Source organism: Coffea arabica, chromosome 7e (genome assembly GCF_036785885.1).
Source record: "Coffea arabica cultivar ET-39 chromosome 7e, Coffea Arabica ET-39 HiFi, whole genome shotgun sequence".
Taxonomy (NCBI): Eukaryota; Viridiplantae; Streptophyta; class Magnoliopsida; order Gentianales; family Rubiaceae; genus Coffea; species Coffea arabica.
In genome coordinates this window covers 7434290-7491383 of record NC_092323.1, presented here as the reverse complement: position 1 = coordinate 7491383, position 57094 = coordinate 7434290, and the positions used below count along the sequence as shown (strand labels likewise).

Sequence of the window (57094 nt, the reverse complement as noted above, 5' to 3'; positions counted from 1 at the left end):
ATATTCGATGTAAAAAGGGTTGCAAAATAATTTCATATTCCAAAAATACCCAAATGTCTTCATAAATCAAAGTTTTAAATGTACAAAAATGAGGGTATTTTGGTAAATATACCTAAATACATGGTGCCTTCAATTATAACAAAAGTTTTAAAAAACTTACACAACATTTCACATTTCCAAAATATCCCTATCCATGCAGTTGAAATTCAAACTTCCCGTTAACCACAACTCATTCTTATATAGTATAAGGATTTTACGATCTCTTTTGAATATTATGTTTTGCTACAGTTCAAACTCTTGAAATTGTTTTTAGAGTTGATATCTCTTTTTACACATCTAACAGAGAATTGATATTTATCAATATGTTCTTAAAAATATATATATATTTATCAGTATGGTACTCAAAAGGCATGATAGAACTTCTCCTTTTCTATAGGTTAAGAAAGTAAATGATTAGTGTAATATGTCCAAAAGTTACATATTACTTGACCAACAAAATTAAAAAATAAAAAGGGCAATTAATATGATATCAAAACTATGATCAATCATCCGGCTGGCAGATAAAAAAGTTTGCACCGACTATGGGACCAGACCGAAATTGACGGCCTTCTTAGTTCTTAGGAAAACATGTTTCAGGCCCGTTCTCACCCATGAAGCAATTTTAGCATGCTCCGCGGACGTGTTACTTCAGCAACTGATTCAGAGTCCCACATAATCCTGCCTGCAACTGCATTGTTAGACAGTTTTTCAGGCGAATGTGATCACGACTTTAGATTAGAATTTAGCTATTCCATAGACAAAAATGGGCTCGCAATCTCAACTTTCTTTTAGTTTTAAAATAGAATCATAACATGCACATTGTTTGGAATGTAGTATTGAAGAGTTGCTTTCAAAGTGAAAGGAGAGAAGGTCATTCATTAATCTCCTGAAAGCTACCCTACCTATGATTTTCTTCATCACCAATCATTTCGACTTGTTCATCTTTCGGTTTTTCCTCATATTCATGTTCGTATAACGTGTGGTAGGTTAGCCACAAAACCCAGTCAGAGATTCCACTGGATACTCATTGAGACAATCAAAAGAGGAAGATTCCATCATGTTCTCGACTTGTTCACATTGGCAGGTAGTGTTCCATCTTGTTTATTTCCAGAAGATCTTTTAGACACTTCATTTATTTTTGTGCTGGCATAAGCCATTCAAGTTTGGCAAGCCTTCCTTCTGTGATATATCAAGCTTACAATTTTTTCTTTTTTACTGCAATGACTTGGTACCGTTAACGGCTCCTGTATCCATCAGAATGGTCCCAGAATAAATCTCCATTCTTACATCCATTCAATTGTATCTTTCTGCCTTGTATTTGGCTTCTGGGTTTCGAATGTCATCTTGACTCTGAATTAACCGAATCTCCAAACTGCTTGATTGGCAATCATATCCAGCCCTTCGATAATCATTTAATGTTCTCACAAGAAGTGCCTGTAGAAAGATAAAACAATAACCTAATAATCAAGTTGCAAAAAATAAAGTATCCAAGGAAAAATGCCTTTTTACAATCCAGATAAGTATTGTACAAGGCTAACATAATTATTTATTTATTTATCCAGCTTTGGGTGTTTTCGCTTGTGTTACGGAGCATCAGCAGTTCATATACCACCAAATTATTAAAATGCAAAAGGTAGCAGCACCTAGATTGATACCTGTAAGCTTGATACAGCCAACTCTGCTGCTTTCTCAAGATTGTCAGGGTATCTCTAATAATATAAAAACAAGTTAAAATCAGAAACAAACAATTATGGAAGAAATACGGTAAAGGATTCGATTTAGGTAACTAAATATTACATTGCTCCATCCAAGTAACAATGCAGTCATTAGATCTCCAGTTCCCTGCAAGAAAGTGATTACATAATGAAAACGAGAGAGCTCTAAATCCAACTTAAGGTCGAAGAAAACAAATTCACAAATGCCGTGACATCTCAAATTTGTCCACATCACCCAGCAGCTCAAAAACATTAAATGTGTTTATTAACACAGAGTTCAGACCAAACAAACAAACATGAACAAATTAGCATTATGGTTCAGAATATAGTTCCAGCACAATCTAGCACAGACCATGTCTAAAGATTTGTATCCCATTCATTGAAAATGGGGATATTAAGGTTTCTCGAACCAACTTTGAATTTATGGTCTTTCTCAGACCCGTCTACCTACAGTTTCCAATGTCTTATAGTTAAATCTTCTAGCAACTTCGCAAACTGGCTTTCCAAGTGTGAATGGTTACCATGAGTTTGAGTTCTTTCTGCGATGAAACAACTCTGTTGTGATCAGATGAGTACTGTTATTTCCTTATTCCTTTACATAGATCAATTAGATCAAAAATCATATTCAGTTACACTTTATTCTCAGTTTTAGTATTCATATTCATCAAGAAATTATGGGTTGTAGCCTCATCCATAACAACTTTTTGAGCAACTCAAGTACTTCATGGATAAACCTGTCAAAAGATAGATTAACAAGAAACTGATGCATACCGTGAAATATGCAGGAATTTTGGGTATCGCAATCTTGAACTGCTCAGGAGGCAGGGCCTATCACAATCAAGTGCCAAGCAAATACGAATAAGTGCATAGTGATCTTACTCTGAACCGCCACATAAAATTCCTAGTGAAGGAAAAATTCATCCAAAGAATGACACCAAGAAATATGGAGAAAAGATAAACTTCCAGCTCTCTACATTCATATTTTCCATCAAGGTCCATAATGAATGAGAACTAGCAAATCGAATAACAAGAGAAATTAACCAGGTTCTCATCCTAAATCACTATAGCATCGACTGGCACAGAGCTATAGACCTTGTACATATCATCATAAAAAAGTCCGTCCTCACCTTCTCTTTTCTATGACTGCCAATAAGAATAAGATTCCCGTCCATGTTCATGCTTGTTATCACAACCTGATACAGGCCAAGAGCTTGAATGTTATAGAATTTTGCACAAAAGATTATGACATAATCTTATATAGATCTTGAGTGGTAAAATATATATTTTTTTTAACACGAAAATACATGCATGTCAGATTGATTTGTAACTTCTTTGTATGTGAATTGTGTTTTAACTGATCAAAAAGTCAATTATTTCTTATGAGTTTCCACAAAGCATAGCTAGTGATTTCCAATTACAAAAAATTACCCCTCCCAAACACAATAAAAGCAGGAAGAAATGGTCAAAGGAAAGGGTAGCATATGAAAGGCATTAGACAAAAGCCCTACAGTGGGTAACTGACTACATATGCATCAATAAATGTGTCCCTATGGGTGGTTGTATACATGCATAGAGACATACAACACTCTTGATGAATTTCTATAAACTGATAAATTCACACAATTTCAAATAGACATACAATAAAGCGGAGAAAAGAGTGTGTGTCGCTAACTCTTATCAAATTTTGTAAAAGATAATGAGTTTGTTTAGATAGGAAGCTATTTGAAATAATTACTGTAGCATTTTTGTGATATGATGTATGTGAGATAAAAAGATGGTTGGAAATTGTGTGTATGATGCAAGCAAAACGAAATTTGAAATTTTTATTTGAAACTCTTGCAATCCAAACACACCCAATGTTTGTTGAAAAGAGAAAAATCAGGAGAAAGAAATATGCATTACAACAGAATATGAAGTACTGCTCAGGCATTACTAGGATTGAACAATTCAAAAAGAAAGTGCTTACCTGCTCCAACTAATCCATTTAGTTGGAAAGATTTTTTTTTTTTTAAAAAAAAGCTTTTTTTTCAGTCTCTATAAAGCAAATAATGGAAGAAGTTTCTTCTCCAAATTATCATCTCAGGAAAGTAGCAAGCTGTAAAATATATTCTTTATCCTTCGAGCATTCTCCGAAACAAAGCTACTAAATTGCATGTTAATAAAAAGCAACACAACTATGTAGCATGTGTACACAAGTTTTAACAAAGATCTAGATTTAATTCTCTAAGTTAAAGCTATGTAAACCTTTGGGGGTCCAGCAGTGTGTAGTCTATTACAAGCTTCACGTCCATCTTGTTCGGATACAATCCTGTGATAAGCGAAGTGTGCTTAGGGAGTGTAAGGGATATTGCAACAATTACAAGTAGAAAATTAAATCAGACTGCATGCCTTAAGTATCAATTAGATGCGATGATTACCTGATGCCAGTCAAAAGTTCTGCTTCAAACTGATTAGGTGTCAACATTGAAGCAACAGGAACAACCTAAGCAAATGGAGCTTACAAAATATTAAAGCCCAATGAAAGATTTCACTAACTAAAGTCGCAAAAATAATGTGAGAAAGTGAGACCAGTAGGCAACTATTTTAGATGAAATATTCCAGGGAAGCTAAATTGGGAACTATACTAGGTTTTTTCTGTCAGTCACAAATGTAAAAGACTCCTAAAATCATCTTGTCTTAAGAGTAGTTAAACTTCAACTCCATGTTGATACAAAATTTTGATTTGTAACTAGACTATCATACATATAATTGCGCAATACAACCTGAAATTTTCAAGGCTTTCTTGTTTTCTACATCAAACTGCTTATTTATTTCTGACCAAAAGCTGTGGTTGGCACGTTAGCAGAAGTTTGGGCAGTCAGTAGTGAAGACAACATTTACTATATATAACCTGCTATAGCCCTTGAATGTAACGTCATATATAATTTTGAATGAAGAGAATATAAAGCTACCTTCTCACGATACACTGAAACCAGCTCTTGAGGGACATAAAGCTTTCCTTCATCACCCATCACTGGATCACAGACTGACAGAAGATTCCACTTATAGCAAATTGTATACGCTAGTGAAAGAATTGATAATCTAAAGAAGCCACCCTCTTCACCCACCCCATCACAAGAGCAAGCATGACATATCAGTTATACTGCTTTTTAAAGGCTAAAATAACCCAATTGTCTGGGCTGGGCTCAAACCAGGAGAATATAATAGCATAACCAGTATATGAACAGAGTGAAAAGAAGAAGAAGAAGAAGCAGCATTTGACTTACCATATGTAAGTCCGGGGTTGATTGCCCGGAGCTTATCAACAACTTTAAGCACAGTGTTCAGGAAGGAGACAGAACCAATATAACCTACGATATACAGCCAAAATCAGCACACAAACAGATTAAAAGTGAATTCTTATAGCAAAGAGAAGCACAAACATGGACGAATGTTTTTTGTCTACTATCCACAAAACAGTAATAAAATAGCATTTTCTTAAACGGTCAATTAACATTATTATGTTAACTCTTACCACAAACTTTCTTTGTGATTGAAAGTACGCAATCAAACTAATTAAAAGAGCAGATTTAAAGGTTCATAGGTTTCAGCAGAAAAGACATCAATGTAGCTAACGAAATGGATCAGAATCCTGAAAGTTTAGCAACACAACAGATCAGCAACAAATTTTGGTGCTCTTATATACCTGTCAATAAATGTGTATAGTATAACAAATCATTGGCTTCAAGACCTTCTATTAAGTCCCATAGTTGATCTCCATTTAATACCTGCCCCTTAAAAGTTGGGTATCCTGCATAATCCTCAAGTTCATCAAACAAAAATCTAAATGCAGCTCTAGATCATTTATGCCTGAACTTTTACAGATTCAGAAATGACCTTTCACCATAATTCAGGGGTCAGACTGACAATGAAGTGGATATAAGCAGCTTGCCTGTGTGATTCGAGAACTGCACGGAATTGATGGGGTCCACATCATAGCCCAATAGTTGGAGAGGAAATACGGCTGATTTGTTGCCTACATACCCCTGAGCCAAAAAAGTACTAAACATCACCCACGCACCAGTCTCACATTATATGAGCAGCACAAACTAATACCAAGATGAAAAGAGGTACAATCTCATGGGCCACAACTACTGCTTTAATGTACATATCTTTGCTGAATCATGACAAGCTCACGAGGTACAAAACAATTGCTTTAGAAAGTTTGAAGTAAAAATATTCCAAGGACTTCAACAGTTTTACTAATGAAATATAGGGAGTAACGGCTGTTCCACGTCAGATTATGCAACCAGTACACCCAGTTGGCTTGCTGCACTTTCAATTATGTTACACCCGATGCATAAATTTGGAGTTCAGATTTTTTTTTTTTCCCTTTAACTTGGTCTCTGTAGTATCACCATCGTCGTTTACATATATGTCATGAGTAGAATGACCAGTTAATGCAGAACCCAGATAGAATTTCCAAAACCTTTCTATTCTAACGGAAAAAAACAGGAACAAGGATTTCATGCCTCTGACATGCAAAATTTGTACAAAGAACATATATAATTTGGGAAGATTAATCTAATTTTGAGCATGAATAATCAGAGTCAAAGCAATGATGATAATATACCTGAACCGTGTGAGACTGTATACTAAGGACTCTGCCAGTTTCAGACGGTAGAGCCAATGCAAGCACCGGCGGCGCCATTGCCGAAATCCTGAAGCTCCTTAACCTACAAATTTAATCCCAAAACCATCAAAGATACAAAAGCTTGAATTCAGAAGGGGAAGAAAAAAAAAAGTCAATTTCTTCGGGAAACAAAAGTTCACCTGCAACTAAAGAAGCTTGGAAATGGCTCCGATCCAGGGAGATAAAAGGTATTTGCCTTTATCATATGCCACTGAAACTTAGCTTCTCGTCTAGATAATGCATTGATCAATCTACTTTTCCAACTCTTTCAGGTAATATTTATATCTAGCAGATCAGCAAAATGTTGATTATTGAGCTTTGAACTAGGATTTGCGGAAATTGTTGGGTAAGCTGTCGTCTGAGAGACCCGTAGTGGTTGGTAAAACGTGAACGAGGGCAATTTGGTCATTTGAGGTGGGAACATGGGGACAGCCTGATTACAATCTACGCAATTGCTTACGACGTCGGTTGGAAACGGGGTTCCGCTGTAATTAGGGTGAAGTTTCGCCGATGCCGCCACAAGTTTGGAAGTTTTAATTGGAGCCATTCACGAGGCGCCACGAAAAGTGCTCCTGGACTCGAGTTTCATATCTGCCGTCCGATAAGATATCGAGCTGAAGGGGACTTTATTTTTGTTTTTTGCTAAAAAAGGAAATTCTTATTGACCAGATAAATGAAAGAAAAGAAGTAAGGATTTTCTACCAGCTTTGTACTGATCGAATGTAGGGGTGGCAATTTCTGACACGATCCGAAAATACGACACGAATCTAATACGAAATTAATGGGTTTGGGTTGAAGTTTTGGAGGTTCGGGTCAGAATCGGGTCAAACCCGATGAACCCGAAAAGAAAACAGGTCGATTTCGGGTCAACCCGTGGTGACCCGATATGACCCGTTTACAAATTAAAAATAATTTAATAAACATAAAAATTATTTTATCTAACTAAACTAAATCATTCTTTTTTTTCAAAGGCATTAATTACTTAATCCTAAATGAATTTATTTACCTTGTGTGAAGTTAAAATTATTATATTTGGACAAATAATATAATTCATTTTAATTTATTTTATATTTGGTTTGGGATAAAACACTTTTACGGTGTTTAATTTATTTTGGATTTGATTTGAAATTATTTATTTAAATTTTTATTACTTGATGATGTAATTAATTTTGTGAGAAATTGATTTTATTAGAATTTACAGTGATAAATTAATAAATTAAAATTAATTTCTGGGTCATTTCGGGTCGACCCGCCAACCCAAAATTTTCGGGTTCGTGTCAGATATACTGACCCGTCACGGGTTGACGTGTCGGGTTCGGGTCAACAGATTTTTTGACGGGTCGGGTCAACCTGATTGGACCCGAATTGCCACCACTAATCGAATGTATGTAGAATAGGAGTGTACTAGTGTGAATACCCGTGCTACGCACGGTGCTGACATTATTAAAAAAAATAAAAATAAAATGGTGAACAAATAAAGGTGAAAAAATTATACCAACAAAATTAAAATGTAATATATGTTTAACAATAGTTTGAAATATAATAAATGTGTATATCATTCAAGAATTGTCTTTTTTTTTAAGATGGATCCTAAAAAAAAATAAAAATTTATATTAAAAAAGGGAATGACATATTTCTACAAATGAATGTAATTGAATGTTGTTAAAATGAAATACTTACAAATACTAAGCATTCGATTTGATAATCTTGTTTGAATGTGCGAACACTCTTCACACCAATCCACTTTTAGTACGAATGCCAAAATTGGTGATTTAATTAACTTTGTTAAATTTTATGGAGTGCGTACTACAAATGAAAATGCATGATCTTTACATTTTTGTAATAATGACTTGTACTTCGATTGCACTTGAAAATTTTTAGTCCAACGAAACTACTGAAAATTTCCCGTTATTGGACCTCCCCATCCCACACGTCCGATTATGAGCACCGAGGCGAGTAGACTGTAGAGTAACTCACTTTTTTCCAACTTCCAGCAAGTAGCCCACTAGCGCCAGCCACACATATTTGCAATCACAACCCCCCATCCCAAAAACCCAGCAAAACCAAGCACCACTAATTGAAAACAAACCAATAAATGCACTAAAATGCCTCCCATCTATACCTCAAATTGCACTTTAACCCACAAATTTTTATTTTAGGTACTTTGACCGCTTATTGTTATTTTTTTGTGCGAAATTATCCCTCTAATTGCTTTTGTCTTTTTCGATTTTTTCACATGTCGCTAACTGCTTCATTCTCTTTGCTATCACTTGTATATTTAAAATCAATTTTTAATATTAAATAAAAAGGAATCCATTAGTTTATAATATGTTCATAATGTAGATAAATTCTTAAATTTGGAAAAGGGCATATGTTCTTATAGGCTTTTTTTCTTTTCTTTTTTGGGGGAAAATGAGTTTGTTCTTGTAGGTTTTTTTTTTTGGATATAGAATTGTTTTTCAAATATTTTGGTTCTTAGTCCCTACTATGTTTAAACCATCTTTTAATATCCAATTCAATATAGTCTTTTAATTTGGTAACCTCTATAATTTTTAATTTATTCTTTTGGTTTAAGTTTAGTTAGAATTCAGAATTTTTCAAATACCAAGAGAAATCATATTTTTTTTTAGTCACCGTCTTCAATTTCCCATCTAATGACCCTTGTGGTTTTACCGATTATGAATAGGATAGATGATGTGGTTATTAGAATTTAAAAGCTACCGCCATAGTGTTTCTATTCCGTTTTTCTTTATTTCTTTTGGGTCAAGGTAATCTCTAATCCTTTCAAGTGAAGTTTAAATATGATTGAAAAAACAGGGCCTTCAAGTACATTGCCAAGTAGCTTTAATGAGCGAGACTATTGCAGGCCTAAAAATTGAGATTCCAGAATATCACGTTGGTTAATTATTAAAGGTTAAACAGGCCCTGCTCTGATGGTTCGAGTTTGTGTCTTATCATGAACAATAAGTGCAACTAAACTTTACAATTTTGTTTTTCACACACATCGTTTCCACTTTTCATTTTTGCTGAATTGCTGCTGTTTGAGTAGCAACAGCATGGTCGATGCATAAATCATGCCTTTAATGGGTCTTTTGGAGCATGTGCTTGTGATTTTGTGTTTATACTTTATCCCACTGTTGAGTATCTTTGCTTTACGGTGTAACAATAAGCAAACGACCGTTCATAGGATTTTGTAAAAAAATTTCAGAAATAATGAATGATCGGAAAATCAATGTAATATCATTCATGACAAAAAGCAAATCAACAGCAAAACATACTTAAAAGGCAGAGGGGACTGACCTGAAAAATTAAGCTAGCAAGAATATACTTCAGTTCTCCGCAAGAAGGTAGATTTTCGCTGAAGTCGGTGCACATAATCTCTTCCATAACTGCTCACAAAAGAAACAAAATCAATACATTTACAAAATCAATAGAGAACAAAAAACAAATAAGAAACTGAGAGAGAGGGTGAGGGAATTGGGGGTGGAATTCTTTGGAGGAGTTTTAATTGGGGTGGAATTCTTAAATTGGAGGACTTTTAATTGGAGTGAACTCTTAATTGGAGTGGGAAACATGGGAGAAAATGAAGGGGAAAACGTGGAATGATGATTAGAGAATTTGTAGGAGTGGTTGTAGGATGAGTTAAGAAATAGTTGGAGTGGACTCTTAATTGAAGTGGGAAACGTGGGAGGAAATGTAAGGAGAAACGTGGGATGATGATTAGAGAATTTGTAGGAGTGGTTGTAGGAAGAATTAAGAGATAGTGGGAATATTTTAAATTTAAATTTGATTGGTGATAAGGAGAGTTATGACCCACTAATTTTTGTGTATTAAAATAAATACAAAAATTTAGAAAAAAGAATGAGAAATTTAGAAGTCATTGAGAGAGTTTCTGCTAAAAACCTCTTCTTGAATATATATATAAATATACTCGTGTGAATACCCGTGCTACGCACGTGCTGATATTATTAAAAAAAATAAAAATAAAAAGGTGAATTAAAAAAGGTTAAAAAATTGTACCAACACAATTAAAATATAGTATCTGTCTAACAATAGTTTGAAATATGATAGAATGTGTATATTATTCAAAATTTACCTTTTTTCGGAAGATAGATCCTGAAAAAATAATAAAAATTTATATTAGAAAATGAATGATATATGAATAAAAATGAATGTAATTAAATGTTGTTAAAATGAAATACTTACAAATATTATGCATTCGATTTGATAATCTTGTATGAAGGTGCGAATATTTTTCACACCAATCAACTTTTAGTACGAAAGTCAAAATTGGTGATTTAATTAATTCTGTTAAATTTTGTGGAATGCATATTACAAATGAAAATGCACGATCTTTGCATGAATTGATTCGTTGGTTGAATAACCTATCACCATTGTCCTGAGAATTAAGTACGTGCGAAATTCAAAATTAGTGTATTTTTTTTACATAGTTTATAAATAGCATTATAAAAAATAAACATATATCAAGAAATTCTACTTTTTTTGTAATTCTATGAGATAAGAAGTATCACAACTAAATACGAATCGTGCATGTCTGTCATGTAGATTAAGATGCATGTTACTACTGGAATCTCTGATTTGTATGTTAATATTGTACCTGTTTCACAAATAAAATGTTATATAAAATACAAAAAATTTGTTGAAATTAAAGGTACATGAAATTAATTACCTAACAACAGTATCGACCACGTCATTACAATGCATACACACTGTTTTTGAAAAATGACCTTCACATAGTTGTCCATAATTTTTGTATAACTCATAGAACATGTTTTCTATGTTAATGCTCTGAATGTAAGCAAGTATTAGAAAATATTTAACCTAGTAAAAATGAAAGAAAGTATAAGTTATAATTATAACTTTAAAAAATTTGTGCAGTAATTAAATTAAATATAGTAAGTTTACCGTATGCATTATTGTATATTCGGATATCCATATTCTCTTTGAATTTGCTATCGACAATGCTTGTGATATTATAAAATTGCTTAATTTCAACCACGTAACTAACTTTCGAGCACATGTATCTTTTTCAAACCTACAATTTTTTGAAACACATGTTGATAAGAGTATGAAACAATATTTGGGAGTGTTTGGATAGTGTATTATTTGAAATATTATTTGGAATAATTACTGTAGCACTTTTTATGATGTGATGTATGTGAGATAAAAAGGTGGTTGAAAATATAAAAAGATGGGTTGAAAAATGTGTCTATGATGCAAGCGAAATATTATTTGGGATAATTGAGGTATCCAAACAAACCTATTAAAAGTTTGATGTAATGTTACTGATGGAACTCACCAACTGTGCAGGTATCGAGCAAAATATAAATTGTGATTGATATACAATTTGCTAGCTCCAATTGTACAAAGTGATGGTCCTGCATAGTACGGTTATATTCGCTAAAAAACTATTCAAATTATATAGAATATAAGTAAAAGCATTTGATTTACCTATGAAATTTTGTACGCAAATACCACATGTTAGTAAAATATTATTTTTTGTAGCAGACTGATATTATAGGGTTTGTAGTATATTCAATAACTTGATACTCAAATCACTGATGAGGTAAAGTTTGTCTAAATAAGTTTTACAGTGTCCTAACTCATTGCAAAAGAAAAAAGCGCTAAATAGTCCTAATTGGCATCGCAAGTTAGGGCAACGTGCCAGTGGCATCTAGACCTAATTTTGTTTTTGCCAAAATCTAATCCTAATTGGTTCTGCTGTTTCTTGATCATGTCGTATGCTTCCGAATTAAAATTGTATTAAAATAGCATGTGAATAAGCATTTGTCTTTAATTAAGGAGTAAAAAGAATTTAAAGTATAAACAATAAATTATAAACGGTTTATGAAGTAGATTATGGAAAAGTTTTAAATTGAGAGGGTTTAGAAAAAAGAATGAGAAGTTTAGAAGCCATTGAGAGAGTTTCTGTTAAAAACCCCTTCTTGAATACATATAGATATAGATTTCTACATTTAACGTCTGTACCTTGGGTATGGTACTGTATCTAACTCCCTATCTGTACCTTGGGTATTGTACTGTATCTAACTCCCTCTCTTGCTTCTTTGTTTTCTTTTTTACCTTTTCTTTTCTGCAGTAAAGTTCAAATGTTCAATATTTCAGATAAAGGTTGAACATGAGCTTAAAAATAGTAACAACTTTAATTGCATAGAACAACTAAAATTGCAATTAAACTTATGGAAAATAAAAGTAATAAGCAAAATTTCATAGGTTTAATTGCATTAGTAATAAGCAAAATGACCCACTAAATACCCAAATGATGCATTATCGATGTTTAGCAAATCGACCCGAAATTAGACACCCATTCAATCTGATTCTATGTTATATTACCAAATGAAAACCGAAAAATTGGTCAAATTAGGTGAAAAATCGCCTTCAAAATTCAAACATTGAGTTGGAATTTCTTTCACTTCAAATATGTACATAAAAATTATAAAGTAAATTTTATATACACTGTCAGTATATACACTATCACAATTGCATGAATGATACATAAACAAATTTTAAATTTTAAATTCAAATTTTGCACATATATCATATATCTAATGATGATAGTGTATACACTGACAGTATATATAATATTAATCCAAATAATCATGATAACAACATATTATGCTAACTCAACATGTTGACGGTTGAAAACTTTGACTAATGCCTAGGTCACTCTATTGGATGATTTTAAAGCCTCTATCTTAACCACTAAATCAAGGTTTTTTTAGCGTTTGTAAACATGCTTATATAAAATATTTTACAGTTTTATACACATGGAACGTATTTGCTCACCCCATGATACTTTGCAAAACATGCTAAACTTTAATATTCATTGCATAATATTTTATTTTTTCATAACTTGAACCCACAGAGATTATCATTCTTCACTTTTTCAACTAAAGTTAAAGCTGCTTATCTTATCATTATAGTGTAAAAAAAACCTTATAAATTTGCTAAATTAAAAAGAAACAACATATTTTAAATTTTCAGGATATAATACGCTTAACTGACTATGACATAACCAAGTTAAAAAAATAATTAACATCTTAAAATTCATACTTGAAACACTAATTGTCATATTGATATTATGGTTTCTTTAAAATGCATATAGACTTTGAAAAAAAGAAATAAGAGAAATATGAAAGTTTTTCTTAAGCTTAAAAATACAAAAGAAAGTCACCGATAGCAATGTACATGGATGCCTGCCTAAACAAGGTTGGAATGAATGCGAGATTATTATCAAATTTTTAGTATCAAATGCAAAATGCACAAACCGCACGCTTGGGCTCTTCCATGCTCAGGGCAACTTAAGCAAGGGCCTGAGGCAAAAAGCCTGGTCTTATCTTATGAGTGTACTGTTGAACGAATGAGCATCTACAAGGGGCCACATAAGGAGAGAGAGAGAGAAGGAAAAAAAAAAAAGGCACATCCGACATCTGTTTCGGATTCTTTACCCTAAATCTAGGACCACAGTGCACTTGTCGAAAGGCTGAGGTTGTGCAAGTCTCCCACCACCCGAAACCCACGTCACCTCAATTCCGACATCGGATATTATTCCAATCCCGGATTTTGTTTTTAGGGCAAACCCCGAATCCTTCCCATGATGAAGCGGAAGAAGTGGTCGGAGCTGGAAGAGCAAACCCTCCTTACCAAATACTCTGACCTGCTCAATTCCGGCACCTTAGCCAAGCTCAAGACCAGAGAAAAGAAGTTCAAGCCCATTGCAGACCACGTCAACTCCATCCACCATCTCCGGGACCCCAACAACTTCCGATTCAAGTGGACTTGGCGTGATGTCTCCATTAAGGTCCAGAACATGCGGCACCAGTACTTGGGCGTCAAACAGAAGATTAGGATATCGGACAGCGAGTTCAATTGGGACGACGGCGAAAATCACTGGGAAAACTTCTTGAAGTATAAGGAAGTTTTCGGGGATGTTGAATTAGAAGTAAAGGGTAACGGTAATAGTCATAATAATTGCAATAACAGGAGTGATCCAATGCAGGAAGCTTCATCTGCTGGAGGCGTAGCGGAGTTTTTCGAGGAAGAGGGTGGAATGGGATTGAATTTTGGGATTGACAGTGAGGAGATGGATGAGGAGGAAGAAGAGGAGGATGGGGAGTTTGGGGAAGATGTGGTGGGGGTTGGGATTAGCGATGGCGAATTGGGGGCTGAGAGAGGGGAGAGAAAGGAAATCGAGGATTCGGGTTTCGACCATCGGAGGAAATGGAAGAAGGGTTTTGATGGAAAAAGGTTTAGGATGGTGGGTGCTCAGGTGGTGGAGTTGAGGGATGTGGTGTTGAGAAGGGAAGAGAAGAGGAGGGAGAGGGAGTGGACCAGAGAGGAGGAATTGATTGAGCGGGAGCAAAACAAAAAGGAGAAGGAATTGTTGTGGGAGAGGAGGAATTTAAAAAGGGATGAAGATATGGAGATGAGGGAATTGGAGTTGGAAGAGAGGCAAATGATGTGGGAAAGGCGCGAATTGGAAAGAAGGGTCAGGTTGGAAAGAGAAATTGATGAGGAGAGGCGGAGGAGGATGAGGTTGGAGGAGAGGTGGGAGGAAGAGAAAATGGAGTGGAAGGAGAAGATGGTGGGAATGCAGCTTGAACACGAGAAGCAGATGATTCAAATGCATGCTGATTCTTGCCAGAATCAATTGCAAATGTTAGGAGTCATTGCTAGGCTCATGTGCCAGTTTCTTGGGTCTGCCAGCGATGCATTGGGTGGTGGTTTGGGAACTTTGCACCCTCAAGTTTTGCAGAATTTGCAGCATCCTGGGGGCTTGGGTGAAGGCGTGAAACCAGATGCTAATTCACCCTCTGAATTTCTGTAGAAAATTTGCCTCCATGTTCTTGTTGCTGTTGCTCGAATGAGATGCTGCATTGGTCAATTCGTTCGCGTCAATCACTTCTTTGGGATGATACTGCTGAAAGTATTGGTCTTTTCTCTTTGTGAATGGAACTTCTTTTGGTCACAGCATGATATGGTCTTTTTTTTTTTCTCTTGCAAAACGATGCAGTTGCCCTTGGCTGTTGAAATAAAATGGGAAGGGAGGCAGGCAGGATATAACTTTATCTTTGCATTTACTAGATGATTGCATTCAGGACTGCAATTGTGTGATTGGGACTGAGTCATTAGTATGGTGGTTGAAAGTCATTTTACGATTCTGAGCTAGTGGACGCGTTCATTTGCATTACCATCTAGAAATTTGGATCCAATTGGGACTCTAATTAGGTAAATGCTGCTGTCACCTCTTGTATACTTTTAAGAAGTTTTTGTAGCAATTTCTCGTGATCCAATTTGGCCACGATATCTGCCTTTTTAGTTAAAATTAGCAAGAATGATGTATAGAAGTATAGGAAAACTAAGGACAAGTCCATCGAAGGTTTCTTCTTGAAAATCTCCACTTTTGTTTAAACCGAAACGCAAAAGGCTTAGAAGGAAATTCAAGCACCGGATGAATGCCAAAAAATTTTACTACAACCAAATAGAATGAAATGTATTTCTCGAGTTTTCCCAAGAATATTACAACCAAATCTCAAGTTGTCAACCATCTTTGATCTGATTTGATTTCATTCATGATCGAAAGATGAGTAATTCAATAATATCTACTTGTATGCTCTAATATCTGGATTGATAATTAGTTTCGAAAAAAGAGTATAAAAAGCTCGAGGAAATGACCCAAACAACGACCTACAAGAGGATTCATCGTACATTTCCCTTCATTAATTTATTTATAGTTAACTGCACCTTTTGGTTATACTTTTTGAAGGATAGACAGGCCCCACAGGCCCCCAATTTTTAGCACTTTACATCCAATTTCCAAAGGAGAATTGATCGCGCCTCCCGAGTATAGGCGGTCACTAATTCGTTAGATAAGGGAAACATATCAAAAGTGACAGCAGACAAGTAGTTTGCTTTGGTCCAAATGGAATTTTTGTTTCCCACTTCATAATCAAAATCATTACGGTTAAGTGGGACGGAATCTTTAATAAAGTTGCACATATTCACATCTTCTTAATCCATCATCACCATATATGTAATGTAACTACCCCCCGGAGGGAACTTAACTCTGAGTGGGATAATTATTTAGTGAGATTCATTGGTTCATAAATTTTAAGAGAAATGGGCAACAATATTACAGGAGCAGGAGGAAGAAAGAAGGCAAAGGTAATGAAGATTTCCGGTGAAACCTTCAAACTGAAAACACCTGTATTAGCTTTCGATGTGGTTAAGGACTACCCGGGTCATGTTTTGTTGGAATCAGAAGCAGTAAAGCGACATGGGATCAGAGCAAAGCCATTGGAGCCTCAAGAAGAGTTGAAGCCCAAGAAGATATATTTTCTTGTGGAATTGCCAAAGCTGCCCGAAGAAAGAGCGCCAAGGAGAGCAAGGTCTGCTGTTCACATGAGCGCTAAGGACCGGCTCGAGTGCCTGATGTTGTCAAGAAGATCAGGCTCTGATGTTTCGGTTCAGAGACAAAATCCAGCAGGGCCTGTTCAGGTTAAGATGAGGTTGCCCAGAACCCAAGTAGAGAAGTTGGTAGGAGAAAGCAGAGATGAAACAGAGCTTGCTGAAAGAATTGTTGATCTTTGCATGAAGAATTAATTCTTCTGATCAGGAAATAAGTAGTCCTAATTCCATTACCCCGTTTAATGGAAGAAACCCCAAAGTTTGGTTGCCTTGGTGTACAGAGAGATTCACGAGACATGAAGGATTAAGTTGTTAATTTGTTTTTGGGTAAGTTTTAAGCAAATCCTTTAAATTTGTGTTTACTTCTTGATTGGTTTTGCTCAGACATATGTTAGCTTGTTTGATACTAGTTTTGATAAAAACCTTCGAGCCTTCCTATTGCAAAAGGACTGTAGTCTTCGAAGATTTACCACCTATTGTCTTGACAAATTACGGCTTGGCAGATTTCATATTACGTCCTACAATTTTGCAGGCCTATATCCTACGGTTTTTTTGTTTTTCCCCTCCTCTTTTCTCTTTGACATTTTGAGATTTAATCATTGAATGAACCAAGCTAGTTTTTGCTTGGTAGCTGCCACTGAAAAGGTGAAAAATGACCAAATTCATACAAAAAAGAAAAGCGGATGTATTGTGTAATCACTGAATTTTGGCCTCGAAATTGGTCAAAGAAGGCACAGAAAGTGATTTCCGTTTTTGGTACAGCGGAAAAATGATTTCAGGGCAGGACAAAATAGTGGTCGGCAGTAAGAGCCTTTGTTAGTCAGCAGAGAAAAGCTCCATCTCTGTCCAACTACAACTTCAATCAGATTCACAGGAAAAGGAAAATCAAAATCGGTCGACGTTCGCCGAATCTTTTTCCTTTGGCTATGTGCAAAACCAATTCTCAATTAATCAATCTTTGTCTTTTTTTTTTTTTGTTTTTTCTTTCAAAAAAATTACTGGAGCTGAAAATTGACATCCCATAATCAAAAAATGAGAAGAGGCCAACTTCCCAAGTCCCAAATTGTGCCTAATTCACAGACATCTTCTAGATGTTGGACTCGAAAGACTACAGATGTTGGACTTGGGCTCGGCCTTTGGGCTAAAACCCGAAAAGTAAACCTTGACCCAAGACTAGAAACGTGTCGCTTCCAATACGTTTCATGGAATAAATAAACGCAACATATGCAAGTGATCAAATCTACACACAGCTAAGCCTGCAAGTAACACACAACTGCGAACTTTTGAAAATTTCTTTAGCACAGTTAACCCACACCCGGCATCGTCCCTCATGGGTCATGACACTCTTTTATTCTCCAGTAGAAAGGATTAGGCGCAACTTTTACTTTTTAGTAGAAGAAACTATTAGAGTTACAAGGGTTGCCAAGATCAACTAGCCATTTTATTTCTAACACATATTTCTCTTTACAATCCGCATGTTTGCGCCAATACAACCGCCACCAAGAAGGGGAAAAAAAAGGTGAAAAAAAAGAAGACAGGGCGAAGCCCGTTCATGAAACAAGACTACATGCAAATCCAAGTTCCAATCAAAATTGTTAGATTGATTGATCAAAGGCGCGGTGGCAAGACAAAAGGTGACGGTGATCATTTGGATGGCTGAGGAGAATCCGGAATCAAATTCCCATCGGAGTCGTACAAAATCTTCCCCGAGAAATCCAACGGACGACACTTTTCTCCTTTAATGATGGTCTTCCTCCAAACAGCTTCTTCATCGTCATCACCATCTTCATCCTCTTGTCCTTCGTCCTGCACTTTCCTCCAAGAAATCATCTTAGCCAAGAGAAGAGCTTTACTGCTTAGGTTGCTTTGGAGCCTCGCAACTCGCCTCTTATTATCACCCAGTCGGACCGTTTTCTCACCCCGGCGCCATCGTGATTTTCTGGCCTCAGAGCCGCATAACAGCGCAACAACAGAAAGTATGGACAAGACTGCTATTGGCATGATGAGAAAGGTGATTGATGGCGGTAAAAAAGCCGGTTTATGGAAGGGGAATATTCCGGGCATAGTCCTGACCATGGCTGCAGCAGAACCGACTGACAAAGGATGATCAATCGAGACGTAGAAAATATAAATAAATGAAGAGAGAATGAAAGATTGAGAAAGGGGTGATCGATCAAGAAAGGGAGAGAGTAGGCCTGAACACTAGCTATTGGTTCTACTAGGCGACACCACACCACTGCACTAAGCCTCGTATAATGACGTGGTAGACTTTGAAGTTGAATGACTTCCAAAATGAGATGTCACTGTAATATTTTTCTTTTGAAAATTTGAACCGAACCAAAAAAAAAAAGTGTAGAGAGGATAACTCTGAATTGTAATCCAAGAAAAGTGAGGTAGTTATCGGTGAGGACTGAGGAGGACCTGCTGACGAAGTAGTGGTACTACAGAACAGCTAGGTATTTTTTACACAACAACAAACAAACAAACTGTCTAAATTATTATTGTATTTATTTATGGGATATTTATTTTGGGATTTTAATTATCCTACAGTTTTAAAGCGTCAAATAAACAACAATACCACCGTGTTTTACCCGTTTGATTGACTATGTGTTGACGAGATGCGATTTGGCAATCTCGTCCTTCAATAAAACAGTGATTGCTCTTTGGGTAAAAAGATTGATTAATTGACCGAGTCACCTCACCTGACCTCACCTCTAGTGGAGTCCAAAAGTGGACCTCTAGTCAGCGTCAACTCCCGCTTACCATTTAGGCACCGGTCATTGCAGGATATGCATTACAATTTACAGCCACAGTCTGGAAAATCAATTTACTGATCACTCCTAGAGGCACTTGCAATTGCAAGGGAAGATATATATATATATATATATATATATATAGATTAGCAACATAGGCTAGCTATCACTCTGTGATCGAACCCCACACAAAATTGCTGCAATTCGGATGTTTAGGCGGAGTAACTTTGGGGAGATCTGATCAATATGTTTAATGATGAGTTCCATTTAAGGAGTGCGAGAAGAAAAAAAAAGGGTATAAATAATACGATTTTTAATGTGAGTGATTAATCCTCCAAGTCCAAAACAACAAGGACCTCATTCAGATTCTCCTTTCTCCGTTTCATCGCCATCGCCAAAGGTCAGAGTAAGGCTGTAAACGAATCGAACTGTTCGCGAGTAACTCGAGTCAAACTCGAATTCAAAATATAAAGCTCGTTAGCTCGCGAGCCGAGTATATATATATATATATATATATATATATATATATATATATATATATATATTATTTTTTATTTTAATAGCAAAATTATATATATATCTTTAATATTTTATTATTTATTAAGAAAAAATATTATTTTATTTATTTTTTAAAAAATAAAATAATTATTTTTTATTTTTTTGAGTTTGAGATTTAAATTATCAGTTCGTCGAGTTCGAGTTTAATAAAACTGAGTTCAAGTTTAATAAAACTAATTCAAGATTCGACTCGATTAGAATAAAATTCGATTCGACTCGACTCGTTTGCAGTCTTAGATCAGATCATGAATCAAGATCCGTTTCAAAGTTGAAGCTCGTTCAAACTTGCGGGTATAAGTGACCAGAATTCAATCACGCCAAAGATTGAGACAGACTTTTGTTTGTCAATTTGTGAGACAGACTTTGGTTTGTCAATTTGTGGGACGGTAAAGGGAAGATAGGGCATGAGTTGAGAGATTATTCCATGATACCATGCGGTTATGTAGGCTCAGGTAAAATTTCAACAAATGGCAAGCTCATTTTGCTTTCTTTTTTTTCCCTTCACTTTATTTTTTTAATACTAGTCAAACAAGGAAAATTCATAGTAGAATAGTTTACACGAAAACTTTTACCAACACAGAATGACACGACGGTTTTCTGGCTGAAGCAGGTTTCCTTGTGATAAATAGACAGGATGCAGAATATTAGTCTGGTAACTCGATACCTTCAAATTTCTGCTGAAAGGACAACTTATCAGACGACCTTTTGTTTTGGATAAATTCCGATATATTAATACACCAGCTACGGATTAATGGTTATGCATCCTGATCACCAGCCGCAGCATTTTCAATTCCACGACTCATATTTGCTTGTTTTAAGCCCCAAGAAATCCACTGGAGCATCTTCCAAGCCAAGTTGGCTTGGTGGTATTATTAAAAATATTAGTAAAAAGCACCTCACCTCATGCAATTATATATATATATATGGACAAGGGGCACAAACGGTTGCACCGTCTGTGACGATTTGTGCATTTTCCAACAGCGCGTAACATTTTTTACACGTCGCGTAACTTTCTTTACACACGAAGTAACTTTAGATCAAATTTTTATGAATCTCACACATGACTTGAAAATTGAGTTACATGAAAATTGAGTTACATGCTGTAATCTGATCCGCACAAATTTCTGAAGCCACATGTGGCCTTGAACTTTCAGGAACGGTTGTCTGACAACGGGACAACCGTTCGTTCCCCATTTCCATATATATATATATATATATATATATATATCAACTCAGAAATGATTGATCAGGGCAGGGTAACGGGGAGAAGACAAACACTAGCAACAAAATTCATGATCAATCACAAAAACATCATAGCACCATTCATTCATAAAGTAGTACATAAAAGGAAAATTAAAAGAGGAGGGGGAGAAAAGAAAACGAAAGAGTTAGACAGACAAGACAACATTGGTGAAGAAACAGTCCCCAGCTAATAGACTAGTGAAAAAAATAAGAACAGAACAAGACAACAAGTCAACAACAACACCCACATGTATCATGTATGTGACAAGATCAATGTACTAAGTATATCTCACTACCGTCGTGACGCGAAATCTCAAATAGGGATGGAATTTGAGACGGAAGGAAAAACGACGGTGGCCGGATGAGCCATGATGCGGCGGCCCTTCATGTGGCGAAAGCAATAAACCAGAGCACCGACAGGCCACTCCACCAGCGCAGCGGCCGCAAATGCCAAGAACCCGAGCGTCGGACCCACCACCTTGCACCTACAGGGGTTGCCGGCCGTGCCACACTGCACACATATTGGAATTGGAGCTCCAACTGCCATGACTGTTTTCTAGAGTACCTTTTTAAGTATTTAGGAGTGAATAGTGAAATTTACTGATTGGATTGGAGAGCACCAACTAGTAAAACCAAGTAGTAATAGAAACGGATGACCTCTGCGACAGTGCGTATGGTACTGGCGAATCGAATCATGAATTCGTGCGAATTTTGCACCATTTTTATAGGATTTTGGCAACTTGGCTTGAATAAGAGAGACATCATGGGTAAATACCTTGGCGGTGGCATCGGGAACAGGAACAGGAACAGGCCAGCAGGGGTTCTACGTGTGGCTTGTTGAGTGCGTTTGTTTACACGTGTTTGTTTCCAGTGGGAAGTTGACACGACGCCATTGCTTCTTTTATCTTGTAAACTTCAACTGTTTGTTAGGTAAGTAATGCAGCTCACTCAAACTGGTTTCCAGGAACAGAAAACGTGATTCCACGAATTTAAACCTGGGCTTCAATTTGGGCTAAGACAACAGGCAGGGAGAAATGAATAAGACCGGCTTTTAGGCTGCCCTAAAGGCATGAGCCTGCAAAGATGGCCCTTTCTTACTCCCAGCCCTTTCTCCTGACTGGCCCTGTTCCAAAGGCATAAGCCTGTGTGTGTGTGTGTCTGTGTGTGGAGCTTGGAGGGCAGGAAGGCGTCTTTTCCGGTTTCCTTTTTCCCCTTTTAAAAGCAAATGAGTTGATGGGAGTTGAGCCTGGAATATAACTATTCCCATCAAGTGCTGATCAATGACACTATTGATTACTACATTTTACCATCATTTAATTAGTTGTAACTACTCCTTACACGAAGATTAAATTTTTTTTTTTTACATTATTCTGTCTTAATATTACTCCATGCTGCCCTCAAAACAAAGATTACTCCACACTTTTTTTTTAATAATAATAATGGCTGAATAAAGAGTACTCTGTAATAAAGAGGAAGCTTTAAATTTTCTTCCGAAATTAGCTGTCAAGGAACAAAAACTAGTTAATTTACCACGTGTTGGAGGGATGAGACCCTCGAAAGAATTGTGGCTCAAATCTAAAGCAACTAAATTTGTCAAGTTTCCGATACCCGGTGGAATTAAGCTTTCAATCGAGTTCAAAGAAACATCGAGTTGTGCTAGTTGTGTAAGGTTTACTTGAGAAGAAGGAAGCTCGCCTTGAAGATAGTTGAAAGATAAATTGAGATAGGTGAGTTTAGAGAGTGCACCTAGAGTGAGAGTAATACGTAAGTTACTAAAAAAATTACATTAGATTCCACATAAAAACTGAATAAAACCTAAACAATATTATTGTAAAAGTTGTAAAGCAATACACTGTAAAGGAATGCAGCAGGTTCCCAGTTGTTAAAGAACAAATGAAAGTGCACAATTTGGGGTGCGTATTAGATTCGACCCCGTTGCGTCATGTACAAGTATTCATTCTGTTTTCAACAACTCGTTTTTGGAATCGATCCAACCATTCCAATCTGTAAAAGCCAAGCCAAGAAAGTTCTTCCCAACTCCATAAATTACGATACCTCATTCATGATCATTAAATCAGCCAATAGCTAAGCTATGGGAATGGGATCCACGAGTTTGACGGGTCAGGTGGTTTGCTTTTGGCCTCCTCCAAAACTTCACACCACACATTTTATTAGAGGCTTTGATCAGCTAGCTGCTAGAGGAAGTACGTGCATATTTACCTGCTCGTACCTGCAGTAGCTGATTGATTTCTAAAATGCCAAGATACGTGAGATGCCCTTTCCACTTTCCAGCACAGTGAGATGATGCCAACAAAACTGTAATTGGCCATCATCGAATCCATTAAGGGAGAAAAAGAGACATATATATGTTTGTGAGTTTCCTCAAACAATTAGTACGTATAATTGAAAGAAAGTTGAACTAATAGTGATAATAATGCCAACGGCACACTTTTCATCGATCTAGTAGGATGTATGAAGCACCACGATTGTGATACTAAAAGTTTAACAGCAAAATTTTGTGGTCCTTGAGAATTGAACATTCCGTTTTAAGACGAGCAAAAACACAGCCAATAGCCTGATATGCCACACATTATTAGATGCGAATTGTATTACGTACCCCGAAAGGGCAAATGATTCTCCATGCCATTCCATTCCATTCCATTTGAGAAAATGGAACTTATTCTGAGGGGGACAACTTTAGTTTATCATGTCGTAAAGAGGAGATGATCAAGTCTAGAAAGGTCCTACGTATTTACAGCAGCCACATGCAATTCGCTTTCATGCACGCCTTCTATTCTACTACCATAACCATACCATACCATAGAAAGAGGCTCATAATTACTCTAACAAGGGTGTTTGATTGCCGCCTCTCTTGTCCATGCAGCAACCAAAGCTGCCAACGCACACTTAAACGCAAGCCCCCCACATCACATGCAGAAATCACCCCTCGATCGCTAGCTAGAGTATTTCTTCATATTCAAACACCTAGCTCTCACCTTTCTGCTTCTTTCGTACTGGTGTGTCATATAGCTTCCACTACTAGCTAAAGCTTCTCTCCTCTCTTCATCATCATCTCCAAAATTAAAAGGGGTCTTTTCAATGTGTCAAGGGAATCGAATATTAAATCATATGAAGTTCATTATCCTCCTTTTAACATTGGTTCCAACAAGTGCTATTCGTCATGAGAAGTTCGATGAATCCACGGTGCAACCCATGCCTGAGACGAGCATAAAATGTGGGGAGTGCCCGTGTGTAAATCCATGCACTCAGCAGCAGCCACCTCCGCCGCCACAGATCACTCAGTATTGTCCTCCACAAGTTCCGCCACCGCCAAGGTTCTACTACTTTTCAGGCCCTCCAGAACCAACACAAATAACACCACCCTCTCCAAGATTCACATACGTGATAGGCGACCCCCAAGACAGCTTGTATCCAACTGATCCCTTTAATCTGGAGATCTACAACCGTGCCACGCGTGATTGTGGTGTCATCCTAGGACTGCTTCTTCCCATAATTTTCGGATTGCTACAGATATTGGCCTTTCTAGGAGCATAGAAGTACTAGAATTTTTTCTAGTAAGTTTCTAAATGTGATCGTTTACTGTCTTCTGAAAACTGTGGCAAAGGTACTTTTTGTATCACAAGTATGCTGTACAATTTTATTTTATTTTTTTAATACTTTCGGCTCCATTAAACTTAGTCACACTACATACTTGTGGTCAAGACGGATAAAAAGGCCAAATTAAGATTCGAACAGCTGCGAGGTAGCATTAAATAAATTATACTTAACCATGGAGTTTACTACTCTCAATCTGTCAGTCATCTGATCTAGCTCGACTGGTAAAGTTCCAATTTATCCATGAAGCTCAGGAGTTCCCTTTTTTTTTTGTGATTTAAATAAATATGACATGCATGGGAGGGGTGTTAATTTAGAAGCATGGAGTAATGCGGGGGATTTGAACCCATAATTTGTAAGTTTTTGAGTCTCAACTTTAACCAAATAGATCAAGGTCTCCTCGGCCGACGACAACAGGCCGGTGTTCCTATATTTCCATCGAACTCTTTTGTTAACAGAAACTAGTCTCACACTAACTCAAGAAGAAATCACGTCCCTACTGAACAGATTGTGCACGTTACAAAATCTCAATCACGTACGATTTCATCAGGCACATACAGCCTACCTGCTACTTAATCTTTTGTTTCCAATGAAGTGTAGTATTTCCCTAACTTAATCTGGTGAGATGCCATGGGCTGCTGCTCTAGAATCAGAGGCTGAGTCCATATCTAATAGTACAATATTGATTTATAAAATTGAAAAATCCGGCTCCTAAAAGTATTTAGTCCGCATGCAGATGGTTTATGAAAATCGGGCCGGAAAGGAGGGATTGGGGAATCTGATGATAATTAAATAATGCATGTAAAGTCAATTAAAGGCCTTGATGATTTCATGAGTGGGTTGATTCCTTTTTAAATGTCACCAAACTTGTTTATAACACGGCCGTATAAGATTAACTAACGAATCCCACTAATCAAGATTGTTTTACAAACTAAAATTTTGATTAATTTGGTTCACATTCACGCCACGGGAATGTAGGAACACCGATCATCATCAGCGACAGGTCAGGTCAGCCAAAATGGTCTGACATTACCAATTATTGCAACAATCATAGGTTGCAGGGAAGCTCTCCTTATTTAATACGGGCAATGAAGGAACTAGTGCTGCCATGGCTGCTCTGACAGACTGGCAACTTCTGAACCTTTCAATGCTAATCAGTATATTAATAGTAAGCTGTGCTTGTGTGCTTCATGGAAGTTGCATAGTTGGTCAAACAATCAAATAATTCACCAAAATTCCTTTCTGGGAAACGTCACAGGAAAAATACTACTAGAAAATCGTGGGTTTGCTGCCTTAATCAGTTCATACTAGTTCGTTTTGGTAGCGCCCTTGAAACCCAGTTAAGCAATTGTCAACTTTAGATGCCACTGACGGAGTGATCTTCTGGTGGAAATGAAATGTGGGGAGTAGTCCAGAAGCCTGAATGTAAAATCCCGAGGAATCAATCAACTTTTCTTGCTCTTTCTCACTCCAAACAGCATCTGACCCCCCCATAATCAAGAAATATGACAGTGAAAACAATAAACAAATGTAGCATCAGGCCGATAAAAGGACAGCGAAAAAGTAGTGATCATAAGGGAAAGGGGAAAAAAAAAGTCAATAGCTCCAAGGCATCTTACGAGTTTATAAGCGGAACATTGTGACTTAGATTATTCTATTTTCCTTCTTTCACCGCATAGCAGAAATGAAAAAAAAAGAAAAAGAAACTAATACTAACACACACCATCAGTTTCTTGGTTGGCCGGGTCTATGAGAGATCCAAGAAGGAATAAAATCAAAATGATAGAATTAAATTAATGACTGTTGCTCGCTCTGAATCTTAACTTGTATATAATATCTTATTAGTAATTATGTAGGAATTAGGACTTCATCAAAAGCTTATGGCAACGTTGATAAAATTCGTTGAAAGATGTTTACAAGACTTGTGTGGACTAAAGTAATACGGAGGTATCTTTAGTTAGCATCTTTTGTTCACTAAAGTAATAAGGTTTTACTAAATTTGAGTATTATGGAGAAATTTTACCTTGGTTCAAACTAAGATAAGATACCACAATGTATCAAATAATAATAGTATTGTAGAGCCCATCAATTTTACATGAGATACCATCCAAAATCAAATTCTAAAGCTCGTCTATCTAATTAGCCAAAATCAAATTTTTTTCTTTCTTTTTTTGTGGGATGGTAGACCAAAATCTGATTTGCCCAAAGTGTTTGAATGCTTCAAAGCCCCTTCAACTACAACCCAAGAATCACCAAGAGTTTGATCATGTCATGACCGTTATCAGAAGATGGATATAAAATTTATTCCATAGTCAGCACATCAACATCAATTGGGCAGGTATACCCTCCCTGGATCTCCTTATTTCCAATGGTACTTCCTCTCACACAGTCGCAAAAAAAGAAGGTTAAAATTTTGGACTGGGAACTCCTTCTGTGTGCGTGTATATATATGTGTGTATATATATATATATATATATATATATATATATATATGTACATGGATGACACTTAGAAATCAAGGAATCCACGGCCAGACGTTGCTTCCAAAGTCTCCAATTAAGTAACTCAATTATTCCAACTAACTATCGTGACAAAAGCTTACACCTTTCTCAAACTTCATTCCACATTTGCATTCCTCACTCCTCACTGTCCCAAGTCATCACTCACTTTCTTTATGCACACAATTATGCTAGTTTTACTACCGGAGTGAGGAGCCCTCTCTGTTTCCAAAATGCACCCATTGGCCATGGCCAAAAAATTCTGCACAATTCTCCCTTTGATCACATTCTTGATTTTACTCATGAATTCATCGTCTAGAGTGGCTGGTCAAGGACTGTATGCTTCTCCTCCTCCGCCAGCTTCCGACTGCTCCTGTCTTACTCCACCACCACCACCACCTCCTCCTCCATCTCCTACTACAAATTGTCCACCGCCTCCTTCACCACCTGTGACAACGACTTCTCCACCGCCTCCTCCTCCGGGGTCAAATTACTACCCTCCATCCTACTATTATCCACCTCCACCAGGTGGCTACTGGCCGTACAACCCTTCACCCTCTATAGACTACAATTCTCCTCCCCCACCTAATCCTATCTTGCCTTATTTCCCGTATTACTATCTCAATCCTCCTCCACCGTATTACTCTTCTTCAGCAACTATGCTCAATGCTTTTCCACCGTTGACCTGGGTGATTCTGAGCATCATTTTACAATATTTACGGATTTAACTGAACCCTGCATGACAACAAAGGTGGTTCAGCTTGCTCTGATATTTTTTTTTTGCACAAAGAGGAGTCTGCAACATCAATTCGGCAGAGATCAAATATCCAGGACAACAATGCAGCACAAATTACACAGACGTCAATGAATAGGTAGAATTATTATCTACTCTCGAACATCATTCTTGGATGTAATTCAGTTTAACTCCGCAGATTAAGATTGATTATGTTTAAAATGTGATATTACTAGTCATAGTAACGGTTGAAATTTATGCGGATGATTAATTAGGCATTTGAACCATATCATTAATTTTCTCCTTTTATGACAACTTTTCTAGCCATCGGTTGCAACTTGGAAATGTTGAATTCTGGCACAACACAGTCATGACAGAAAGTTCATATCTTCTGTTTAAAGAAAAAGAAGAAGAGAAATCTCATCTCCTTCGTCGCATTATTTCTTGTGTTATTGGGATGTATTTCTATAGTTATCTGTGTAACTTTCAAACATCAACACCCATTTTTACTTGTATCATTGATTTTTTTTTTTTTTCCCTTTCACTACTTTATAGTTTATGGTAAATTACCCAATTACAAGATATATTCTTCTCTTTCTGGTCACACTTCATATTCGGCTAACGTAGCCAGAAAGTGATTAGGTGCGTTTAATTTCTGTGGGGCTAATGATACTTATTATCTTACCAAATTAATGACGTATTGAAATGTAATTATCCTATTAGCGTCACAAAACACCAGCATTTGTTAACAATACCTACCTGTCATTTGTGTCCATGAGAGTTGATACTATGATATGCTAATATGTTAATTGATTGAGAATTACGAGTAAACTAATGAAGCAACAATTTGGGAAGCCTACTATGGACCATATGCTTCAATCCAAAACCGTTGCCATCACAAAAATCATTCAGATTTATGGAACCAAAACGGTTGCCATCACAAATGATTGTGATTTAAGACTAGTCATTACTACAATGGTCATTAGTGCAATTTGGACTTGGATTACTACAACGGACTGAAAGGTGGCCAAAGCTATTATTTTTTTGTTGCCAAATCTCTGGGCCAATTGGGTCTTTGCCTGTTTGCTGCTCATCATTTGTGATCAATAATTTGCACATTACATTACGATATATTTTTGTCCTAGCAGTCTTTCTTTCTGTTTATTAATCTTTATAGGAAAGCCAAGGGAGAAAGAACATTCACAAATCATATAATAGTCTTCGGGCAGAATAGACTGACAGAGGCAGCATTTTATTCTGAACAGTTTTAATGTTTCGGGAAGACTTTTCTGGTCAACATTTTTTTGGGTTTCAGCAATCAGCACTAATTTTTAAAAGATTTGTCCCCTTTAATATCAACAAAAATGACTCTTCACGAAAATTTAAAAAAAAATTGCCATTTATAGCTTAATCGGTGTAAGCTTCTTGGTTCTTAATAACTCAACTTGTCAAGAATTGAGCTGACACTGGGCAAGTATAATAGTGAAAAGTCAAGCAAAGCAACGGCCGCCTATTCTTCCACGGTGTTTGAAAATCTTCAAAATGTCACTAAAACAAGATTGGAATGAGAAAGGAGAGGGGTTTGAGAGTCCGATCAAAAGTAAACGCTGCAATCTGCTGTATTGCGTCTTTGTTAGAAAAAAAAAAAAACCATTAAAAATGAATTTTGCATTGTGATTCGGTATTACAGTGGGTCAGCGCTGGTTACTCTTGTCTCAACCGTATTGGTCAAACTGTATGGAGAAACAAAGTTGAGAAACCAGATCTGACAAACTTTTGATAGATTAGGAGGTACTCTTAAAAGTTGAGTAAACAAAACTCAAATATTTAAAAAACTTAGTAGCTACCTAAAAGTCATTTGTTCCTCCTTTTCGTGATTTCAACTATTCTGGTTAACGCAATTCAATAATATGGGGCTAGCGGCAATCCACTCCCATTTAATGAGAGAACTTCAACTAACCACTAAAATGACAAACAAAAGATGTCAAGGGTTGGCATTTTGTTTTCCTAATAGACAGATATTTTTGCTTTTCTTATTTTAAATAAAAATTTCAGTTTAGTTGTTCTTTTCCTTTGGGAAGGAGGGCTTCTTTCGACTGATAGGTTTCCTTCTCAGACAAATGATGCAGCTTCTATCTTTCTCCTAAGTTTAGGACAGAATGATACAAAGGGTCGCCATTGTAAAGCTTAAATTAACATAGTATAAAAAATGACCAACCGAAGGTCAAAAAGCTCAGCCATTCAAAAAATTCATAAGGCCGAAATCCAGAACCTGGATAAACCGTATCCCTGTCCTCGATGCCTGAAGTTTAAGACACCCGCCATACGCAAGGAGAGAAGATTAAAGGGCTTGACTAAGCATGCACGGAAAAAATGAAGATAGTTTTTCACTAAACTTATCAAAGTCAAACTGTAACAGAGTGTAAACCACGCACATATTGGCGGCTGAGGTTCTTAATAGCTAACTATCGATTGCAAGAAGCAAAGAGGAGCGTAATTTTATAATCCTGCTGTGTATAAATATAATATAGCTAACTGTCTATAAGAGGAGCGTAATTTTATAATAGCTGCCTAGTAAACCACCGAGTTATTCAACATATCACTGGTTGGAAGGTTATCCTATTTGTCCACCGTTATAACGCAAGTAGTGCAGCAATCTAAAGATTTGATCGTCTTTCTTCGCCAAATTGCAGTTTCAGGGTCAAATCTCAGCTCCCATGTAGGCCAGTAATGTAAATCCTGCTTCAGGGTAAGTACTCGAGGCTTCCCATTTAAGTGTACTGTTCTGACACGGACAAACTCACCATGTTCCAACTCCTGTTCAATTGGTTTATTAGATTGGCTACAACTACTACTTTAGGAACCAAAGGTAGAAAAGATTCAAAAGGTAATAATAATTGGATGACCACAGTAAAATCGAGCTAAAATGTTACATGACAGTTGGAAATATAAGATAGACATACCTTCGTTGCGTCAACAAAAGCATCCAAATCAGGAGTTCGTTTCCCGTTGACCTCGACAATCCATTGGAGAGCATACAGACCATATCGATGTACAGGACTCCCGTGACACCACCTGAAAATTTAATCAACACGTTGTAACCTTCCACGTTAGAATGTAACTGGAAAAAAATAAATGGCAATCCCTACTTCTGTTAGTCGATCTTCATAATTTACAAGAATTTGGTAGTGCTTCATGCCTAAACCCCCACTGCTACTAGGTGGTGGTGATTCTCAAAAAAGAAAAAGCAACATGACATGCTGTCCCAATCTTTGACAAACAAAGGTTGTTAAACAAGATTTGGCCAAGGGTCGGTAACAAAACTCTATTGAAAGCAGCAAATACAATTTGCTTAGACAACACCCATTCACGTCACTCATGATTTAGCCACCAACGAGTGCAGCCTAAGTTCCAAACAAACAAAAGTGCCTTTGTGTTGTGAACTACAGAGTGTGTTCTCTACAATAATGTCCATCAAAAGCACATCCAACTTTGTCATGGAGTAATGTTCTAAGAATGCTGAAGAAAATCCCATCATGAAAGAGCCAGCAATTAATCCTAGTCCTTTCAAACTAATCCCTAAAGCCCTCACCTGGCCACATAAACACCATGGCCTTCTTCAGGAAGAAATCCAAGAGCACGCACCGCAGGGTGGGGATCTTGGACTATACATCCACACCAGTTTATCACACGAGCGGTTCCATTCCCATCTCTCACGTCTGTTCCCACAAGTAGTTCAAGCTCATGGCCCTGCAAGACATTACAACACTCTCTCAGTTAATTTATACATCGTTCTGTTGCCTAAATATTGGGAAAGGAAGATTATCATGAAAACTTGTCCACAAAAGCATAAGAGAGCTTAAGTTAGCTCCTGTCACCCACCTGACGGAATATAGTCATGCTAAGTCTCCCATCACTATTATCACACTGGTCTAGCGCTTGGCAAGCATCTTCAATGTCATGAAAGCATGTAACAGGTACTTTATTGATTGCCAAAACCATGTCACCTTGTTCTAATAGACTTTCAGCCCTTGACCCAGCTAGGCACCCTTTAACCCTCAATACTTGACGTCTAATAGGATCTTTTTTCACAAGAGCCTAAAGTCAAAGTTCCAGAATTCAACACAAGTCTAAACAAAGATCATAACATGAAACAAGGAAAACCTCTCAGATGAACAGCATACCTGGATCCAAGCATCACTCAATCCAAAACTCCGAGCTTTAGAAAGTAAAGTAGGGTACAGTTCAACTTCCAATATCCTTACAAGTGGCATTGGTCTCTTCACACCATTTATCAAAAGGCGAGGACCATCACCACCAGATATTATCTTATCAAGGACCTGACTGATAGTATATATGGAAAGGCCCCGGACAAATTGATGATCTTCAGATGAATTGCATCCATATTTGAGCTAGAAATAGTAACATAAGAAGGATAAGAATATGTATAACAAAGACTTAGCAGGGAATAACTGAAGAGTATGAACCTGAGTTGAAAAGCTTCCCCATACAGCCTGCACTCTCCCAAGCTCATCAGTCAGTACACCAGAAAATGTACTCCCAAAATCTGTAATAACGTCAAAAATATTATGCCACAGCAGCTCCATATGAAGACTAAAGAGAACTGCAACAAATGCACATCAAAATCTCTTTGTTGCTCAAAGCACTATATACAATGCTTATTGCATGTACCAGTATCAAGTTCAGTGACTTCCATATTGGTTGCTCTGTAACGTGGACAATCAGCTGAGCCAATATTTAAAGCAGCACATGGATTGGTGACAAAGGATTTTCTTGAAGTTGCCTGTAGGCTTCTACTCAAACCCACGAGATAGACAGGATCTCCACGGCGAAGCGCAGGTTCTGCAGTCAATTTATAATTAAGAAAAGTTATTCATTTTCAGGTCTTAACTTTCCAATACAATTTGCATGCAAAAAAAACAGGTTCTCCAAAGACATGACAATTTTACTTACCAAGTCATATTCTCCAAATATTTTAAATATTTGCTTTGATGCCGAGCGGCATACAAAGATCAATTAGGACATCCGCCAAAAACATGATTCACCAAATCCAAGATTTACAAGTTAAGCTTGGTTTTGAGCTCTTTAAACTTATTATGGGTGACGAAGGATTAATGTTTCCGTTGTTGGGAATGTCGTTTCTCCTTCAAAATCATCACCAAACTCCTGCTTGTGTACATATAGGGACATTCCCCTTGTTTAAACCACTCTTAACAAATCCCAGCAATGATGTAAGAATCCCCAATTTCCCCTTCTATGAATAAAACAACAAGGCAGGAATTTTATCTGTAGCTTAAATGTTCTTGTCTTCCTAGAATCAAAGTATCTTTGAAATATAACAGCATATCCTGGAGGATGTGGAGAGATAAAGACAGACATAATCACAGTAGGACTGAAAGAAAAAGTTTACCTGGATGGAGCTCAGCAGCACGAACCATTGAGATACCAACAGCTCCCAATGCAGAAGGGTCGTACGCAACAAGAGCAAAATTATGGACAGGATGGAGAAAAACCACCTATAAAGGGCATTAAGCAGTTAAATAAGAATACGTCTATCATTTTTCTGTTTCCTACCAATTAGAGATATACCTCTCCAGGTATTTCCATTGGAAAAGCAGCAAAAGACAGCATCACATCAGAAACAGATACTGCAACTGTATTTTTGTCAACTGCAACTAATCCCATCGTTTCTGAATGATATATAATAACACCAGTTCCAAAGAAATGTTGTGAGTGGACTCCATCTATCATACAGGCGGATGGCACATGAACCTGTTATTTTATAACCAAAAATAATGGTTTGAAGAAGGAAAACTTAAAAAAAAAAAAAAAAACCAATTTTTGAAACTCTCTCGTAAAGTGTTATCAATCTGCAATAACTCAACTACATTTCTATTACTGGGGCAAGATCAATAAAAGAAAAAGTACCAGCAAGCAATTGTAAGAACTGCATCAAATGAAAAGCAGAAGTCAACCACAATGCCTAGAAGAATATCCTGGGATCCTACATTAGCCCACGGTTACAATGTTACCTTCGCACCATGATCCAATTCTAAAAGAAAGGAGATCCATTTAACTTTTTTAAATGACTAACACAGAGATTTGTGTTACCAAACCCAGCCAATACACACGTACACGAGAGGAATTGCAGTACTTAAAAGATTAGGAAGACATGAACTTTATGGAGACTCCCATTTTGTAGCAAATTAACAACATACCATTGTTAACTGCATACAATACCAAAACACAAACAGGCAGCGGCAGTTACTAGCATAACTGAGCTTTATAGAATCTCAAGGGATGGTTTTCTCTAAGTGATACACTTTTTTTTGGAAAAGTATAGACATCCTTCCTTTGTGACGACTTCTCCCTCTATGATTTGCTGCTACCACTCAGGTGTACCACATGAGCTATTCAGAAGATCATTAAAGAACCTGTGCACTTTTTTCACATATTATTCTTTGACAAGTTACCTCAAACATTACAAGTGTGGGCTCTATCACACGTTCAGCAACTGAAGCATTAGCTGCTACAGCAGTGGAACCTCGATAACCTCTTGAAACTGCATTATCAACATTTCCAGAGTCCTCCAACCTTTCCTCTCTAGGCTCATGTAAAGAATAATCCACTATTACATTTCCATCAGCAGATCTTTCCTCCTCCACTCTCCTTTTCTTTGTCCCAGCATCAGATTCATCCTGAGAATGTCTTTCCTCGGCAACCTGTTCATAACTAGTTTCCATGCTGGTAATGCCATCAGTTGATTCCAGTCCTACAGACTGATGTATCTGCTCCATTGGACAAATTTCGCCTGTGCTTGGAGATAATGTATGGTTTTCTATTTCTTGCACACGATTGGAGACAGATGATGAAATTGGAGCGTCAGAATGCAAAGCTGACTTTGCTATCCATAGACCTGAGCTGTCATCACGCTTGTATAGCTGAGGTGGGGCATACCACTCATGGCGGTCAATTGTGACAAGGACAGACTGCAGACAAAGAAGTGTAATTAAGTTACTGATCAAGTAGATAAGAGACAGCTACACATGGTTGATGGGAGCACACATGCATTGAACTGTTTTCATGGAATAGAGAGAGGAATTCCGTCAATTATGCACATCTTACACGAAAAAGGAATGCATTTTAATATAGTTTGAAGACATGCCTATGCCAAGCAGTTTGCCATGCAATAGCGGGATTTGCAGAATAACTATTTTTCCAGAGAAATTTAATATGCCTAGAATTAGTTACACTAAAACATTTTAACTACCAAAGAGACTTCAAAAACCACCATTATCACCTTTCTACGATGACGATCCCCATAGGTTATATATTCCAGTGGCACTCGTGCACCCCTAGACAACTTTGAAAGAATAGTAATGAAGTCCTCAAGCCTTGATATATCTTCACCTGCAAACTTCTTAATGATAGCATGTCTTGGAACTCCAGCTCTGAAGAGCATGTATCTGCAATTAAAAACAGCAAAAGTAATTCTTTGCCATGAGAAATTACTGTCTCAATTGTCACAAGTGACATGTCTAGACTCTCCATAAGGACTATCAGACAGATTCCGTATTAGCTGCTAAAATCCAGATTTGCTAATATTAGACAGACTACATATTAGCTGCTTAAATTCAGGTTATCAAGCTCCATATATGCAAAAAAATAAAATTGCATACCCTGGTTCTGCAACATAGACAATGCCACAGTGAAAACGAAAATTTCTAGCCTGCATAAAGAAAAAGAAATTGTATGGCATGAATTCACAGTATTGAAGAATACCAAGTCCAAGCAACCAGAAAAAGTAGACAGGGTGACTACATGGTTGAAATAAATTGGTCACTTTTGTGGATTTTGAATTACAAGGGAGCCTGATACATCTCAAGTTTTTTGCTTTTGCATATAAATTCTGATATCATTCGCATACAAAAGTTCGATTGTGTATAAATTATGAAACTAATAAAACCATTAAACAATTTGGAAAATACATGGAAATTTCAGGTTTCACATATCCAGTATTTAAAGAACAGTTCAGAAGATTAATTTCAGATGTCATGAGTAATTGTGATCAGGATGCTCAAACTCTTCTCATACAAGCTTGTGGAGCAAGCAAAAGGTTGACAGCAGGTATCAAATTTACTCCACTAACAAATCTTACAATTTGCGAATAGCATGTCTGCGTATTCATGCATCATACATGAAAATAATTAGACCGAGCACATTTCTGTCAGGATAATTAATGACTAAGAGTGCATTGTAAGAGGTCATCTAGGAAACCTGTTGATAAGAAAGAGGGTGTATCACAGCACCACTGACTTCCAAGAAGTAATCTGGGGTTATGGAGTGAAGATCTTGAACCTGAGATATTAATATAACAATGAGACATACAAGATAAAGGATCAAGCAAGCCACTTTAGAAGTGCCTAGAAGAGCCAGTACAGAATCATATTAAGACTGTAATAATCAATAACTTAATCCTATTATTATTCTGCCATGCACGAAACATAAAACCCAAGAACCCAAAAAAAAAAAAAATTGGAATCCATCACATTGAGGAATTTAACCAGATCTGTTTGAACTAAATACTTCCAACCATTCAAGATGAAATATTTTCACTGCCATGCTCATTGTAGATGCACAAAAGCAAAGGCAACAGAGAAACTTCATCAAGGTTAAACTTCTCAGGATCATTGAAATGTAAAGCCAAGAACAAATTTGTGAACTGAGCACCAACTGAAGATTTGTTTCTGCGACAATCTAAAAATATAGAGATCATGACAGGAAAATCTAAACCATGAAATTAGACAACAATATAAAACTTACCACCAAGTTCACGACGACTGATTTGCCGCCCCTTTCAATTTGAAGTTCAACTTTCTCGTTGACACTGTCGTCAAATAAAGTCTCCATCCTCAGGAACTGGGTAATTACCTACAATATGTTTCCAATGTCAACAAATAATTCAATAGATGATCAACTTAGGCTTCACTCATCAAAAAAGGCACTAAGCCACTGCTTTTAGATCTAAAGTCCAAGATCCATAAAATGCGTCCAAGTTTTCAATCAAGGTTACACAACCATTACAGATACTCAGGTATCAAGATATCCAATTTTAGCTCCCAAAGCTCATTACTTCCACAAGGCTCGAGCAAGAATCATCCTAAGCTAATAGAGACAATAGCAAATATCTTGCAACTTTAGCCGTATTCTCTATGAATTTGATCAAGAGCAAAAACCAAAAAAGCTATTAATCACTTCTAGGAGATAAATCTTAAGCTTTCCCAGAAACATAATCTAGAGCACCAAAGACTAACAAGCCCAGCTGGATTCAAAGCACTTAAAGATAGTGCATCAACAACCACGAGATCAGAGGAACACGTACCTCCCCATTCATACGAACAAGTACATCACCTGGCTCCAAAAAATTATGAGCTGGACCGCCTGGTACCTGCAACAGACAGGGGATGCTCAAAGGTAGATATACAAAGAGATCCACAGGATCTTAAAATGCCAAAGGAAGAAAGATATATACTTACAACAGAATCCACGACTAGCATTCCAGTTTCCCCAGGAGGAGATGCACTGCGCACCAGCTAATCCAGTAAAAGGAACAGTTAAGCATTGCTTAATCTAGATCTGCGTTCAGTTGTTTGCAAAAACCCAATAATGCACTCCAAATATACCTGTTCTGTTTCACTTTGAAGACCAAGTCGACGTGTCTCATCAAATCCTTTATGTGAAAATGTGACCTAGAAGTATAGCAATTTAACCCACATCATTCCCAGAAAGTAGACAGCATAACATTCCCAGATAGGAAGAGAGACAATGAGACAGAAAATCACCACACTCAGAGTTCAACATACTCATAGCACCACTAGCTCAACCTGATAATAGGTGCAACACTAAACCATTATTCTAATTATAAATGTTACAAAGTTTGAAAGAAGAGACCAAGCTTCAAGTAGAGAAGTAGAAAACAGTGGTTTGGTTTGTTAATATTAGCCAGTATAAGTGTAGACAAAGCAGAAAATGTTAGCCAACTATCTTTTCTATAGAATCTTAAGCAAAAGGAAGTGGAATGTTATCGTCAAAGAATTTCATTCAGAGTACAGGGCATTACTTTTAGCATGACCCAGTGGAAAGGAGACATCTATCTTAAAACAAACAAAAGTTCATCCTACAGGCCACAATTTGTAGTTGCCATTTAGCATGTGAAGATGCAATATATCCATAACCATAAAAACAAGCGGATAGAAAAGCCATTTCAATTTTCTGGGCTTACTTTACTCTTAGTGATTAGTAAAAAGCAACGTAACATCCTTTTTAATCTCTCCCGTACACAAGTACCTTTTCATGAGACCAATAACAAATTTATCCATCAACTAAATATATCTCAAGAGTTCCTTGAAGGAATGTTCCAACCGTCATCTTACTTATTCACGAAAAAATATGCCTGCGTCAGTCACACAAGTTTCCGGCAAAAGAATTGGCCATATAAGAATTGGAACATGAAGACTTAAACTTGAATTACCTCTCTTCTTGGAAAAAGATATACAATCTCTGAATAAACATATACCTTGAAGATAATATAGTCTTCAAAAGAATATTAAATTTCTTTATTTAAGCAGATGCTAGTTATGCTCAAATAGGAAAAGTCAGCAGAAATGTTGACTTTATTATGCTAGTTATGCTAGTTATACAATCTCTCTTCTTGGAGAAAGATATACAATCTCTGAATAAACATATACCTTGAAGATAATATAGTCTTCAAAAGAATATTAAATTTCTTTATTTATGCAGATGCTAGTTATGCTCAAATACGAAAAGTCAACAGAAATGTTTTTACGTCAATCCTAATGCAATAAACAGATTTAGGAAAAACAAAGACGTTTCATGATCCAGCACATGTGAAAGTATACTTGTTTTTGTCCATGAAATTAGTGGGATCAAAGGCCTAAAGAAAAAGAACCAACAAACCTGAAGCGTACCACGAGGAATTGAAACTGCTTCCCATTTTTCTGAAAATGAATCTCTTCCTTTTTGTAAAAATTTCAATGCCCTTACCACCTGTCCATGAAGAGCAAGAGTATGTCATCAGGTGAACCATTCCTACACACTATTCCATCAAAAGGTTTGATGCATATGCATCGACTTTGAGACAAGGCAAAAGGATTAAAGAGGCTACATGAATTTACGAGCAATAGTGATCTAAGATGATTTCATGACATGTACAAATGTATCCCAGTCGATTAACCAAAGGACTAACATTCTGTTTGTCCCTAACACAAAATTGAGGAATATTTGTTTCTCCTTTAAGGAAGAAAAACAGAGGATGCCCTAGACCTAGGATTACAAGCCATCAACAAACAATCCAAGAAGTAGAATGACTTTGAATGTACTCACTCGTTCTAACGGAAAGAAAAATGCCGAAGCACTTGATGACTTGCTCCCTGCATTTAAGGCAACTGCTCTGCCTTGCCAATCAATCACGGGCGAACCACTTGAACCACCTTTGGTCCCTGAAGCAGCCTATGGTAAAGAGCAGAAAGCACAAAATATAACACCATCATTTGACAAGTTAACAAAACCAAAGGTTAGAAAAAGAGAGAGAGAGAGGGTTCAGGCAAAAAGATTCCAAGACACTAACCAAATTTCATACACTTCATTGAGCACAAACCAAAAAAGTCAATCATTAAATGACATTATAAAGTCAATCACAGACAAGTTTTACATGGAAACCTTATCTCATGGATGAGTTCCAAAAACTTACCTAATGAAGAAACAAGATTATTTTTTTGAACAAGCTCTTTCACTCATATGCTAAACCATGATATAAATGCGGGACAGCATATTGAAAAGTGGCAACAATTTTTATCATACGTACTGGGCATGGTTTCCATATAGACTTTCAGCCTAGTGGTTTGAAACCACAACTTACGTACAATATACAAAGTTCACATTTTGCTACAACAATTTAGGTTTATCACTGACATCATCTCAATTACAACATTTTAAGTTCCCACGTTGGCAAATATCCTACATCTTTGATGGAACATTGATGATAAATGTTTCTCCGCATAGTTCCATTGCTTCATCTATCTTTGTTTGATATCAGATATTCAATGCATTCCAAAGTTAAGATTCATGAATTTTGCATCTTTTCTGAAGCTTACCTCTTTAATAGAACTGGCTCCCTTTATGCTCTTACTAATTAGCACCAATAGCATTTGTTGAAAAGTATGACAAGATTACAGCAGAAAATCTAAATTTGATCACCAGAGTTTCTAGCATATGATGCTTCTGCATCTCTCCAAGTATTAGAGCAATTTCAAAATCGACAAGCATTGACAAGGCCCCATTCAAAGTGAAAGCATCTTTAGCATCCAATGCAATTAGATTAAGAACAGATAATTCCTCGTGCATGATTGCTTGCATTCAATATGACTATACTTACTTGCATGTAGAATGTGTTGAAGTCATTGTAGCCATCTCTGCAACAAAATAACAGCTATCATTAGTAAAAGATAATCATGCAAAACATTAGCTTTATGGTACTATAGACAGCCACCCTAAATCAAACCAGTTCACATCAAGAAAGAAAATAAGAATTACACCAAATAAGGATATATACACCAGATACAAATTTAATCAGCAACTGAGAGAATAAAAAATGAGAATTTGACAACAATAAAAACATTCTTCTTTCTTGTTAGCTAAAGGAAAACCCCCCAAAAATTTATAATAATAATAGATTAAAAACTGTAATAGATAGGGATAGCTAAGCTCGTGACTTCCAACCTAGCAATAGCACTGGAGATATCTAAAGACAGAGATCAATCACTATTCTGAAACATTTTTGCGAGTAACAAAGCTATTCCCCATATTTCAATCTGTAAAGAAGAATGGATATACTCCTGTGATTTGATTAAATAATATATAAGGCATACAAAAGAAGCATTTTCGTTCAACCACACTAGAGGTCACTACCTTGACTAGGAAGTGCAACAATAGGAAAAATGCTACAACAGAAAACGCCCTAGTATAAACCACATAAGTCCCGAATTATAATGTAAGTGTCAAGTTTATTATTTACTATAAAAGAGGAAGAGTGTTTGACATGGGAAAACAAGACTCAGCTGAGGAAAAGTTTTGGACGTGTAACAGAAGGTTCCACAAAGTGAAAGAAAGAGCATCTTAAAAAGGATTGCAACCAAAAAAAGTGTTATAACAGAAAAACATGTTATACCAGTTCAGAAGCTCAAATAATCATCCAAATAAAAAAAAAAAAAGTGTCTCAGAAATTCTCCTACATTAAAGGCAGACCTTAACCATTCAAATTCAATCATCAAAACAGGGAACACATAACAGGAGATACTAGCTTACTGATGTTATTTTAGATGTTTGAAGAGAAAACACAAGTAAAATGAACGCATACTTCTTGTAATGAGGAGCATCTCTATCCAAGCGAGCAAGAGTACCAGCTAAAATGGACACCTGCAGTTCACCCGCAGGGCGGGGGGGGGGGGGGGGGGGAGGAAATAGAACACACTCAGTTATACACCTGTAAGAAAAGTAAGGGGTAATAGAAAGAGAAATAGGATAGACATGGATTTTTCAAGCCAGAAACGATTTTTTCATATTACATGAACAGATAGCAGAAAGACAGTCAATATGATAGGAAACCATAATAGCAAGTTTGTGTTGAGTTCCACAATTGACGGTTTACACTAAAAAATCAACTGAAATTGCTAATGCACTAATATCTAAGCCATCAGCCTTGATGTTTCTAAATCATAGGTCTTGTTAATCAACGTGGCAAACTAGCAGTTCATCTACCAATAGTAGCAGGAAGATGCATTTGCAGAGAATTAGCAGGGAGTGAATACTATTTATTGATGCTTTAATACACCATCTCTGAAAAAGAAGGACCGTGTCTTTTTGTTTTTCTTTTAATTTCCCTTGACCAGCTGCAAAATGCTGCAGACATGGGAAATCAAACTTTTTCTGACTTAAATATAACATAGATGAGGACAATCAGTGTTCCTTCTTCAAGACATGCTTGAGTGTTGTTGAGTACCCTAAAAAGACAAAGTGTTCATGGCAACCTAGCTCTTCAAAATCACAAGGAAAAGAATCTATGTTGCCAAATTTTCATGCTTAATATTATAGCGTGATGCAGTGATAGTCCTCATAAGTATAAGTTTAAACATTGGTGGAGAAGTAATTCGTACATCAGTTTTACTCGTCAGAGTGACATGATTAAATAGTGCCACTTACATGTTACTTTGATACTTAAGCTGGACTAGATTCATACTCATCCTCCTATTCTAGAAATGGCATACACTTAGAAAACTTATGGAAACTTGGCTAGGAAAATAAATAAGCAAACAAATATTAATATCTATTTTCAGGTCCAATTTTGTCAGTCTTGGAGTACTATAAATCCAATCAGTACATAGAAAGAGCGGAGTACAAAACTCATTAACCAACCTTTTCTCCACTATCATTCCCAACAACCCTTATCTCCAGTCCAACACAAGCAGCTTCCGGTGCAAGAGGGATCTCCTCATAGCTCAGAAATTGAATTGCCCCAGGGTCATATTGAAAGAAGCCAAAGTCATGTACCTAAAGATGATGGATCAATGTCAATACAAGCCATTAAGGGATGTAAGTCAATAAATTTCAGGCAGTCATAGCAGCCGCGAGATGAGATTTTATAATAAATGAACTTTCAAAAATACTTTGCATCAAGCATATTAAATTTTAGCGGCAAAATAGGATCAGGAAAATCATGTCCTTGGATAAATAAAGCATACAATATATAGCACAACCAAAAGTAAAGACGATCAAAATAGTATACAAAAAAGCTGATAAAGACGATGCAACCATAACTAAATAAGGCACAGGCAAGCAAATATAGCAGATAGTATGAACTATAGCATTTAGCGATATCCCAAAGCACCCGTTGAACAATAAAAGGCTGGCACAAGTCATTAACAACTCACCGGGTCCCTGTATATGGGATGAACAGGTATCTCTTCACGATTCACAAACATTGCTTCTGCTACCACAGGCCCTACAAACAATAGCACAGTTCTTCTAAATTTGTTTAACTTTATTAAGTTCACTGAATAAATAAATAAATAACTTCAGGCTGCCGAAAGAAAGCTTAGCATTACCTGGTTTAACAACATGTCGATTGGTGAGTATAATGCCGCGGCGTTTATCAACAATGAAGCCGGTTGCATAGCTGGCGCCAGCGGACTCAGTATCAAATGCTCGACAAGCATTAGTACGAAGCACGACTACGGCCGGAACCACCTTATTAAGCGCCTTACGCCAGTCCTCTGCAGTGGCGAGGTTCTCTTTAAACGGCGGATCGATCTCCATACACAGCTCCTCCTTCATCAAACTTGCCGCTTCCTCCGATCCCAATCTCTCCATTGAATCCCCCATTATTCCCCAAGAATAAAAACCCTAACTTCTCTCAACGCTGCATACAGGTCTGGACAAATTAATTCTAACTACTAATTCAACCAAATTATCCTGGTACAATAAATTACACGCATAAGTTATCACCCAATAAGTGCGTATTCCAACCAATAATGGAGTCCGGCGAATGAAGAAAGAATAATCAGCCGATCACCGGCGGGGAGAGGGGAGGCTGAAGCGAGAGTTGGCTGATCGGAGCTGACTTGAGTGACGACAGGATTATTCAGTAATGACTGGGGAGAGAAATAAATAACTCATCGGTTTGATTGATTGATTACTGTCCTTTTATGGGGGCTTTTATAGAGGTAGGCACGTCGAATGACTGAAAAGTCCCTGGACAAGATTTTGTTAATTTTGCTTTTTTTTCTTTCTTGGGTATTTCCTTTATCTCCCATTGGTCAAAATATGTGACCAATTTCCACAGCGATAAGAAGGCAAGGACGCTATGGTGATTCTTTTTTCCGATAAATTATATCCTACGTTTGCTCCTATTCTAAATTAAAGGGGAAGGGAGGGGTGGATGAAAAGTTGTCAATGAAAATATCAAAGAGGACTAAATCATGCTCGAATCAAATGGGTGCCTTTACACCTGTGTTTGAAATTTTTAAGACATTCTGAACAAAATATAAGTTAAATGATTGAATCACTTGACCTGCACCTAAAGCTTTCTCTAGTGGCTAACTATTCTACGCTACAGTGATTGGTGAAGCCAAAAAATTAAAGATGTAAAAAGATCTTATAAGTTATTTCTGCAGCTAGGTCTTAATTCTTAAACTTGGCGCCTCCATCACCATGACATCAGCGTTTGGATTGGAATCATAAAGAGCCGTCAATTTATACTCTTTTTTGTTTGGAGGGGAGGTTAGAAATGAAATCGAATTATTGTAGACCATAGATTTTTTTTTTTTTTTCTGAAATGATAAGTGGTTTTATAGATTAACTAAATTTTACAGTTTCAAACAAAGACTCGAAATAGTACTATACAACCAGTGCACTATGTCATCGAGGAAACCAAAGTTCCTCATCTTGAATGATGCCTAATGCATAAGCGCTAATCCTATTACTAATATGATTATAATCTTTACTAACTAAACAAAAGGAGCACGTGCGGAACAAAAACTTCAAACTATGGATATCCTCCAACAAGATAGCCAAGCGCATGTCCTGAGTTTTGCTGTGCAGAATGAGATTGAGAGCTTGTTTCTTATCCGTCTGGACCTCAATTTCACTCCAATTCTACAATGCAGCTTTGCTCATTAGAAGTTTGACAGCTGCTATTTCATCAATGACCTGGTTTCCTATGCTTCTCTCGTGCATTGCCTAGCCTCCTACAGGTTCTTGGTTGTCCAAAGACACTGTGACCCCTATTCCTATTTGAGGGTTGTTTTTCATCTTTTTTGTAGCAAGCCTCAATCTCAATGTGCCTTCATTCTCTTCATGTTGCTGTGGGAATGTTTCCTGAGTTCCTGTTTCTTCTGTGCTCATTCTTGATGCCTTTACTGTGGCTTCCTTGAATTCCAGCCATTCCTCCTGAGCTTTTTGTATTGTTCTCATTGAGGGGTTGTTTTGCATTGAATTCTTTCTCATTTCTACTTTTCCAGATCTGCCAAAGAATATTGGCAGTTAAGGAAAGGTGTTCATTGCCCTTTCTTCTTGATTTTGCTTCTGCAACTGTGGTCCACCATCTTCTGAAGCATCCCTACTGGTTCATAATTCCTTCCCATTGGATTGGGGCTATCCTCCATACTTCTTTGACATAGCCGCAGTTAAGCAATGCATGTTCTATTGTCTCATTTTCCTCTCCACACAATCTACATATTGGATCACCTTGCTTGATCCTGCTGGTGATGATAAGTCACTCAAATTGTGAACATATATGAAGTGTGTAACCATGTACATTGTCCTCCCTAACTTAACATTGTTCAGAATCATGCACAGGTACATAGCATGTTTTCATGACTCAATTTCTCACATTTAGATGAGGTGTATCACAAGTCACCAACAAATTTCTTGCTATTACAATTTGTTCCTTTATTGAGATTTTCCTTCCATCTTCCATTTAATGTTTTGGTCGCTCATTGAAATTTATGTTTACTATAATATTTTCCTTTAATTATACGAGTATAATGCATCTTTCTTTGACCTAAAAGTATGAAGGAGTTTTTTAACAATTGCATATGGGCACTTGTTAATGTACTTATTGTCCTTTTTGTTTTCCAAAAAACTGGAAATTTGAATCCCTAATATTTGAGATTTCAACCTTAACCATTTGACTAATGTCCCGTCGACTCAACTCGGTATCTCGTCATATTTGAATGTAACAAACTAAATAATCCCAAAGATCCGGTCCATTTACCTAATTTTAAAGACAATCTTAGTAGTCATTCTTGACATAGGATTGCATGTTTTCAGACCTTTCATCGTTTAAAGCCCCAATGCTCATGTCCTCTTTCTGTCCGTCGCGTCGCCCATGCTCGCGACTAAGAGACGACAAAGGTAAAGAAGACAAAATATGACTCAAGAAATGACAAGTTGTTTGCAGAAAAATTCTGTGATACGTAGAAAATAACAATCCAAACTAAGAGACGACAAAGGTGAGTAGACTGGGAAGCAGAAATTGGAAGATACTGGGTAAAAAACCTCATATTGAGTAATAAACAAATGTTTCACAAGAAGATCCACAAATCATAACCAAAACAGTTGAAGCAAATAAAGCTACAGACACTAAATACTTTTCAAATATTTACATGTCCAAGCCTCCAGGGCAAACAAGCCTTCATCCCTAGCTAGAATTATCAAAATATTTTCTGGAAAGACTGTTGCGAAATGATCCGCCTTTCAAATGCTCTTCGAGCGGCTTATCAGTGTACCTGATCAAGTTATAGACAAATGCTCCGAGTATGGTTCCGATAATTGGTCCAACTATATAAACCCATAAGCCTTTATAAACATGCTTAACTATGGCTGGACCAAAGCTCCTTGCTGGATTCATCGATGCACCCGAAACTGGCCTGCACTCGAAATATTATCCCGTTAAACTCGGTCGGTTGAACAGTTTTCTTCGTCAAGATAGAAAGATTTTTATACTGTTCAAATTCAAATAGTACAGATTACATACCCTGCCACGAACACGTTTAGCATGATGGTCATTCCCACTGTGATTCCTGCCAGGTTTCCTATCTACACATTTCAAAAATTCAAGAAAATTCACTCAGGAGTTTGCATGGACATATTGAGAGTATTGAACTTTTTCAAATGCTTTTCAAAACCATACTTAAGTCTTGCCTTCTTTTTTTTTCCCTTTTTTTTAGAATGAGATTTTGGATTCTGAGGTCATGTTTGAATTGTATTTTTCTGGATTTTTTGTAGAAAAATTACTGTAACAATTTGATATACGTGAAATTTGACGGTGATCGGAAAATGTGTTTACGAAAAACGTAGCAATTTTTCTTTTCCAACTCTTTTACAAGTTCTGAATGCGCCCCAAGTCCTCCGCCACGGAGTCAGTAGATGAGATCAATGTCTAATGCAAAACGAACCTCAGCCGCACGAAGAATATATATGTATGTATACATATGGGGAGGATTACCGCTCTACTGTCCGTGGCGACGCCGGAGATGACGAACATTAATAGGAAGGAGATGATAATTTCTATGGCAAGAGACTGTCCATCGGACCCAGCTGGTACGGTACCAAAATAATCGTCGGAAGCCACATCGAACATCAAAGCCAATGTGCAACTGGCCAGAGTCGAGCCCATCAATTGAGCCAGAATGTACAGAGGCACCTGAACATTGTGGATTATTCACGATCAAATAAATAAAAATGTTTAGAGGGAGTTGCGTTAAAAGTAGGTTTCAATCATATCCCACAAATTTGAAGATTGAATGGTCTAACCTCTCTCCAGGGAAACCCACGAAAGATGGCAAATGCAACTGTGACAGCAGGATTAAAATGAGCCCCAGAAACATGACCCACGGTGTAAACCATGACCATCACTATCAGTCCCCACGTCACGCAAACGCCTGGAAATGTGACGTTGCCATAGATTTTATTCACAACAACTGAGCCACACCCGGCAAAAATTACAAAGTAGGTCCCAACCACCTCTGCTACAATCTGAGAATTGCAAAAACCATCATGTAATTGTAAGCAGGGGAAGCGAACATTAATAATTTATTGATTTTACGATGTCACGCACAGGAAAATAAGGTACGTTAACAAATATAATTGACCTTTTGCAGGATGATAATGATATCTTTTGATGAGAAAAAGCCCTTGTGATAATCGTATTCCCGCTTGTTGCTTTCAACGCCTTCTTCCATTCTTGAGATTTCCTCCTCTTCAACTCTATCAATACCGGCAGCCATACGTGGGATTGTATGTATTGTTTATAACCTTGCAATCCGCGATCAGTACAAGTTGTAAAGGCCGGAAGAAATCATGCAGTTTTGAAGGATTATGTAACTGAGAATTTTGCGGGATAAATATAGATGTTTAGGCAAAAGATTTTCGTTTAAAATCCTATTCAAGATGAGGTGTACAGTTGGATAAGGTTTTTAGGAGATAAGTTGCATCTAATTATAACTAACAAATACCCGTTAAAAACTGAGTACTATACAGCTTATATTACTTACTATTTTTAAATAGAGAGGTGCTATTTACACTCCATTTTTTGCTATTTACACTCTCACTATTTGTTTCATTACATACAAAACTATATAAATTAAAATGATACTAAGGGTGTGATCAACAAAAAGTGGGATTGCAAATAACAATTCCGTCTTACATAAGATTAGTTGTAGTTTGACCAAATCCTCCACAAATTAAGGCACTATTTTCCTTTCTTCAAAATAAAAATTAAAACAAGGTAAGGAAAAAAGCCCATGCTCTAACATATAAATGTTCGGATAAATGTCATTATACACTGATAACAATTTTTACAAAAATATAATGCTCATCTCTTTTGCTCAGTAGGAGTATACATTACATGTTTTTTTTTGCTAGCATAAGTGGGAGAATTCGAATCCAACCCATCCTTCTTCTTTACATACATGTCAATGGTGAAACTACATTGTTATTAGGTTTCCAAAACTGGGCTCTTAAGTAAATGAACTAGTTTCTTGAGCTACGTGTGTCCAAATTGTGTGAACTAATCGACTGATCCGTCTCCTAATAAGAGATGAAATGGTTGAGGTGATTACCTGACTGCAAACTTAGGAAATTAGGTAATTAGAGCTGATTGATTTTGAAATTGTTCTCATCGCTTTTCAGATTCCTGGTGTTTTGCTTTTCAACGCCTTCCATTTTTGAGATTATTAGTTCCCCTTAAAGTTTATCAAAACTGGTCGCCATACTTGAGACTGTTTATAGTCTTGCAACTCTTTGAAGAACTGGGTAACTTGATTTTGATTGATGGAGTTTCCATTTTGGATATAAATTGAGATGATTTAGGCAAAAAAAGGAAAAAAATCGTTTAAAATTTTAATGAAGGCAATATGTACAAGTGGATAAGTTCCATAACTAACACATATCTCTAAATTTTAAAAAAAAATTAATATTTCCTACACTGATAGTATATACACAATCAACGTTGGATGAATGACAATTATGCAAAATTTGAATTTAAAATTTAATTTTTACACATGTGTCATGGATTCAACAATGAGATATTTTTAAGGTTCAACATGTGTCATGGATATGCACTGTCAATGTATATAAGATTTATTCATTAAAAAAATGGATAAATTATCTTTTACGTTCGTGTAAATTAGTGTTTTATCATATAACTCGTCTATGGTTTAAAAATCTATATATAATCCCCTCATGATTTGGACTAATGTGTCACAGTTAGTTTTTTCAATTAAAACTGAGTCAAAAGTAAAAAGTCAAAGTTAAAATAATAAATTAACAAATTTACCTTTTCATTACTTTTTTTTTCCTCCAAACATAAAATAGAATAAATTAATATAAAAGTAGATAAATAAGAATTAGAAAATACCATTAAAGATTTGGTTTAAAAACCTATAATGATATTTGTAGTCAAAAAAGATTTGGGTATTTTTGTTTCTTATTTATTTGTTTTATATTTCCCCTCCATCCTTTTTGTTTCTTATTTATTTTTTTATTTCCCACCCATCTCTTTTGTACTTGGAGAAAATTAAGATTTTGTAGGCTAAATGTAGGTTTTCAAAATCATCTCATTCTCTTCCCTAGAGAGAGAGAGAGAGAAGGAAAAAAGAAAAAAAAAATGTAATGAAATGGTGAATTGTCAATTAGTAGTTTCATTTTGACTTTTTACCATTGATTGTTAGTTTTAATGGAAAAACTAATGGTGATATTTTAACTCAAATCATGAGAAGATTATATATGAATTTTTAAATCATAGAGGGTTTATGTGATAAAACATCAAACCATAGGAGAATAAAAAGTAATTCATCTTTTTTCAAAAAAAAAAAGAATCTCTATCTCATGTTAGTGACTCACCTCCTTTGATATTTTGGATAAGATTACTATGTTAAAGACTTTGCTCGCACGGCATAGCCTTTAGTTACTGCCTAAGAAGGTTGCTGCACCTAATATTCTTGTGCCTACCAGAATTTGTTGTTTGGTGCGATGCATCGTTGGCTATTGCCACACTATTAACGCAGCGCATGTACGGAGACTAGCCACCACGAGAGTTGCCTATAGCCATTATTGAATGTTTCTGGTTGTCATGGACCTTGATGAGACTGGCAGCAGGAAAATTAGAAAATGCAACTTTCGGAGCCCCGGAACATTTGAAGAATAGGTGCAAAGAAAACATTCACATATCATACAAGCTTTCAGTACACGTCGTATGGTACAACACTGGTAGCACACAATACCTACGGTACCAGCCTTTCAAAACTTTCCAGCTTATTGACACTTACCAGTCTCTTGGAACCCGTCAGAATGGGCCAGGACTGGCATGGTTTTATGATATTTTTACCTATCACACAAAAGTTTACATGGGAAACCTGTAATCATAAGAAAAAGTAAAAGCTGACCCATCAAAATTCACTTAGATGAAACCTCAGATGCACAACTAGCCACTGGCAAATCAGCTGGAGTGTATACCAGGGCCCTCTGCTGTAAATGTCTTAAACTCTGCTCCATACTAACTTGTACCATCTCGGCTAGCATCTGCTTGGCCTTCCCTGCTTGATCCTCGCCGTCTATCTGAGATATTAGGCTGGAAACTATGTTCTCTAGGGTGTCTGGTTGAAGCTCAGACCTTGGATAAGGAGAGTCTCTTAGCAACCGCAGAAGCAGTTGCGCTTTTGACTGGGACTTCAGTGATCCTTGAATGGTAAGCTCAAGAAGACCAGGTATTACGCCTTCCCGTAGAATTGGTTCCCTATACTTACTCCGATCACTCTGACACATTGTCAAAAGTGTTCCTACAGCATGTTCCCGGCTTTGAAGAGAACCACTTTCAAGCACTTCTACAACTGCAAGTACTCCACCTTCTTCAGATGTCAATGCAATTCTGCCCTCTTCAAAGCCTACCAAAGATTCCACGAGAGCTGTACATTTTTCAGCTGTTTTTGAAGACTTCTTAGAAGATTTTATCAAATCAACTATACAAGGAACTGGTTCTGTTTGAAGAATTAGGTTTAAATTGCCCGGATGAGTCGAGAGATTATAAAGAGCCATAACAGCATCAACCTTCATTTGCATGCATCCATCTCTTAGGATTTCCACAAGGAGAGGGATGGTCCCAGCAGCACTAATAATTGGCTTATTTACAGATGAAGCAGATAATGTTAGCAAGGCTGCAGTTGCATGCTCCTGCAATGGATGTTCCGACTGAAGAAAACCTACGATGGCCCCAAGAGCACCAGCATCAATTATACTTATCTTATTCCTGCCAAGAAATATAAAATAAATCAATTAGATGCTGTTAAAGAGAAGGAGCCAACAAGACACATATGCCCTGAAATTGGCACCCCTCAGTACATGGCTAAACTGACAGCAAATAAGCAACAGGCACGGCTGAATATATTCAGATGCAAACCGAGGTCATTTAATTAACTGGTGACTACACGACGTATTCGCTGATCAGCATTTCCTTGATTATCAAATTCCTACAAATCTAACAAGGTTCAAATAATCAAATTGCAAATGTGAAGCACGATATATCCTTTGTGCATTGCAGCCCATCAAAAACCCTGTAGAAGGAATGGGAAAACTTCTGTAAGTTGAAGTTTTGCATTCCCAGATGCACTCAATGTCACAAACAAGTATAGGTTCTTCCTCTGGTCACAGCAGTAACATCTTTCTGAGATACACGAAGGAAGCAAATTAACCACTTTGCGTGATATTGAGTTAGACCCAGAGCTGAAATGGCGTCAGCTAGACGCATCGTTACAATCAAGTTGACTGCCAGTTGATTAGTAATTAAAATAGGCTCCTAGAGCTATGAACTCTTTTTGCATATGCAAGCCAACTATAATCTGATCAAGTTAGGAAAAGCAGAGTGTAGCTCACCGATCGACACTACGCTAACATCCTTAAAAAAAAAAAAAAATCAAATAACAAAACTGTACTAGTCCCTCCCAATATCGAAGAAAGAGGTACCCTTTTGACTGACAAACTTAGATAAATAAATTGTTCATATTGCTTTGGAATAGAATTGGTAAAATTCTCAAAGGCCAAGCTTAAAAAGATGCAATCAATTTTTTATTAGAAGCACTAATCCAGTTTATCGACAAATTTCAGTTAATACGCTATTATTGCAGTCTGATGAAGACAATAAAGTTTCCCTTTCTGGCAGAGAATCAAGGCAAGGCAGAGGCTTCACAAACAAGGCAGTGGCCACGAGAAAAAAAGAGAAAAAGTAAAAAAGGAGATCATCAGAGAGGAAATAAAGTAAAGAGGGAGGAAACATTTAAAAAAGAAAGCGTAACATGTGAACAAAAAGAACAATCTCACCTTTAAACCTAACCAATCTGATATTTGAAGCATTAGATCCAAGTCATCCTTAGGAAAGCTTCTTGCTTGAATATGCTTTAACGATTTTTCAATTTTTTCCTTTTCCAAATTCGAGGCAATTTATCATAGTTGTCTCTACTAATCGTAGCTAAGTTTCCCTAATTTGGAATTTACATTAATTTTCAGAGCAAGAAAAACATCACAATATCCAGTTAAAAAAAAAAAAAAAAAGAGGACCATGAAAGCTGAGTATCATTACCTAAGGCAAGTTAAGCTTTATCACTACTGCTTCATACCTTTTTTTGGGCAACCAATCCAATACCAAGTGGAAAAAAAAATTAAAGCAAAAAAGAAGCACAGAAGATGAAAAAAGGTAGTAGCACACCAATATTTACTTTATGTAGATCACTGAATCCCATGGAAAAAAGCTAGAAAGCGACGGTAAAACAACCTTAAAAGGTAAAAATTTCAGAAAGCCCCCCAACAAATTCAGCTTATTAAAAATTACATCCACCCAATATAAACTAAGATGAATGGTAGCAGTAGTAGTAGACTAGTCGCAGTATAAGCGCAAAAAGGTAGTTGGACGTAGTTATCAGAGATGCTCCCCTGTGGGGTTTCTATCCCACATCGGTTCGGGGGGGTTTGGGGTTTGGGTTTATTAAGGTCTGCGGGAGCCTTCAAAAGTTGCCGGCTTTTGAAGGTTTCTCGCAGGTCAACTTTAGTAACGAAAAAGTCTGAGTTTCTCAGTCATCGGAAAAAGACAGAAACCTCGGGGAGGTGATCTCTCCATTTCAGTGGGTGTCTGGGGGGTCTTTACTTCTTAGCAGCGGGGCACCCCTGTGGGGTTTCTATCCCACATCGGTTCGGGGGGGTTTGGGGTTTGGGTTTATTAAGGTCTGCGGGAGCCTTCAAAAGTTGCCGGCTTTTGAAGGTTTCTCGCAGGTCAACTTTAGTAACGAAAAAGTCTGAGTTTCTCAGTCATCGGAAAAAGTAGTTATCAGAGATGCTCACGTTTCGTCTTTGACGGCGAGGTTGAGGAGGGCGAGAAGGGCGGCTTCGTTGGCCTCAACGGAGTTAGCATAAAGGAGCATCTGCACGAGGGGGTTAACGGCGTCAGAGAAATGACGACGGTACCTCTGGGAAGTCTTGGCGAGCCGGCGGATCTCCCTGGCGGCTTCAACTTTTTGTTGTACGTCGTCGGATTGAATGAGATGGAGTATTTCACTGACTTTAGATGGACTCGGACTGCGAAGAGGCACATCTGTATCGGGACTTGCGCCGGCGGTTGTCGTTGCTACTGCTGCTTCGGTAGGAGCTGTAGCAGCGACAACGTGGTGGTTCGGCAAGTCCATTTTACTACTGTGTTCTTTTTATTCGCCCGTTATTTGGGACTTTGGGAGATAATTATTTGTACGCAAGGCCAGTACTGGCTAGTAGGATGAAAGAATAAAATGGATTGGTGAGAGAAAAAAATCTGAGGTAGAAGGGCTGGGACTTGGGGGAATGAATGAATGAATGAATGGGAGGGGCGTTGTTATTAGTTGGTAAATACCCAAAAAAAAAAAAAAAAAAACGTAAGGCCGAGAGAAATTGTGAGGTCGGGTGCCGTGGCGTTAAGCAACAGTTATAGGGGCAGTGTCGTCACCAACAAAAAGAAAATTTGCTCCTAGCAGGGATAAAAAGGGCTAGGGCCTGTGGAGTGGGGGCCGGCGTTAGGTGGGGTACCCTAAGGCAGGGGTAGGGAGATTTTCGTGTTTCAACTGCTTGCCTTTGTCTTTGCTTCAATTGGCAGCTAGGAGGGTTGTGGCCTCGTGTGCTATTCTGCCTTGGGGCAGGGATCGGTTTTAAATTGATCCCGCCTTTATTAAAGTGGATCAGGAAGCGTCCTGGTGAATTAGTACAGTATAATCCTACTTTTTCTTGCTTGTTTGCTTTCTCTTTTATGTGTTCTCAGATACCATCACCCAAGAAACAGGCGGTACTCGATACTTTTTCTTGCTTGCTAACTCAAAAGTGTTAGTTGCGTAGGCGTAGTTATAATCAAAGTGTCAATCATAACCCAACTCATTTATATTTATCCGTTGAAATATGCTGTTCAGCAAAAAGTAGATTTAGATATGTAATAAAATTTGAATGGATAAATCGTGTGAACTTATTTAATTCGTAGATATTAGGTTAATTCGTAGCACCCATCTATGCACCATTCACAAACAATTGGACATCTAAACTCAATTTCGTATGGATGTTAAGCGGATAAATTTAAATCTCTAACTAATTCAATAACAATAACATGTGGTCATTCCTTGTTAAATAATATTTTTAAAAAAAAGTAAACAAAATTTTCAAGTGGGTCATAAGTAAGTAATTAAGTATATCCATACTCATTTATTAATTGAGTATAAATGAATTGATCCATTTTCACCCATTTTATTAAATGAGTACAAATAAATTGATCCAACGATACTCATTATTCATTTATGAGTGGCCCGAATAAGTTTGTGTTGATCCACTTTAACAACTCTAACTTATGATCTCCAACAACTTATGTGCTCATACTAGTTTGTGTTGATCCATTTCCTCCCATTGCATGTGCACAAATGCAAAGCACAATTTGAAAGCTCTAACAAAATATATTGCATCCAAATTATGATAGAAAAATACTCGTACTCTATGTATCATATAGTTACATGGATTACCACTTCTATTCTATGCAGTATATTTTATAGCCACATGGTGTAGTGACATATAGTCGATAACGATGTAAGAAAACTAATCTTGAGATTCACACGACTATTGTTCTTTATACTGCATACTCTACAAATGAATCAGTAAATCAAGTTCAACTTATGCTCCGTTTGACAAAACTGAAATCTAAAGTCTGAATTCATTAAATTATTGAATTATTAAATATTAAATCAAATACATTTGAGTGTATATCATATTCATTGATAAATGAATAGTTTATTACTTATTTTTGAAAATAAGTTTTGCCTAAGAAATGCAATATCACTTAATTAATTTAGATATTTAATTTTTTTTATCAAACGCATCTGAACATATTAAGATCTGAATCCATTAAGTTTAAGTGTTGAATTGACTTATCAGATGGAGGCTTTAGTATTTGCCAATTATAATGCGTAATACACAAATTTATGGTTTGCTTGTACCATACAATCCCGAGTATTCCAACTTTTCATTCATAAAGCGGACGACTAGTTTTTATTTCCCAAGGAAAGCACCCTCTTACCGACGAACATGAAAAAAGAAAAAAGAGAGAGAGAGGTTCGTTGTATTGTGTCTGTGCGTGCGCTATTCTTCAAAGTTTTTAGAATTTGTACGAATTATAAAGTTCAACCTATTCATTGGATTTTAAGATATAACAAATAACCTCCGGCATTAACAAAAAACATTTCATAAGTTGCTCTGTCATTATTTCAATCAATCTCCTTTTTTATTGTTTCTGAACAATTTTATGAGACAATATTGTCTTAACGAGGATAGTTTAAATTAAATTTCTTAATGTTGATTAATCTAAATTTTCTAGTGATAGGGGATTATTTGGGATAATTTTTTGTTTAAAAAAATACCGTAGCACTTTTTTGATGTAATATATGTGAGATAAAAAGATGATTAAAACATGTGTTGATGATGCCAATAAATCAATATGTGTATATAAGGTGCAAACCAAACAATACTAATTCCTTTCTGGAATTGAAATAGGATAAATTATACAGATATATACGTTAGCGTACAAATTTTCATTTAGGCATGAAGCCATAAACCGTGAATTCCTTCTCCTCCAACGGGGTCATGTTTGTCTACGTAAACATTCTAAATATCTTTTCATGAGTGTTAGTCCGTGGCCATAATTTATGTTGAGGAGTGGTGAGGGCATTCAAAGTTCAAAATGTACCAAAACAAGTATGTTAGAAAAAAGTGTCAAGTTTGAATGCTGAAGGAAGGAACCACTGGGCCAATGGCTCAGTGGCCACCAGGGAGGGACTTAAGTCCCTCCTTGAGCTGTTGGTGAGGGTTCAAACCTCACAAGCAGCGAAAAAAAATCTAAGGGTTGTGCCATAATACTTCCTTGATCTAGTTGGATCTGTATACCCACTAGCCCCTACAACAGCCTCCTTAGGCTCCCCCTCCCCCTAGATTAGGATAGAGTAGGTTATACAAATGTATCGTCGCTGACAAAAAAAAAAATGAATGCTGAAGGAGGATACCGTATACGTACTCTGGAATCTGGACCGACATTCATTGCTGCCGTCGGTCGACGTAGTCTTTCCATTTTTGTATTCCTTTTTCTCCTTTTGATTGGGAAGAACGCAGTCTTTGCTGGCATTTAACAT

At 36.8% G+C, this 57094-nt stretch overlaps 6 protein-coding genes across 6 annotated transcripts; 1 reads left to right on the top strand and 5 right to left on the bottom strand.

Moving 5' to 3' along the window:
• Positions 1 to 1066: 1066 nt before the first annotated feature.
• Positions 1067 to 6782, bottom strand: LOC113702384 (pyridoxal kinase). The gene is made up of 13 exons (XM_027223573.2): positions 6567 to 6782; positions 6367 to 6469; positions 5686 to 5779; positions 5440 to 5544; positions 5021 to 5104; positions 4706 to 4779; positions 4172 to 4236; positions 3999 to 4062; positions 2882 to 2947; positions 2526 to 2582; positions 1837 to 1881; positions 1695 to 1748; positions 1067 to 1473 (listed from the first exon to the last, which is right to left on the bottom strand). The coding sequence occupies exons 1-13, from the start codon at positions 6629 to 6631 to the stop codon at positions 1333 to 1335; spliced, it is 1017 nt and encodes a 338-aa protein (XP_027079374.1). The 5' UTR covers positions 6632 to 6782; the 3' UTR covers positions 1067 to 1332.
• A 9129-nt stretch (positions 6783 to 15911) lies between these two features.
• Positions 15912 to 17409, top strand: LOC113701574 (uncharacterized protein At1g66480-like). Its single transcript, XM_027222297.2, has one exon. It carries the CDS (start codon positions 16585 to 16587, stop codon positions 17065 to 17067), a length of 483 nt encoding a protein of 160 aa, XP_027078098.1. The 5' UTR covers positions 15912 to 16584; the 3' UTR covers positions 17068 to 17409.
• Positions 17410 to 21476: 4067 nt separating this feature from the next.
• LOC113701622 (uncharacterized) lies at positions 21477 to 22167 on the bottom strand. The gene has a single exon (XM_027222370.2). The coding sequence runs from the start codon at positions 21970 to 21972 to the stop codon at positions 21739 to 21741; it is 234 nt and encodes a 77-aa protein (XP_027078171.1). The 5' UTR covers positions 21973 to 22167; the 3' UTR covers positions 21477 to 21738.
• An 8471-nt stretch (positions 22168 to 30638) lies between these two features.
• Positions 30639 to 44052, bottom strand: LOC113701252 (protease Do-like 7). Its single transcript, XM_027221814.2, has 24 exons — positions 43472 to 44052; positions 43298 to 43368; positions 42783 to 42917; positions 41728 to 41786; positions 40747 to 40783; positions 39696 to 39821; positions 39270 to 39359; positions 37976 to 38041; positions 37829 to 37885; positions 37675 to 37740; positions 37116 to 37223; positions 36570 to 36650; positions 35972 to 36021; positions 35593 to 35758; positions 34766 to 35281; positions 33882 to 34064; positions 33703 to 33808; positions 32964 to 33134; positions 32759 to 32838; positions 32456 to 32683; positions 32154 to 32369; positions 31864 to 32021; positions 31235 to 31346; positions 30639 to 31088 (listed from the first exon to the last, which is right to left on the bottom strand). Exons 1-24 carry the CDS (start codon positions 43746 to 43748, stop codon positions 30891 to 30893), a joined length of 3357 nt encoding a protein of 1118 aa, XP_027077615.1. The 5' UTR covers positions 43749 to 44052; the 3' UTR covers positions 30639 to 30890.
• A 2357-nt stretch (positions 44053 to 46409) lies between these two features.
• Positions 46410 to 48225, bottom strand: LOC113701270 (probable aquaporin NIP-type). Its single transcript, XM_027221838.2, has 5 exons — positions 48020 to 48225; positions 47682 to 47903; positions 47374 to 47571; positions 46903 to 46964; positions 46410 to 46795 (listed from the first exon to the last, which is right to left on the bottom strand). Exons 1-5 carry the CDS (start codon positions 48152 to 48154, stop codon positions 46567 to 46569), a joined length of 846 nt encoding a protein of 281 aa, XP_027077639.1. The 5' UTR covers positions 48155 to 48225; the 3' UTR covers positions 46410 to 46566.
• A 2346-nt stretch (positions 48226 to 50571) lies between these two features.
• On the bottom strand, positions 50572 to 54281 carry LOC113700494 (U-box domain-containing protein 45). Its single transcript, XM_027220976.2, has 2 exons — positions 53754 to 54281; positions 50572 to 51672 (listed from the first exon to the last, which is right to left on the bottom strand). The coding sequence occupies exons 1-2, from the start codon at positions 54092 to 54094 to the stop codon at positions 50823 to 50825; spliced, it is 1191 nt and encodes a 396-aa protein (XP_027076777.1). The 5' UTR covers positions 54095 to 54281; the 3' UTR covers positions 50572 to 50822.
• Between the last annotated feature and the right edge of the window lie 2813 nt (positions 54282 to 57094).

Coding starts and splice junctions, on each gene's coding strand:
- LOC113701270 (XM_027221838.2), bottom strand. CDS start 48,154: ATGGCTGCCGGTATTGATAGAGTTGAAGAGGAGGAAATCTCAAGAATG. Junction 47,904..48,019: donor TCATTATCATCCTGCAAAAG/GTCAATTATATT, acceptor TGCAATTCTCAG/ATTGTAGCAGAGGTGGTTGG. Junction 47,572..47,681: donor GTGGGTTTCCCTGGAGAGAG/GTTAGACCATTC, acceptor CACAATGTTCAG/GTGCCTCTGTACATTCTGGC.
- LOC113701622 (XM_027222370.2), bottom strand. CDS start 21,972: ATGGCAGTTGGAGCTCCAATTCCAATATGTGTGCAGTGTGGCACGGCC.
- LOC113702384 (XM_027223573.2), bottom strand. CDS start 6,631: ATGATAAAGGCAAATACCTTTTATCTCCCTGGATCGGAGCCATTTCCA. Junction 2,948..3,998: donor ACACTGCTGGACCCCCAAAG/GTTTACATAGCT, acceptor GGCCTGTATCAG/GTTGTGATAACAAGCATGAA. Junction 1,749..1,836: donor TGTTACTTGGATGGAGCAAT/GTAATATTTAGT, acceptor TTATATTATTAG/AGATACCCTGACAATCTTGA.
- LOC113701574 (XM_027222297.2), top strand. CDS start 16,585: ATGGGCAACAATATTACAGGAGCAGGAGGAAGAAAGAAGGCAAAGGTA.
- LOC113701252 (XM_027221814.2), bottom strand. CDS start 43,748: ATGGGGGATTCAATGGAGAGATTGGGATCGGAGGAAGCGGCAAGTTTG. Junction 42,918..43,297: donor ATCCCATATACAGGGACCCG/GTGAGTTGTTAA, acceptor CATCATCTTTAG/GTACATGACTTTGGCTTCTT. Junction 37,886..37,975: donor TTCAAAGTGAAACAGAACAG/GTATATTTGGAG, acceptor TTACTGGATTAG/CTGGTGCGCAGTGCATCTCC.
- LOC113700494 (XM_027220976.2), bottom strand. CDS start 54,094: ATGGACTTGCCGAACCACCACGTTGTCGCTGCTACAGCTCCTACCGAA. Junction 51,673..53,753: donor CTCGCCGTCAAAGACGAAAC/GTGAGCATCTCT, acceptor ATTTCTTGGCAG/GAATAAGATAAGTATAATTG.